The sequence below is a fragment of the Canis lupus genome, chromosome 16 (assembly GCF_011100685.1).
Source record: "Canis lupus familiaris isolate Mischka breed German Shepherd chromosome 16, alternate assembly UU_Cfam_GSD_1.0, whole genome shotgun sequence".
Lineage (NCBI taxonomy): Eukaryota > Metazoa > Chordata > Mammalia > Carnivora > Canidae > Canis > Canis lupus.
In genome coordinates, this window is record NC_049237.1 from 31,595,418 (window position 1) to 31,667,506 (window position 72,089).

The 72,089-nt window shown below is 39.8% G+C and overlaps 3 long non-coding RNA genes across 4 annotated transcripts in view; 1 reads left to right on the forward strand and 2 right to left on the reverse strand.

Moving 5' to 3' along the window:
- Positions 1-20,836: 20,836 nt before the first annotated feature.
- Positions 20,837-46,954, reverse strand: LOC111090292. 2 transcript variants are annotated; one of them, XR_005371473.1, is made up of 3 exons: positions 46,699-46,954; positions 44,032-44,351; positions 20,837-21,073 (listed from the first exon to the last, which is right to left on the reverse strand). It is a non-coding gene; the product is annotated as an uncharacterized LOC111090292 (long non-coding RNA). The 2 variants fall into 2 exon arrangements; XR_005371474.1 differs by lacking the exon at positions 20,837-21,073 and adding an exon at positions 39,593-40,259.
- On the forward strand, positions 46,900-47,637 carry LOC111090293. The gene is made up of 2 exons (XR_005371475.1): positions 46,900-47,082; positions 47,227-47,637. It is a non-coding gene; the product is annotated as an uncharacterized LOC111090293 (long non-coding RNA).
- Positions 47,638-70,358: 22,721 nt separating this feature from the next.
- Positions 70,359-72,089, reverse strand: part of LOC111090169 — a 17,195-nt gene continuing 15,464 nt past the window's right edge. Inside the window, exons 4-5 of the long non-coding RNA XR_005371476.1 lie at positions 71,178-71,326; positions 70,359-71,088 (exon numbers count right to left, since the gene is read on the reverse strand). This is a non-coding gene — a long non-coding RNA (uncharacterized LOC111090169). The remainder of the gene's footprint in view (positions 71,089-71,177; positions 71,327-72,089) is intronic.

The following is a 72,089-nucleotide window of genomic DNA, read 5'->3' on the forward strand; positions in this document are numbered from 1 at the left end:
CTCAATTATCCCAACCTCCTCCACCTTCTCCCTTCTCTAAATTTAATGAAAAATGCAACCTATGCCCCATCATTCACCAACCAGAGGGTAAGCATGTTAGAATCAAAGAAAAGACCTGCCATTTCATTCCTACTCCTGTGGTCCTGTTGGGTAGCATTCAATAAATATTGAAACCAATACGGCCCTCTGTGGTATTCTTCATTACTTCACTTTGAATATCTTTGTTAAGTCCAATAAGATTACACGTCCCTCGAGGCCAAGGATCATGACATCTGGTATTTCTTTGGTAGTCTAGATATTATCAAGCCCACAGTAGGAAAAAATATATTTACTTGGCAGAGCTGGTTGATTGACTAGAAGGAATTTTGAGCTTTCAAAACAAGTTACCCATTGTAGTGTGAGACATCCTCCACTGAAATAGGAAATATCACTTTATGACTAGCACAAAATTATGCAGGCTATGGACAGCTGCGCCGTCGTTCAATGCCATAATTTCACTAAGCTCCAGGGTAAAGCCCTGAGTTTGCCTCTGGGATCTTCAAATACCACCTCAAAATGAGTGACTGGCATCTGAGCAGCCATCCTAGGAATCTTACTTCAGAGTTCCCCAAGCTCATCCTCGAAGGGAAGAGCACATCACACTTTTTCAGTTCACACGTCAAAAGGCAGTTTTGTTTTTTAAATGCTTTTGCTATGAGTTCCACCTGGGACTTGCAAATCCATATGAGATCTTGATTTGCACATCATTGTTGGATACAGGACTCGGTGATGAGAGCTCAGCTGTCAATGGAAAGTGAAGCAGAATGTCAGCCTGCTCCTTCTTCCCTGCTCCCCCCCACCACCCCTTGAATCTCCTGGGCAGATTCAGGGGGAAAGTGGTGAAAATAAGCAGAGAGGATTTGAAGGCCTGGGATAAGACTGCATGTGGAAAAAGAAAGACTGTCATTAGGTTGTTTTGCTGTCTGTAATAACTGCTCTGAGACCATCAGCTTTAAGTAATAAGTTTTTGAAAACCAAAAATTTTAGACACAATTTTGTATAAGCAAATCATTTGTGTGCACAAAACTCTGTATTTTCTTGTGCAAACAGCATTTTCACATGCAAATTGGGCCGTTAGAGCTTGAGCTAATTGCGCCTATGCGTGGAATTCAATGCTTTTTGCAAGCACAAGTGGGAAGTGAAACTGGTATAGCTACAGAGAATGTCTGAAGATGAGGCTGGCCGTCAGCAGTACCGTCTGCCTTCAACTGAGTGGCCGGGTCTCCCTGGAATGCTACAACACTCTTGAGAGGCCCAGTTCATTCCAGACAAATTGTCTGAAATGAATACATTTTCAAACAAGTTGCTAGTTAATTATCACCAACTGCCCTCTGCATCAACTGGGTTCATTCCAGGCTCAAACTCCACATGCCACCTGAGTTAGTACTCTGACGTGGCCCAGAAGAAATGGCCTGACGGGCTGCTCTGGAGTGAAGGTAACTGCTCCAAGCCCTTCCGCCATCTTAGAATTTGCATTAACCTGGAAATGCCAGCATGCTGAAGTCAGGTACCAGAGGAGAGTGTATCAAAGGCACTCTTTACAAAGGAATGGGCAGGGATTAGGAGAGGCAACAAGGTTTTGTGCAATAGCTCAGGATTAGTAAGTGGTTGCAGTCTCTAGACCTGCAGGGACAATGAAAAGAGTCAGTTAAAAGAATCTGAAGAGACAGCTTTAAAGAAATAGCCACTCAACAGGAGCTGTGACCTGTCAGTTAACGAAGGCAGACAACCCATCATGACCCCAAAGGAGAAAGCCAGAGGGATCAATACTATGACTTCATTCCTTGCTCTCCTTCTGGTGTCCTGCCAACATCTCCCATTGACCAAATCCAGCTGGAAGGCAGAAGGCTAAGGCCTCTCTTGATAGTGTCTATACTGGTCAACCTCCCAGACATGAGATGGGACCTAGAAAAGGTATGGAGGGACAAACCAAAGATATCCTGCACAGGTTCCCCAGGGCCAAAGATTCTGCAGCAGACATTTTTCTTTATTTAATATTTCTGTATCTCTAGGCCCTAGGCTCCAGAACATCTCTGAGAGCTACATCACAATTATACCTTACTCTGCACTATTCCCCAGCCTCAGTGGTAATTTTCATGATTAACAATAGTCTGTCTTAAATCTATAAAGATCATTCTTAAGATCTCAACAATTTTAGTTTATAATGCTAATGTGGAAATGGCTGCAGGGTTCATAGATGGTTATGGAATTGACTGATTTTCCTTTATTCCCTAATCGTGGTCCAAAGCCATTTCCTGGCTAACAGAGGCCAAATATGAAGAGGGACCTCTTCTTGTAATTCCTCATCTCTTCTTCTCCTTGGTACGTTTTCCTATGAATCCTGTTCTCATTAGTTTCACTCTTTTTAAATGCCTGTTTATTTTTTAAATCATCATCACCACACAGTTCAGATTTAATTGTGTAATAGTTCTCTACTGTGTGCTCTTTTTTTCTCCCAGTCTAAACTAAGAACTCCCTGAAGGAAGAGGACGTGTATGATATTTATTGAGATATCTATAAGGGTCTCAATAACTACTTTTCCTTTAATTCCTCAATAATGTGCAAGTTCTGATAATGAATGTTCATAGGACATTTTCTTTCTATGTACCTAGAACTCTGACAAATTGTAGACTACTTGTAAGCAAAACCAACTATGCTTTATCCCAGGACCTTAGTGCAAAGAAACTTTCTATATAGTAATAACTATAATTGATCCTTGAACAATGTAAAAGTTGGAACACCAATCCCCCAACACACACAGTCAAAAATCTGTATACGAATTTTGACTACCCCCATCAAAATTAACTAATAACCTACTACTGATGAGAAGCCTTACTGATAACATAGTCAATTAACACATTTTATGCTATGTCTATAATATACTTAATTCTTACCATAAAGTAAGCTATAGAAAAAAAATGTTATTAAGAAAAATCATAAGATGGGGCAGCCTGGGTGGCTCAGCAGTTTAGGGCCACCTTCAGCCCAGGGCCTGATCCTGGAGACCCAGGATGGAGTCCCACGTCGGGCTCCCTGCATGGAGCCTGCTTCTCCCTCTGCCTGTCTCTCTCTCTCTCTCTCTCTCTCTCTCTCTCTCTCTTTCTCTGTCTCTCATGAATAAATAAATAAAATATTTTAAAAAAGAAAAATCGTAAGAGAAAATATGTATACAGTATTGTACTGGAAAAAAATCTGCATGTAAGTGGACCCACACAGTTAAAACTTATGCTGCTCAAGGGTCATTTGTACCCATGAAGGTTGCACAAAACAAGGCAGAGAACAGAAGAGAAGGAGAGAAGAGAGATAGCTAAACATGCTCCTTGTCTGTAAAGACACTCTCTGCCTTAGGTGCATGGGCAGTGGTCAGATACAAAGCAAGCAGATTGCTGGAGAATAACTTGATTTATAACTTAACCCAATGGGGTCACCTAGGTGCTGTGAAGATAATTGGCTTCTGGGTATTTAGAATATTGTCTTTGTCCTTCCTTTTATAGATGGTTCTATACATCTTTATGTATAAAAAGCCAACTTGATGTGGGTGATACCATAACTCTGATATGTGCATCCTAGAAGTTATAAAGAGATGGCAAATATATGTATAAATACCTTTGAGAAAGTATGTAACGAAGAAAACTTCCTGACAAATTAGTCAGGGCATCAGAATGCAAAGCTAATGATGTATTATTAACATCAACTCATTGATGTAAACACTGGGCAAGAATGGTACTAGGTTGAAATTAATCGGTCTAATACAATCTGGAAATTTTAAGGGAAAAAATCATTTCTTAAGGAAGATATTTTTCAAAATATATTTATTAAGACATAGCTTCATCTCTCCATTCCACTTTGGGGGCCCTGCCAACACAAGCTCTGAATTAAATAGCAGTCCTGAGGGCTAGCTGTTCCTTAAGGCACAAGATTTGTCAGCACTGCCAGTATGTTTTCAAGCAAACTACATTTGAAGATAAAAGTTTCTGAGGAGGCAAAGAGCTGCTCATACAGTGATTCTCCAGCCAGTATTCTCTGAGACAATTAGTATTTCATGAAATTGTACTCATTTCAATATATTCAACAAATTAATCATAGAACAAAATGTGATTTTATTTATTCACTTTCTTAAGATTCTTTGAAACAAACTATAATTCAGAAAGCAGAAATTTTTGTCAGATCATGTGTCAGAAGTAGTTATTACTGTAACAGAAAGTTCACCCAACTTAAATAGGACACACATACCACCACTCCCTATAATTTAAAAACACAAATTGGATTGCACTCTGTTAAGTTTCAAGTGTTGGAAATGAAAGAGTTAACAAAACAGGGAACCCTAAAGAACGTTTTATTTCAATACTGTAGGGCGACTCTGCCTTCACATAGAAAAGTTAATTCTAAGTCTACCTCTGCTCCTTCTATGAGAATGATGGCACCCATTGTACTAGCCTTCCGAAATCAATATCAGCCACGGACTCTCTAATGCTGCCCACCCTGCTAATTCAATCTCAAACCTCCAACCCTGTTCCATCTTCTCCAGGACCTGCAGGGCCTCATGACATGGATACAGCCTCTTGCTGCCCCTTCTGGGTAAATGTGTGTGTGGAAGACTGTTGCTGTTGTTTGTTTTGTTTTGCCATTGTTTGGAGAAGGGAGATGTGAGGATCAGTGGTGGACTAGGCAAAGTAAGGAAGTGGATCGTTATAGTTGCACAGTCTGGCCTAATATGGTAGCCCCTAGCCACCATGGGACTATTTAACTTAAATGAAAATGAAAATGAAATAAAATTAAAAATTTACTTTTTCAGTTGCAATAGCCACATTTCTAGTCCTCAACAGCCACATGTGTCTAGTGCTGACATGTTGGATATCATAGATATAGAACATTTATTTCTATCATCACAGAAAGTTCTTTTAAAATAGCACGGCACTATAGTATGTTACTAAGCCTTCTGGAAATCTATCCTCCTGGCTCAAGTTTCTTTACCATTTATATAGATAACAGTTTATATTCTGTCTAACATCTTCTTCCTTCACTGTGTCTCAAATGACCAACATGTTTATGAGCAGCTAATGCTTTTATAGTTTCCTCTGTATGAAATTTGCTCTTAATATTACCTCAGATACTAATTAAGTAGGATTTGAAAGTGAGAACACATTGGCACTGTTAAGGTTAATAGCTTAATCCTTTAGCACAGGAGACAACTTCAAAAGCTTGTTTGAAAGATTTTTATGAAAGCAGAGGCAATGCACTGTTTCATTATCCATGAGCATTGTCTATTCTGCTCTCCTTAGGAACTGTGCCATCTATATGTCCTTCAAGTAACAGATGCTTAGAAAATGTTTATAGGGCTTACCATTGCTTATCAGAAAAAGTAAACTGCTAATAAAATAGATTTTTTAATCTATTTCTCAGAAATAAATTTGGAGTATACAGTTGATTTTTATTTGGGAAGAGTATATAGGTAAAAGATAAAAATAGTTGATGGTGTATCAAAAAATAATTTCACTGGTTGCCAGGAGCTGGGGGATGGGGGAAATAGAGGTCAGTAATGGCTATAAACTTTCAGCTATAAGATGAATAACGCCTAAGGATCTAATGCATAGCATGGTACTATAGTGGAAAACACAGTTTTTTATAATTGAAATTTGCTAAGAGAGTAGAACTTAAGTATTCTCTCTCACATACACACACAGATTGTAAACCATCTCAATAATATTGTTTGAGGGAAGCCTGGGTGGCTCAGTGGTTGAGCATCTGCCTTCAGCTCAAGGTGTGATCCCGGAGGTCCTGGGATCAAGTCCCACATCGGGCTCCCTGAGAGGAACCTGCTTTTTTCTCTGCCTATGTCTCTACCTCTCTCTCTCTGTCTCTCATGAATAAATAAAATCTTAAAAAATAATAATAATAATTTTGTTTGGATTACATAGTGAAATAATATTTTACAACATTGATTAAATAAAATGCCATTAATTTTTTTAAGTAACGTCAAAACTGATTGTTATAATAATTCTAATTCTTGTATTTACGTGATTAAAATATTTACAAACAAAAATTTAAGGACATGAGGGGACAGGGAATGTTGAATCAATAGTTTGGAATAAAACTATTCTATTTTTGGTTGTTTTAAGACATTGCTTGTTCTTTTTGAAACTTCACCTATACATGGAATACATATGATATGTTAATCGTGATGAAAGTGTCAGATATGCATTCTAAGATATGCATCATAACTAACTTAGACAAGCACAATGGTGTATCAGACAAGAGAAATGAGGAATGAGGTGGATTGAAGGTGCATATTCCCACCACACAAATACACACATAACCCAAATTTGATGCACACAAGCTGCCAATTTGTGACCTCCATATCTTAGAGCACCATTCATTGTCCTGTATTACCCTTGTTCTGCAGTTAACTAGCATCTGTATTAGTTGAGAACAGGCTTCATGTCCTATCCATCTCTTGTATCCTTCATTGCATCTATCACAGAGATAGGTTCACCAAATGCTCGCCAAGGACTGCTAATTGTTGGCTGATGTCATAGGCAGAATAATGCCCCTCCCCAAAGATGTCCACATCCTAAACCCCAAAACCTGTGAGTATGTTACATAGCAAAGCAGAATTAAGGTTGCAGATAGAATTAAAGTGACTAGTGAGCTGACCTTAAAATAGGAAGATGATCCTAGATAATCCTAAAGCATTCAGTGGAATCATGAGGGTCTTTAAAAGGAAAAGAGAAAGGTAGAAGAGGAGTCAGAGTCACAGGAGGACATGAAGACAGAAGCAAGAGTCTGAGTGACATGATGTTAGAAAAGTCTTGACCAACTTTTACTGGCTTTGAAAATGAGGAAGAGGACCACAGCCAAGGAAAACAGATATCTCTTCTAGAAGCTGGAAAAGGCAAGGAAATAGACTCTCCCCCTAGAGCCTCTAGAAAAGAATAGAGCTCTACTGGCACCCAATTGTAGCCCAGTTAAGACCCATGTTGGACTTCTAAACTATAGAATTGTAAGATAATAAATTTCTGTAGTGTTAAGCTACTAAGTCTGTGATCATTTGTTATAGCAAACATGGAAAACAAATATAATTGAGAATCTTTTTTTCTTTGATTTCTTGAAAGAAATGTCAATTCATTATACTTATTTCTCCTAACCACTACTAAATATTCAGTTGTCTGAGGAGAGTAGAATGTTGACAGAGGTATATGCCAAAAGAAAATCTGGAATTTTACCCAAAGGAAAAGCTGCCTCACCAATTTAAAATAGTATCTCATGTCCTACGTCCAGTGATTTGCTTATTTAAGAAAATTGTCCATCTAAAACTCCTTTGAGGGTGGGAACTCAGTGCCATGTGAACATTTGTTTGCTACCATCTCTCTCCCAGGGCCAAGCATCAGCTTTACACATGGCTTATTCAATTGATTGTTATTAAATAAAATTGAAAGAACCATGATTAGCAGACTAATTGTTGACTAGTAGTTATTTGGATTTGTCTCCAATGCAAATGTCTCCTCTGCTTTTGGCTCAATGTAATCAGGCTTTTTTTTTTTTTTTTTGCCTATTATTATTATTATTATCATTATTATTATCTTAATCAGAAATCTTTAAAGTGTTTCTGCAGACTCCAAAGACTCCCTCATTGATATGACAATTTTCACTTGAAAGCTGGAATCTGAAGCTTTTGCCTCAGGGCAGGGAAAGGAATTTGGCAGACCTGGTTGTATTGTATTATTTTCTTAGCTTCTCTGGAGATAAGAGGGAACTGATAAAGCTAAAGAGAACTGATAAACCAGTTACCCAAGAAAACTATTTATAAGAGAGAAAAGAACCTGATAATCAAAACAGACAGGTGAAATTCAATATTGAGATAGAAATTTCTTCATGGTATGGCATATCGTACTAGATAGGGTCTATGATCTCTTACAGCAGAAGGATTCTTAGACTGATTCTTGACATCATTCTGGCAGCCTATACCTTCACCCTACCTTTTCCCATGTAATACCCCCTCTCTCATGGCTGTGGCTTACACCCCATACCTCACCTAGTCAGGGATGGGACTGTTTCATGACACCACCAGCCCTGGAGTCCTTTCTTAGTCCTTTTATTCCTGCTCACATTTCTAAACATCACCTCTTCCTTTGATAAAATCAACCTGGCACATGGCTTATAAAAATTTCTAGCCTCTACTCATGGAATTATAATAATAAGTAATGAGGCTGTCCCTTGTTACAGCCTCTCTGCAGGTACGCATGGATTGTGCATGGATCACTCTCTTTGGCCTAACCCAGTCAGAAGTCTAAAGACAAGAGAGCTGGGTAATCCAGCCATTGAAGTCAGCCTCCCAGAGCAAAAAGCAGGGCGGAAAAGAAAAGAATGGATTCAAAAGGGTGAAGCACAGACCTTTTTGTCATGAGCTATAAATTTCCACTTTTGGTCTTTATTGAAACCCTAACTCATCTTGGTTACATTTCTACCATGTTTGGGGCACATCTTTCTCTGAAATAACATAGAATATAAACATTCTACAATTGTCCCCTCCTCTTTTCACCGTCCTGTTTTTCTTCAAGGATTTCTTAAGTCCTTTTACACCTACAACATAAATAAACCTAATGTCTCCCTTCACCAGTATATTAGATTCTCCTTCACATGCTAACTGTCTACTCAACATTGACAAGTACGTTTGGCAAATGGTAAGCATGCAATAAACATTAGCGATTTTTATTTTTATTTCTCTTCTAAGCAATCCATGTCTGATTAAAAAAGAAAAGCCTTTGGGATAACAAGGACATTTGTAAGATTAAAAAAACATATATCTGGTTAATCTAATTAAGATTTTAAACCTAACTTCCAGTTTATTAAGAAACAGAGGAGATAGAGAAACAAGTTTAACATCACAAAGAAAAACAAAAGATCATACAAATTAAGAATGTGCTTCACTCTACAGGAAACCTGCTTAGTTTCTTCAACTAGGGATGAAAAGTCAGCATGGGAAAGAAAGGGAGTAAAAAATGGGGGGTGGGGGAATAAAAGAGACTTTCTAGATGAGGATTCAGCAAACTTTTCCATAAGAGCCCAGATAATAATATTTCAGGCTCTGTGGGCCATGTTCGATCTGTGGTAATTGCTCAACTCCAAACACCATAGATAGTACTTAAACGAATGGCCTGGCTCTGTTCCAATAACAATTTATTTACAAAATGGGCTGCAGACCAGATTTGGCTTGCTGCTGACCCTTGTTCTATATTTAAAGAGCTTAAGAAACATGACGATTTAACCAAGTATAAAATGGGCACTTTTAACTCAAAAGTTTTGAATAAGGTGCGGGAATCAGGGAAAGGAAATGGAAAGAAGTCAGAGGTTTCAAGGGCCTTGGGAAGCCAGCCAAGAAATGACGTCTACATAGTACTTTGCTGGAGGAAGAGCATACACACAAACAACACCACCCTGTGACTATATTTGTTATTTATGTATCTAGTGGCCCTGCTTTCACTTAGCTTCCTCTAACATCTTTCCATTATGGCTCTCAAAAACAGTAATGACAGCCTGTACCTTTTACACAGTTACTAAAGATGTAGAAATCTGGACAATGTACTGAAAGGGGACATTTGCTCTTCCCTCAGTCCTTCTCTCCCAAACCTCATCCTCAGGGTGATGGGTGTGATCTCTTTATTCCCTTAATCAATCCTCAATACCACCCCAGTTCCTCTTTATATAGTCAAAAAGAACCAGTTAAAATGGACACTTTTTCAGAACAGCAGTAACTTATGGAATCCATTAAACTCATCTGTCCAAAAAAGATTAGGACCCCAAATGGTGAAGGTCTCTTTTGTTCTTGCTTAATGTTGACCACAAATTTTAACATCTGGGTGTTTTAGTCAGTTCAGGCTGCCATAGCATATATCATAGACAGTGCGGCTTCAACAGTAAACATTTATTTCTCACATTTCTGGAGACTGAAGTCTGAGACAGGGTACTAGTAGTTCTCATGTCTGATGATGGATACTTGCAGGTGGCTATATTCTCACTGTATCCTGACCTGGTGGAAACCAGAGAGAAGAGACAAGCTCTCTCACATTTTTTCTTATAAGGGCACTAGTCTCATCATGAGGGACCCATCCTCATGACCTAACTACTCCCAATGATGCCATCACTAAATACCATTGTTTTGGGGACTCGAATTTCAACATACAAATTTTGGAGGGACATAAACATTTAGTCCTTAGCATTGGTTCCTTAGCCTCATTTTTGTTTCATTTGTGAAAGAAAGAGTTTGAAGTAGAATATACGGACTACATTCTTACATTCACTAGAAACTTTTAACTTCCTATACGTATAATAAGAACTTGCACTTTCAGCAATAATCTAAAACTATATTAAGTTGTGCTAAGATTTTTATGGAACATTCATATATGAGAAATAAAAGGATCCAGATTTCTTTAATTATTTAGAGCAACACGAAAAACATGTCAAAAATGTTAAATAAAAACAAGATCAATGAGTCACAACTTAGAAAAACTTTGTACCTGTGAGCTCAGAATCGAAGATGCAACAAGAAAAGGGAATTGTTTCCCAAACAAGAAGAAGCTGTTCTCAGACAATTAAGAAAATAAGTCAGTAACATGAACAATCTGCTTTGGAGGAAACATCCTTTGCTCTATCTAGACAAAGAATGAGAAAGAAAGAAAGAATAAGAAAGGAAAAGATAGAAATCATTCAGTCAAAGAAAAATGGAATCAAAATAGAGGAAATCACATCATAAAGTGTTTGGAGCAGGAAATGCATCACTTTTGTCTCACCTACTTTATAATAACAATACATTAACTATCGGTGGGTTTTTCTTTTTTTTTTTTTTTTTCGGTGGGTTTTTCTACAGACATTTTCAAGCAAAGTGAATCATGTTTTTAAAGTTGTCTGTCTGTACAAGGTCCATATTGGTTAGAAGCAAAATACTATGCAGATCTAAGACATAAAATGAGTATCATTCGTGATGCTTTCTGTTTAATTTTAAGATTAGAAACAAACGCTATTGGATGAGCTAGCCTTCCATTCTAGAAGACACTGGCATGATTCAGAAATGAAATATCCATTTTTCCTTTCCTTCTATAGATTATCTTCCATCCACATCTAAAAGCTGGCAGAGTATACAAACACACGCACACAGATTTTAAATGAAAACACTTTATTTACCATCAATTAATTAACATATCATGTATTATTAGTTTCAGAGGTAGGGTTTAGTGATTCATCAGTTACATATACTTAATGTTTTTAAACACAAAGTGGATGGTATGGTTTATATACCTGTGCTTGATTTTGTTTCCATTATTCTTACCTACTCACTAAACCAGGTCCTCTCTCAGGGCACCTGGGTAGCTCAGTTGGTTAAGCAACCAACTCTTGGTTTGGCTCAGGTCCTGATCTCAAGGGTGTAGAAACTAGCTCCTCATCAGCCTCTATGCTCAGTGGGGACTCTGCTTGGGATTCTCCTTCTCCCCCACCCTCTCCCTCCATCTCAAATAAAAAAATTAGTAAATCTTTAAACCAGGTCCTCTCTCACTTTCACACCCCATAGTCCTTGACCTCTCCTTATGCCTCTGCTGGCCCTCAGTAGAACTTGGCAGTAATCATTCAAGGCAACACCTGCAATGACACTGCTCTCTACCAAGACATGTACTATTGTCTCAATGGTGAAATCATTTTACCATTGGGCTACCCAGAGGCACCCATGCCCAATTCACCACTCAGGACGGTGTTCTTTTTGCCCACGAGCAATTAGTCAGACCCAAACCATCATTTTATCCCTGCTTTCTCAGACTACTCTTAGTACTATGTACATTAGTTTGGATCTCCTGAGAAGATGTCGAGACAGGATCAGAAGTATAAGAGATTTATTAAGGAAGAAACAGGATAAGATAGGAGAACCTTCAGATTAGAATGCTGGTCTAAAGTGGTGGAAGGAGGGTTGGCAAGAAGAGCCTTGAACTTCTGCATGGTCCTAAGAAAGATTCAAGCAGCCTGTGAGGATGTCCAGAAGCAAAAGTCCTCTGTTGGAAAAGTCCTATAATATTTTCCAGAATGAACTTACTTTAAATCCTTTGTCATCCTCACTCAGTAGCTGAGAGCAGCCCACAAACATGTAGATTTGGCATGAATGTGACAGTGGATCAAGAAGAGTCATTATTCTGCCCACAACAAAAGATCTACGTGGCATATACTCACCTTTTTTTCCCCTGACTTCCCCTTGAGATCATCAGTGTCATCAAAACATGCAACAAGTTTCAGAAGTAAGCCAGATGAAGGAAGTATAAGTGAGGTGGTATTTTGGAGGTACCTGAAGGACCCTCTTGCTTGCATCCAAAAGTCCTTAATCATATATTTGCCTCATGAACTTCTATTAACCCAAGGTGAAGATAGACATTTTTCCACTTGAATAGTGTGAGCGTACAGTTCATTTCTTAAGCATATTTACATTTTATGGCTGATCTCTCAGTGAACTAAGGGATAGTTAATGTAGAGGAAAAAATCTTTAAAAATTAATGACTAAAACTAAGCTCAGTTTTGCACTGCCACAGATATACTATCCAACTTTGGGGAAGTTAAGTAATATCTGTGGACTCATCAGGGGTTCAACATTGAGTTAAGAAAACTAAGTTCCTGGTACTATGCTAATTTGGGGGGATAGAGTCCCTGCCCCTTAGGAGCTCGGTTAAGAGAGCTCTGAATCAAATATTCTCTATACCATCCTCCGCTTTAAAATGAACGGTATTATTTCACAGCTTTCCTTAAAAAGGAATTTTAGCTAGTTGGTGGGATAGCTGTCTATAGTATCTCACATGAAATCATTTGGAGATTAGATAATTTTGTTAAGTCTTGGATAATTGACTATTATCATCAAGGCAAGATTCTCCAGAAATCAGTCATAAATTCTTTTTTTTTTATTTTTTTTTCAGCCATAAATTCTTAAAGGGAAATTATGTATTAATTTATTTCTTACTGCAATATTCTGAAACAGTAAAATTTCTAGAACCAGGCATATATCACCAAGGCTTAAGGGTTCTGCCCATCATATAACAGAATGTTCTTCAGCTATGTCTGAATCCATTTTTCTTTCTCCCCCGATTAGCAACAGAGCATTGGAAATTCATTTTTCTAAGCTTTCAATTATTTTCATCCATAAAATGGGGATAAATATATTGGATACCGCACCGGGATATTTTGACATTTAAATGAGATACTACATGTAAAATTCTTAAAACAGTAGCTGCCAAAAGCATTTATTAAATAGTCTATCATTTTTCTCAAAAACTGCTGAGTATTTGCCTGAAGAAAGTGATATCTCTTAGCTGTATATATTGTGTTTGATTGGGTTCTCTGGAAGCAAACTCAGACAGTGATGTACATGCAGAAATTTTATTAGGAGTCTCTCTGGATCACTTGGGAAGTTAAGGAAGCGGGTATGAGCAGAGAAGGAAGCTGAACTGTAATGCATTAGCAACAAAGAATTTGAACAAATCCAAAAGGTGCTCTGGAGCTGGGACCACCCTTCAGAGCTCCACATTGACCAGCCATTAGATGTGCACTGCCCCACATTCTGGATGTGACCTTAGAAGAGAAACTTGTGTCCTCTTTGGCTGAGGAAACTTCCAGAGAACAACTCGGCTACTAACACTACCAGCTTTTGGGAGAGTCAGTCTTGTAGGATAGATCTGGGCAGCATGCCACAGCATCCACTACAATCCCATTTATACCTCTTAGATCTAGTTTCTTCATGTACTAAGTCCTTAGAACAGACCTTCCAGGATTATGGTTGATCTCTTTCCCTAAAAGAGGAGGGAATCCCTGGGTGGCGCAGCGGTTTAGCGCCTGCCTTTGGCCCAGGGCGCGATCCTGGAGACCCGGGATCGAATCCCACATCGGGCTCTCGGTGCATGGAGCCTGCTTCTCCCTCTGCCTATGTCTCTGCCTCTCTCTCTCTCTCTCTCTCTCTCTCTGTGACTATCATAAATAAAAAAAAAAAAAAGAAATTTCTAAGAGGAAGACAAATGGGATCTACTACAGCCACCACTTCTGAAGTGAGTCTCAGACTTTCCTCTGATACTCATCATTTCCCCTCTCTAGGACCCATTCTAGATTTCCCTCACCCTTGGCCAGTACCTCTCCAGAGTTAGGGGGCTTTTAGAGTGGAATAACCCAGAGTGTCAACCCTCTCAGCCTGTGACTACTGCACATGACCATTTGTCACTGAGATTGAAAACAGGAGAGGAGTGCCAAGAAATACATTCCAGAAGATCAATTGAGTGCCAAACATATTCTTCGCTGTCCTGTTGTGTAACAACCTTACCTCCTTCTGATAATGAAGGAAAATTGCCTATGCCAGGATAGTCACTCCTTTCTTGCCTGTTGGTATCTTGTTATGAGGATCCCAAAATAATCAAGCAGAAGTCACAATGTAAAATGTAAAGGAACCTTTTCAATGTCCCCTGTTGTAAGTGTTCTCTGGACCAGGATCTTTAAAGCCACAGAGCACATAGTTGCAGAGACAAGCAGTACAGATTCCTTAAGTGGGACACTGGGAATGATGATAAACCCAGCCACTCTCACTTCCTTCCACTTACCGGTTTCTAGACTCATGTCTTTTACCGTCTAATGGCATAGCACCATATAATGGTCATTGCCTCCAAATCACTGGTTCGTCTCTTCGAAAGATAGTGCCATGGTAGGAGCCCAGCTTTGACCTTATGGCTGACAAATTAGACAATTGGCAGAAATTGTAGCTTGATGAAGGCAGAAATTGTAGCTTGATGAAGTTCGGTAAGTGGAAGCTATGGTGTTTAGCCATAGCTCACAATCTCATCATAGGTAATAGGAAAGGGAGAGATATCATTATATCACCTTGAGAAACCTACTTTGTGATGAGAAACATCACATCATTCTGACAGTGATGGATGACAGGAGTCCAACACATGATGTTGACTAGTGCCCTCTGGGTTTTTTTTTTGTTTGTTTGTTTTGTTTTTTAATGCTTGATTCCAAATCCACCACTTCCTTCTTATGATAAATTATTACTGGGCCTACCCTACCTTATGATTTGATGGATCTGCCAGGACCCAGGTCATGAGGAACAATTCTGGTTGCCTATTCACATAGCCCAATCCCCCTGGACTATGCTATTAGAGAGAGCAGGAGAACTAACATAGCCAGAGAGTAAGATTGTAAACGTATACACTATTTTCAACCCAAAGTAGATGTGAACTATTTCTGATTTTCCTTCTTGGTAGGAATGAAAGAGGAGTGCATCGCATTGGCCACATACAAAGACCCTGTTAACTTTAATAAACATATCAGGCAGTGGGCTACTGCAATCTTCCAGGATATGATTTTATAGGGGCCAAAATGATAAATTAGTTCTCAAATGAGGACAACTACCCTTATGACTTTTAGAACTTTGATGGCAGCACTGATTTTTTTTTTTTTTTTACTTTTCCTTATTTATTGTTCACCATAAATATTACAACATTGGTTTTTGTTTCTTATTTAATATCTTGGCTTGTGGGGTATTTCAGAAGTTTCCACATGGCTTCCTCCACTATTCTCATGTCACAGGCATAAGAGAGCAGCCACTACTGAGTTTCTCAACAAATCTGAGAATCCTTTCATTAGTGAATTCTTTATCACCCCAATAAACAGTGTTTTCTGGGCTCTCCCAAGAAACATAGTGGACTAGTAGGCTACAGGGTCTATCCAATCTAGTATGTCAAATTCCCTAAGCCTCTTGATAACTACTGCTACTGTCTTCCTCAGTAGCTCTGGCATTTCCAGCTCATCTAGGATGGCTATCACTTTCTCTGAGCTCTTAGAATCATGCCAACCCAGGTACACATTAATTCTATCTTCTAAAGTTCTTGCCAGTTTGATTTTGTATTACAAGGTGCTTCTACATAGATAAACTCTCCATTATCCAACCTTATAGGTCACAATCTACCTTGATCCAGCATCTCAGGGCCCAGTCTCATATGTGGCCCAGGTGATGCCAGTATGTATGAGGTAGGTCTCACAATCCCTTCATCTTCTCTTAGCTGACCCAGCACTTCCCTAACCAAACTATGTTGTAATTTAACCCTCATTATATATCTGGCAACTAGGATGGGGGGGTTTGAGAGGTTCTGAGGGGGCTGCATGTGCCTTTCAAAGCGGAGACCTCTGTGTTATCTTCAAGCAACACGACATTGTTAGCCTGTGAGGTAAACCCTTAAGGATTTTAACAATAACCTTTAGTCAGTCACTTATGTGAGCCCAGGAAGTTCAAAGAGATCTGAAGATTTGAGAAATTCAAGTGCATCTAACTCCAACATCCTCATCCCAAGTCTGATAAAGCGTCTGATTTTATAGAGCAGATTCACTGAGCCTGAGAATTCACACTTTCCTGGAGTTCTGCTACTCTTGTAATTAAGTGCCGGGCATAAGCCCCAGCTTTTTCTACACACTGGTGAGTGTACACTCTACTCTATAGATGCGGAAAGGAAATCTGGCTTTCAAACTTAACATTTCATTGTTGATCAATCACCCCAATTTTGTGTTCCCTAATACTTACATTACCCCCATAAATCCCAATCTTAATCATTATTCTCCATTCCAACCTCCCAGACATCTAAGATGCCACCTCCACCAACATCTAATCAGAGGTCAACATGGTGAAGTTGTAATGATCACATCATTTCAGCATATAGGAAGCCATCTATGCCCCTCTTTCCAACAGTGACTGGGTCCTCATTGCCAGCTCCAAAAGCCCATTTTAGAATCTGCCTCCTCAGATAACTCTTGGCATCAACAGTTCAGAAACAGACTCTGAGATGAAGATTTGCTGGCAAGAGTCTTAGTGGGGAGGTCCTCAGGACCAACACAAGTGGGAGGTAAAGACAGGAGGATTACACAAGAGCTGAACTGCAATACAGTCACAACAAAGTCCTCTGCCAACCCAATGCTGAGCTCTAGAGCTGGAATGGCCCTTCCAAAGTGTTCTGTTCAGAGATAAGGGGCCATTAATTGTACATCCCCACATCAACCAGTCATTGGCAGTGAGCTGCCTCTGGGAAGGGAATTTGAGGTTGGGGGCAGCAATTCTCTTTAGTAGAGAACAACTAGTAGAGGGAGAACTCAACTGAGATTTGTTAACTGCCAACACTTTCAGAAACTGGGGAAATGAGTGCCTCAGTACTGCAGGGGGATCTAGATGGTGCCACACCATCCAATACACATAATCCTGCCATGGTAGGCAGAACAATGGGCTCCAAAGATGTCCACATCCCAATTCCCGGAGCTGTGAGCATGTTACATAATAAACATAATATATTATGTAATACATAGGCAAAAGATACCCTGCAGATGTGATTAAGGTGATGTGGTTAAGGTGAAGGATGTTGAGATGGGAGGAGTTTCCTGGATTATCCAGGTGGGTTCAATCTAATCATATATGTCTTTAAAAGAAGTTTTGTGGGGTGCCTAGGTGACTCAGTCAGTTAAGCGTCTGCCTTCCGCTCAGGTCATGATCCCAGGGTCCTGGGATCCAGTCCCACATCGGGCTCCCTGCTCAGGAGAGAATCTGCTTCTCCCTCTCTCTCTGCTCCTCCCTCAGGCTCGTGCTCTTTCACATGCGCACTCTCGTTCTCTCTCAAATAAATAAATAAAACCTAAAAAAAATTAAGAAATTTTGTTAGCTGAGGACAGGATCAGGCAAACTAGCTTTAAAAATGGAGGAAGACACAACAAGCCAAAGACTAGAAGCTTCTAGAATTTGGAAAAGTCAGGCAAATAAATTCTTCCTTAGAGCTTCCAGTCAGAGATGCAGCCCTTCTAACACTGATGTCAGCCCAGTAATACCCATGTTGGACTTCTGACTTCAGAATTTTAAGATAATAAAATTTTGTTGTTTAATGCCACTGAATTTGTGGTCATTGAATAGAAACCTGCTTTGACTATAAAGGAAATCTTATTATCAATTTTTACATGAGTAGCTCAAGTATTTATTATCATCTTAGAGAACTAGTTTTTATTTTATCCTTTTCCCCTCTTATCTGATGCTAATATCATGAACAGAGAGCCTGCATATAAGATGACTGAAAATACTTTTATGTAATCCAACCATATATAAGGGGCTCTCAAACAGGTCTTCCCTAGGCTGAGTACCATGTTTTCATTATGAGTGAGGGCCTCCCCACCCCCACCCCACTGTCTTTGGACCTAATGTTATCTTTTTTAAGATTGTATTTATTTATTCATGAGAGACACAGAGAGAGATAGGCAGAGACATAGGCAGAGAGAGAAGCAGGCTCCTCGCAAGGAGCCCGATGCAGGACTCAATCCCTGGACCCCAGGATGACACCCTGAGCTGAAGGCAGGCACTCAACCATTGAGCCAATTAGGTCCCTGGACCTAATTTTAGACTTTGAAAACCATCATAAAAAATGTCAGTGGTAATCATCAAGAAATTGTATTGTTTTCAATTTTCTGAGAAAATTTAGAAAGGTTGGGGGATCAAGTATCTAACTTCACTGTTTATACTCCTAGAGCCTAGTTTCTCGATGGCACTATTCACATTGTGAGCCAATTATTTACTGTTGGGGCTAACTCCATGAATTGTAGGATGTCCAACAGCATCATTACACCTTTACCTGTGAAATGCCGGTAGCAGCCCACGGTCCATCTTCCCTATCCCAGGTTGTGACAATTAAAAATGTCTCCAGGCATTGTCAAACATCCCCTGCAGGCCAAATCACTCCCCTCCCCTCCTAGTGAACCACTGTCCTATGGAGAGTGTATTATAGAATGAAGGATTGACAAGAGCTTTAGAAACAATTCAATCCTGCAATCTAACATTTAAAAATAGGAAGTACTTCTCAAGAGTTTATGTGACTTGTCCAAGTTCACCCAGTTAGTGGTATGACAGTGGCTACATACAAATCTAACATCTCCCTGAACCACTAGAATAGACTATTTGAAAACTAAACATCTCTTGTAAGAGTATTAATTAGTTTCCGGAGCTTCCTTCACATATGCAGACAACTCAAATAAAGCACTGTGAGTTGACCCAGTTTTCTTATCCTCTGTGCTTTTTAAGGTTTCATTCTTCAGAACTTTTGCAGATAAAATTGCTTCTAATAGTGGTTGTCAGGAAAGCATTTCTGCTAATTAGTGGTGGTGACATGACAAAGATATATGGAGCCAAATAGGAAACTCCCACAATACCAATCTTCCACCCCTTCCTTGAGTAGAAATGCCTTGTTACTGTGTGTGTGCAGGGGGAAGGGACTGAGGAACCCTTCCTTTCTGGGCAAGGAGGTCATTCCTCAAACTTCCTCAGAGATTTGATCATCAACAAGCCATCAGTTGCTGGAGGTTGGTGGGTTTTGTTAATTTGCAGCTCCATTTTCACTGAATAGAAAGGAGCATCAATAGAAGCCATGGAGATTTGTAGGTTGTTCCAATCTTGATTCTTACTTGTATTTAAAGGCATAACAATGTCAGTAGAATTAATTAAATTGCTGTCACTATTTCTCTCTCGTAAGTCACTCACTCACACACTCCTGCGTTAGCGCACATTGAGATCAGCAGAATATACATTTACATTTGCACCCACCTACACACGAAGGAAAATATGCTAATACTTTTTTTCATCCGTATCTTTTATCTGTGGTTTTGGATCACTTTGCAAGCATATTTAAAGAACACAGAGATTGTGAGACAACTAGGATTTCTGAAAATGCTAAACATTTAAGCACCCTGAGGAGCCTGCTTCAGTCCTTCGAAAACACGGGGATTTACTAAATGATTAATCAACAACCTAATCAAATATTGATCTATAATTCAAGAAAAACAGGATGCCATATCCTATTCAGTGTATCTGGAATAACTAGCCTCATGCCAGGGAGTTTGATCCCTGAAGAGAAACAGCATCGTGCAGGGTTCTCACTCGATTCAACTTTCCTGACTTAAATACTGCACAACATCAGGCAAGTTTCCAGTTGTTAAACTCAGCTGAGGAACTGTCGGGAGATATATGCACTTATATATGGTTATGTGCCTCGCCCCCAGGAAATGCTGACTAATAATGCAGCTCCCCATTGCATTTTCACAAATAGACCCAACTGAAAGGGTAAAGCTTCTGTCTGAGATGATACGTGTTTCTTTGCAGAACTGTCAAAACTCCTTTGGTGGTAGCGCTCCCCCGCCCCCCACCCAGTCTCAAGAAACCTGGCACCTGGGTTTCAATCTAAAACTACTTCAAATCATGCTCCATTCCAGGCTCCTTCAGTTCTCCAGGGATACTGCATTTACTGGTAGAAGAGCCTAGATGCTCCTTTGCTGCCACTGCTAGTTGACACAGGTAGGAGCTCTGAGCTTTGTTTCAAGACTATAACATGCCAAATCTACACCACAAGCCTCTACCCCACAAATTTGTCACCAGCTACCTCTGAATGGCAGAGGTACACCCAAGAGTGTGATAGTCTGTGGCCTGAAAAGGTAAGGCATTCCCTTCTCTTATGTGACCTAACTTCTGCCCTGAAATCCAGGAAAGCCAACAGTACCCTATTTACAAAGAATAAGATGAACCATATCTCAAAACTTTCATTTGACCTCTGCATTGTGACAATATGATTGCCATTGTGGTGTCTTTCAAATTTGTTATTATCTGATGCCCACGTCTTTCCTATAAGGTAAGTACTATTAGAAAGCATGCCATTTTTAAAAAGAGGATAGGATACAGCCTATATTTATCCAAAGGCTGACACATTTTCCCAATTCCTTTATTTCAATTGTCATAAAATTAGGAGTATCAGAATCAAAAAGGTCTTCAGACCCAGGGCATCTGGGTGGCTCAGTTGGTTAAGTGTCTGCCTTATGCTCAGGTCGTGATCTTGGGGTCCTGAGATGGAGCCCGGCAACAAGCTCCCAGTTGAGCTCCCAGTCTGCTTCTTCTTCGCCCTCTGTACCGTCTTCACCCCCACTCATGTTCTTTCCTTCTCTCTCTCTCTCAAATAGACAAAATCTTAAAAAAAAAAAAAAAAAAAGGTTTCAGACCCATATTCATGGAGCAGAAAATAGCTATGGAAGTAAACTAATACCACTCTAACTACATTTTACAGCATAGGAAATGAGGTCCAAATTGTTAGAATGCTTTCTACATAACCGGAGAGCTGGAAAGATGTAAGGCAGTTTCCAGTTGCTATCTGACCCATTGCTGTTTCTACCACCCCACCAACTATCAATCTGTAGCAGATACTGGCTTGTACTCTATCTTCAGTCTTCATACCATTCGCATGTGGGTGACTGGAATGAGTTTGGCTTGTGCGATGTACAGCAGGTAGGGAGCAGTCTTGGATTTTTCTGATGGGTGGTCAAAAGGACTAAGAAAAGTTGTGAACTTATAAAGATTTTTTAAAAGGAGCTTTGAAAAACATAAAATATCTATACAAATGATGTTATTTTTTCACCCATGGGAAATTCAAGTGTCCAATAGAACTTTCCAAGACATAAGACCTTGAAAACTCCAATTTGAAACATCCCCATGTATACTTCACAACTGTAACTGGTCCCCAGGCCCTCTTTCAATTTGAAAACCAAGGATTAGTACTGGAAAAATCCTTTCCTGCCATGTCCTTTTCTGTCTTTTATGGTTGGGCAACTGGGCTTTCATTTCTAGCAAATTGGGGAGAGACCCAAACACTCCCTCAGTGGGAACAAAAGCAGCTAAAGGACAAATAATGAAACTGCCTTTCACACTACAAGCTTCACATTTCACTTTTCTTTCCCCTTTCTCCAAGTTTTGCTTCATTGGGGAAGAAAACCTATTTTTAAAAGCACCAAACCCCCTTTCTGTCAGGGAGCTTGGCAAGATTGATAAATAAGGGGAGTCATCTTAATGGGGGTGCTGTCAGCAAACTCCTTCTTTGAAACAAATAAATGTGAGAAATGAGAACATTCAAGAGGTCCCTGTGCTCTGTAAGAGAAAAGAAGATTCATTTCCACAGCAATACCAGCCTGGACTTGGCCCAAAGGAACCTCCCTCATTATTGAAAAGGCTTGCTAATTAGCATATCAGCACTAATCCGGTCCCTTCCTCCATATGCCACAGAAATGACTTTGACAAGTTCTGGGCTGTCCCTGTCTTTACACCATTCTCAGTCTTCCTATCTGTTTTCTGGTGGGCTCCAGGTGTTGCTGTCTGCTTCAACACATGTCTGGTTACCATAGATTTTCTGGGTTTAAGTACGAATCAGACTGCTCTCGTTTATCTCCATGAAGACAGTGCCATTTGTCAAGTTCAAAAATGCCCATTGGTGTAAAGGATTTAGGGAGAGCAGAGGATTAAGTGAGGAACAAGAGACTGGTGTGGCAGATGAGCCTTTGAAGAAAACCAGTTTGATCAATCAACTGCTAGACAATACTGGTGCCCGTCTCCACCTCTAACAAAATCGTGCAGAGGCTGCTTCATGCAGCTTTTTCCACACAGAGTGGGCAGGCCACTCAGTCTCCTCAGATAAAAGCAGTAGACTGGTCCATTCAATTGCAAAGAGGAACATTTCCACTTACTTCCTAACTGAGTGCCCTACGCTCTCAGCCTGATTAGAAAGAATCAGATCCCTGGCTCCAGTTTGAGAGTAATCTGGTAAGACTGGGGTCTTAGCTCCATGGGGGTGCCATGCTTTACCACTGAATGCTCCAGAATCTCCTGCACATGTGAGACTTTCTCAGTGACTCAGTGGCTTGCCTTTATATTGTTGTAGTTATTTCCAGGAAAGTCTGCATCATAACCCTTAAGGAGATTTCAAGTTGCTTTTAGTCTGTGTGGGAGAATTTCATTAAATGCTCATCAAACTTGTTTCTTTTTTTCTGCAGGCTCACAGTTAAACTACAGTTCCAAACCTCCCTTGAAATTAAGAGAGGTCATGTGACAGAACTGTGGCCAAAGAAATACAGGCAGAAGTGCTTCTTGCCACATCCAAGCCCGGCTCACAACAGATCCCATGCAATACCCCCTTGCTTCTGTTTTCCCTTGCCTGGTAACTGATGAAAAAAAGAAAAAAGAAAAAATCCCAATGACTTCAAGACCCCAGGAGTTATGAAGAGGTCCCAGAAAGAAACTTGGATCTACGAATGTGCAGAGCTTCTCCACGAACTTATACTGGGCCAGGACAGTGGTACAAAACAAACCCTTCTGAAATTAATCCATTGAGATTTGAGAGTCACTTGTCATATACTTAGGCGGCCCTGCTGAGCACAAACAGGTGAGTGAAATATCTGTTAGTGGCACTACGTTAACACTACACTGTCATTAGCTTGAAGCAGGCCAAACCTTAAGTCACTTTTATATCCCCAGCCTCTAATAGAAAGTATATCATAGAACTATTTGGAGAGGATGAGAGGGGACAGGAGAACAAGGAAACATCTATAAAATATGGTAACATATGTTATTATATGCCATATGGCAAAATTAGATTAGCTCTATAGTCGAGGTAAAATGTGCAGTGAATAAAGAATATAGAACAATTGTTTATGACAGAGAATCTAAAAAAGCCTTCATAGAGGAAGTACAAAAGATAAGTAGGCTTTCTACAATTAGAGAAGTGGAAAGGGTTTTGGAGGAAGAAGAAACTGCTAGTTAAATAATATCATCTGGAATTCTGTGGCTGTTCTAAGAATGGCAAATGGTCAGCTGGAGGAACAAAACATCTTTCAAAGAAATAGCATAAACTTTACCAGAGTTTTAGAAAAATCAACCGCAGCAATAATACAAAAACAATGGATTTGAGCAGCCAAAGATTGGAGTAAGAAATCTGCTAAGAGGACACTGTAATTGTAAGTGGTGTAGGGTCCTCCCAGAGACACAAGGAACTCCATGTGGCCTCAGTTATAAGAAATTAAGTAAAGACATTTGGATTAGCCACTGAGTTGGCACTGGGCACAATAAAACCACCATGCAAATGTAGATAAAACTTAGCTGTGGTTGGAGAAATTTTAAACCTGAATCATGACTATATAGTTCAACTCATCATGAAGGATTTTCACTATACATTCCTAGCACAGAGAATCTTTGACTTTCTATTAGCATTAACATTAGCTCCTGTGGGTACCAGCTGTGAGCTACCAATGAGGAGTACACAAGACCCAGTTATCTACCATAGCATTAGTAAATGAAGCAAATTAATGGAAGAATTCAGCTAGATCAGGGTAATGCAATCCTCTAAGACAGTCTCTGACTTCAAAGCTTCCCAGAACTTCTTACAGCAATACTTCTCAGTTGGTGATTCTTGGACCCCCTGAATCTAAATCACCTGAAGTACCAAAAAGATATTCTCACTGTGACCTACTGAATTGTCATCACAGTAGGCAAGACTTAAGAATTTGTATTTTAAACCACAGCCTCCCCTTCTCCCACCTGGTGACCCTTGATCACATTAGAGAAACCATTGGCTTATAAAATAATTCATGCTTTTCACTATGGTCCATACAAACTCCTTCATAAACTTGCACCAGCTACCTTCTATCCCTCCTCATCCTCTCCTTCTGGTCCCACGTTCTAGCTTACAGAATGAATAACCATTTTGGAACATGCTAGGCTTTCCCCCAACCTCAAAACCCAATGAATATTGTTTCCTTTGTCTAGACAGCTTCCTAATCATTTGGCAAGATCTCATTTATTTCCATAAATGGTAGATACTCTATTACTCTTTGAAAAACATTTAGAAATCAGTACCTAACGTTTTAACTGGATGTTTGCTGCAAGCTTATGGTGATGCCTTAGTAAACTCCATATGCAAGGTATGAAAAGAGAATGGCTGAATTAGGCCTGGGTTCTCCATAGTCAAGCTGACTCAACTGTGTAACAGCAGTCTCAACTCTAGAAAGTCCTCTCCACTGGGTAGAAGTAGATGGGGTCAATAGCATAAGATAGGCGCTCGTCAGATGTTTGAATGAAAGATTAGAATAATTGTCTTGATTCCCCCCCCATTTCATTGTGGCTAATTTAAACACTTTTTATGCTTTTCAAAGTATGGCTAAGTCAGTTAAAAGCCTAAACTGTTTAAACATTCTGAATACTAAATAATGGATTGAGATTTTTCACTCTTCAACTGGGTAGGTTTGCTACACAGAGCCATGATCTAATATAGAACACAAAACTGGCCTTTTGTCTTTGCTGACCAGCCAATGCAGGTGCTGTTCAGATCTATGGATGATTCCAAATAGGCCTGGATTATTTATACAGGTGGAACTTAGCCCACTGTGCCTGTAGCAAGCAGGTGAGACCATGGGGCAAACACCACGTGCACCTGTCTCCGTGGTTATGCCACAGCAATGAGCCAGCCAAATATGAAGAGGCCAAGAGTTAAGGAACGCTGCCCTTTCTCAGAGGATGCTCTCCTAGGGCAATTTGCTATAGCCCACAGCCTGCTGCTGGCATCACTGGATTTTTTTTAGACATAATTGCAAAATAGAAAAATGTGTATTTGCTACACTTCCTTTATTCTTCCCTCTGGCCATGGCTCTCACAATGACCACAGACTATACACCAAGCTTTGCTTTTACTTAACCCTACTCCATATCCAAAATTACTTTTGACTTTTGCTCATTAGTGAAAAACATGTATCCCTTCAAATACTTAGATGTTAGGAGACAACCTGATTAGGATATTGGTTAAGACTTTCCCACACATTGTCCTCTCTAGCCCCATTGTTTCCCTCTTGCACATAAAGGTCATTCTAGCTCCTCCTATCTCAGCTTAAATGTCAGCTTCTCTCATTGAATCTTCCCTCTTATCCCACCTAAGGATGTGGCACTCTTCTCCATCCTCCATCAGGTCACCCTGTTTATTTCATACCACACCTACCATTGTTCAATTGTTTATTTACTTGTTTATTGCTCATCTCTTTTAGCATATGGTAAGCTCCATGAGAAAAGGAATTATGTACTATTTACTGCTGTGTTCACAGCTGCTTGTGTAAGTGCTTGGCACATAGAAGGCACCTAGTAAATATCTGTTGAATGAATGGATGATTGGCATAGCCATCTCAAGAAGGACTTACTTTTTTTTTTTTTTTTAGGACTTACATTTTTAGAACAGTAACTCCTTAACAACTCAGATCAAGTAATGGTTAATGAGCAAAAACAAGTGTTTCCTTTTACACCTTCCCTTTTGCTATTGTACCTATCTTTGAGTTCACATTGTTCGTGGCCGTGGATCTGTGTTACACACACACACATACAGAGTCAATGTGAGTTGTGTTACCTAACACTCTAGAACAAAGTTTATAAGTGAGGCAGAGGTTATTTCTGTTCAGTGGGCAGTTGGGTTATGCCACAGCTGATCTTTCATTCCCTTTTTCTTTCTCCCTGCTACTGATTGTCTGGAACAGATTAATCATGGAGTGATCCAAATGGATTGCAGAGCTGGATGAAATGTCTCATTTAGCCCATGTGCACATTGCATAAGTGTGCATACAGGCAAAAGAGTATGAAAAAAAAATCCCCCTTAAATCCTCAGTTCTCTGCCTATTAATGTTGACTATCATTCAACCCTGATAATATAGAAGTAAAATATTAATGCACCTACTTAACACTAATGTCCATAATGATAATGAACGCCTTTGTAGCCAACGTAGTGCCTGGAGAACAGAATGTTATAAACATAATTTCTTAGTTTTGTTTTATGATAATTGGTAGTGGTTGGCATTAAATCATAACTACCCAGCTTCAAGACAGCATTGAAAAGCACCAACCCTCAAGGAGAATTGTCCTAAGGGTAAATATATGCTGGAGTCACATGATGAAAAACCTACTAAATAAGACAAACTTGCTTTTCCCACTTCTCCGCATATAAACACACACAGTTCAGGAAACAGACTACAAAGCATGTTAATGGAAAATCAAGCCTAACATGGCAAATCCCAGAGCTACCTACCATCTTCTCCACAGCTAGAAATCATCACACTATGCAAAGAATAAACCACCACAACCCACAGACAGGTGAAGAGTCTATCTGAAGCAGCAGCCAAAACAATAGAGAGAAAAAAGGGGAAGAACAGGGAACAGTGGCTACCTTCCTCTCCAATGAATAAAAATAAGATTCTTAAAGATGCAGATCAGGGGGACACCTGGGTGGTGCAGTTGGTTGAGCATCCAACTCTTGGTTTCAGCTCAGGTCTGATCTCAGGGTCGTGAGATTGAGCCCCATGTTGGGTTCTGTACTCAGCAGAGTCTACTTGAGATCCTCTCTCCCTCTCCTTCTGCCCCTCCCACTTGCACATTCTCTCTCTCTAATAAATAAAATAAATCTTAAAAAACAAAAAAGATAGGGGTCAGAAAAAGAGAGCTGCTTCCACCAACCTAAAAGAGACCACTCGTAGCACTTCTCCAGGCCAATCCCAGCAAAGCCCATGTAGCTCTGCTCAGTGCCCTCTCAGGGTCAGCAGGATTTCAGCACTGACCTGCGTCAGAGGTTGGCACTCAATCGACAACGAGCAGTGATCCTGGAAGTGTACTCTCCAGAGCAGCAGCAGTGGCAGCAGCAGAGAACTTATGTGAAATGCAGTTTCTCAGTCCCCTAACCCAGACTTACTGAATCAGAAACTCTAATCAGCAAGCTGTTTCAACAAGGCCACCAGGTGATTCTACATGTGCTCAAATGGGAGAAGCACTGCTCCGGGCAATGGCAGAGTGGTATGTAACTCCGAGATCCAGGTTAGCCCCTCCACATTTCAAATGGCCCTCATTAGGGACTGAATTGTATCCCCCTTAATCCATATGTCGAAGCCCTGACACTCGGTACCTCAGAATATATCTATATTTTCAGATAAAGCCTTTAAAGAGGTAGAGGTCCTTAGAGCCAACTCTAGTCTAATATGACTGATGTTCTTAGAAAAGGAGATTAGGGTACAGGGTTCACCAGGCTTGTGCACACACAGAAAAGGCACCAGGAGAAAGCAGTCATCTTCAAGCCAAGGAGAGAGGCTTCAGGAGAAACCACAGCTACCAACATCTTGATCTTGGACTTTCAGCCTCCAAATTTATGAGAAAATAAATTGTGGATGTTTATATTCCCTGATCTGTGGGGTTTTTTTTTACAGTAGCCTAGACAAACTGATACAGCCCTCTCCTCATATTCTCCCCCTTCAGCAGAGACCCCATCTCACAGGGAGTTCTCACGGGTTTCGCTCAGATTTTCTGTCACTGTGTTTAGCAAGTTATGTGACAACAACTTTATTTCACCCCAAAGTTCATAGCAGCAGTGTCCACAATAACCAAACTGGAAGGAACCACAATGTCCTTCAATGGATGAATGGATAAAGACGATGTGGTATAAAATATACAATGGAATATTACTCAGCCATCAGAAGGGATGTTTAATTACCATTTGCATTGATGTGGATGGAACTGGAGGCTATTATGCTGAGCGAAATAGTCAATTTTGTCTTTTGACAATTATCGTACAGTTTCATTCATATGTGGAATATAAGAAATAGTAAAAGGTACCATAAGAGAAGGAGGGGAAAATGAGTGGGGAAACATTAGAAAGGAGGACAAACCATGAGAGACTCCTAACTCTGGGAAACAAGCAAAGTGTTGCAGAAGGGGAGGAGAGTTGGGGGGATACAGTCACTGAGTGATGGGCACTAAGGAGGGCACTGGATGGAGTGAGCACTGGGCGTTACATTATATGTTGGCAAATTGAATCTAAATTTTTAAAAAAACAACACTTTATTTCAGCTCTATCTGGCTTACAAGACTGTCTCATCCATATTCAATTCCCCAATGCTCAGTGCTCACCAGCTCAGTGTAACCACTCAATTAATGCAACAAAGAATGATAGTGGCTTGGAGAATTACTAAGGAAGGCTTCATGGTCTACCATGGATCCTAATATACACAGCAGGGCATTCCGTGACAGCAAATTTCTAGAAATGCAGAATACCTCTGAGATTGAGAGGTCAGTGCTATATTTGCCTGTGTTTGACCATATTAAAATGGCTGGGAGGATCAGCTGACCTAGACCACTGGATTAAGCAAGATAATTTTGCCAATGATTCAGTATCATTACCCACATAACTGACATTTACTGAGTGCACAGTTGATGAAAATATTCCATTTTTGGAAGAAAATAATTTACCTAAACCCAAGGAATACGATTTCTGAAAATACAAATTCCATGGATATAATAACTTATTTCCCACATTCCCCCTCCTTTCCCTTCTTCTCAGTCTGTCACTTCTCATCCTCCCTGTTCCCTTCCTTTCTTCCCAAGATGACTGTGCATTGGTCTGCCAGTTTCCCAGTTTTTGTCCTCTTGATCTATATAAAATAAAATAAATTTATGGTGATTTACTACAATCTGAAAAAGTTATTTTCTTTTTAAAGTAACAGAGGCAACTTTGTGATTCAACTGCCCAAGCTTGTTTCCATTCTCTTTACTTGTGAGAATGGAACAGCTGTTAGCAAGATGGAAGTAATGAGGTGACATACTAGAACAAAAATAATACAAAGCTAAGTGGGAAGAGCCTGCATTGTGCACTGGCTCTTTCACCAACTTATTTTCCTTACCTGTAAATGGCACAGTGGACATTTTTTTTAAGGAGGATTTTTTAAAGGTATTTTTTGTTGTTGTTGTTTTGTTTGTTTGTTTGTTTATCCTATTATCTTTCAATCAAGTGAGGAGCCTGGACAGCTCATGAGTAGTAGTGACAAAGAGGTGGGACAAAAGATGAGACTACGAACAATGAGGTGCTAGCTTGGTTCCTAATATCAAAGCCAGAAAAAGGGTGGGAAGCAGAAATCAATCAGGAGACATGATGATGGCTTTTAGTTATAAGTAAGGCACCATGATCTACTTACATATCCTCATCTATAGCTAGTGATCACCTACGCAGGTGAAAATCACATAACCAGGAGATATGTTCAAAGCAGAACTGTCACTGCCCATCAGATTCCCAGAAAAAGAAATCTAGAAGGAAATTTAACTGAATCAGGAATGCTCAACTGCCTCTACACTATCAGATGCATTTATTCTAAGTATTTCTGTACAATCATCAACTTCACATTTTTAGACTTATATAATCATTGGGTCTTATTCATTATGATTACCATCTTTGTACTTTTCTCTAGTAAGTGAAATTAGCATTCTCTTGTGAACTGTAAATGCTAAATTGCTAATAACCTCCCTGGGGTTTTCTTCACATGATGATGCCTTCAATGATTTCATCATAGCGTATTAAAATATCACAATTTACACTCCTAAGCATAATAATTTCCCTAAGGCTTGATCTAAAAATGGTAGTATATTTTTAAATAACTCAGTAAAATCTTGGATAAACACTTATAAGTAACCAGTCTCAGAGAAATAGCCTTCTTTTTTTTTTTGAAATGACATGATAAGCAGAAACTAATGATTCTTAAAGAATTCAAAATTGTGTAACAAAAAAAAAAAAAAAGATGTCTGAAGTCTCAGACAAAAAAAAGGGCAAGTTACAAAAATCATTTTGAAAGAACTGTTGTATGTTAATTATTGTCAGCAAGGGCCAAAATGCATGAAATTTCACACTTTGTCAGACTAGTCTTGGATAGAAAGCACCATGGAATCTAATGTTTATTCCATTGGAAAAGTAAGAAAACAATTTGCAGTAAACCAATGGAAATAACTTCCCTTTTTCTCTACCATTTTATGGGCTCTGGGGAACCAAGATATACCGAAGGAGGTAGAGCGAACAAGAAAACAAATTATAGCACATGATCAGGGAATAGAGGGATGCTTATTTGCCTACAGTTTCAAAAACACAACTCTGCTGTGTTTGAAATCCCAGTGAGACCGAACTTCTAACTAAATTCTAGTTTAGGGGAAGAGAAAACTTTGGAAAAATCAAGTGTAAGCAATGTCAAAAGAATTCACATAAACCTAAAATTCCAAGAAGACTATGTAGCAAATTGTCTTTTTCATATTTTCAACTAAGGGGGTTAGGGTGTGTGTGTGTGTGTGTGTGTGTGTGTGTGTGTGTGTCCCTTTCTGGAAATAGGAGAATCATTAAGAATGAAATTGTGTGTTCATTCACAAATTCATCCATTCACTCATTCAGTTTATATTCATTTAGAACCTGCTCTGTGCCAGGCACTATGCTGGGTATGAGAGATATAATGGTGGGCAAAATTGAAGCAAACTCTTCCCTGGGAGCACTTAAAATCTAAATGTACAGTGAAAGGATCACCCACTTACTCTAACTGCAAAGAAGGAGGCATTGCTTGGAGAACCTCTACTGATAATGCGACCTAATTAGGATGACAAGGGAGGTGAGCCCTTAGGAGAAATGCAGAAGTTGTCATCTCAAAGGAAAATAGTTTCCACCTAAATGAAAAGGGAAAAAGAGCATTTGAAGCTGGGAGCTACAAGGAGGAAGCAGGAGAGATGGTGAGCCGGGCTCACTGCCCCATCCTCCAGGGACCAGTGACCTCCATGACAGGAGGCCAATGAATGGAGAGAGAGACCTACAGTCTTGTAGGACTGAGCCCTTAATTAGCCTGTGGGATCTGCCACTATCTACTTGGAGATAGTGTCAGAACTGAGTGGAATTCTAGGACACCCAGCTGGTGTCGCAGAACTGCTTAGCTTGGGGGAAAGAACCCACACATCGGAACTGTTGTCAGAATAGGGAAAGGAGACTGCAAAATTTACTCTAGCTCTTGAAGCAAATAAGAAAACAGAGGAACTGAGAGGAAATGACCCATGCACTTGAATGGACCCAATGAATTTACTCACCAGGAGACAGATAGTGAGATAGAGGAGAGAGCAATCAATGTGGAAGAATGACAGTTTCTTGAATAGCACTTCACTTCCTTTTTTTTTTTTTTTTTTTTTAAAGATTTTATTTATTTATTCATAGAGACACAGCTAGAGAGAGAGACAGAGACACAGGCAGAGGGAGAAGCAGGCTCCATGCAGGGAGCCCGATGTGGGACTCGATCCCGGGGTCTCCAGGATCACACCCTGGGCTGCAGGCGGCGCTAAACCGCTGCGCCACTGGGGCTGCCCAGCACTTCACCTCCTCAAGGAGTGAAGACTATACCAGAGGATGGAGAAGCAGATGTCTGGGAGAGGCAATAGGAAAGAAGAGGATATCCTGGAAAAGTGTACTCTCAAAAAAAAAAAAAATAATAATAATAATAATAGTATTTTTTTCAATTCATCTCAGAAGCTTTCAGATTCCCTATTGTCTGTTAGCTAAAGCCTAGATCTGAACATTCAAAATTCCTGGAGTCAGTCAGTCTCTGCTTTCCCTCTTACCTGTAAAACATTGGATGGGTTATTTAACCTTTCTGATATTTGGTTTTCCCCCAAAACAGAGTGGAAGTAATCGTCTTATCTCTCAGAACTGTCATTAGGCTAAAATGAGATTAGTAACGAATATCAGAAGAGTGCCTGGCATAGAACAGGCACCTGGTAAATGTTTGCTATTATTAACTACAATAGTACTGAAGAATGCTTTATATTTTAATAATAAAAGATACAGATTTGGTTTATCCCAATAAAGTAGAAATTTCTGCTAACGAGAAAACCTTATTTCAAGAGTATTTTAATTAAAGGGTTTTCCTGTGTATTTTGTGATGGATCCAAAGTAATCCTCTTCTGACTCAATCACCCCAAAGGAGATTATAGGATACTGCCACAAAACACTGTCCCTGGGATGCTCTGAGAATTAGGAGGGACTAGCCCCAAAGAAGATGGAATGGAAATGGACCTAGAACAGTACAAGGTCCTGGCACCTCTTCTCATACAAGAGAAGCTGGGGCTGCTTGCATGAAACCTTCCCCAAGTTCTGTGGCAAAATTCCATTTCTGAGAAGCACCAATATCCTACAGTGAATCCATTTCTAGGAAACAAGCCAACATAGGGGTGCGGCTTCAGGAACTCAGGTTAGCAACACTAGAGCCTGGCTGGCCTCCTTGGTCAGGGGAATCAGCTCAAACACCAGCAAGAAAGAGCAGCTATGAGAGTACTGCTATGAGAAAGGACTGGCAGGGGACCCATAGCAGGACAGGCCCGGTTCACTCAGGAGAAGGAAGATAAAAAAGGAGGAAGATGAACAAGACCACTCTGGAAACCCCCAGAAAGTAGTGCCACCAAACGAATGTACTGATCACATCCAAACCAAATTCCAACTGAAGCTCTGCATGTTTAGAAACAAATAAATCCTAACCAGAGACAATCCCCCAATGTAGGTGGGCCTTTCATCCTCCCTTGCCTGGGACCGTCCCAGTTTATAATTGCTATCCCACCAAAAGTATTTGTGGGGCCCTTTTTCACCAACCCTGGCTTGAAAAGAGCAAAATCCTTGATTTCCTAGAGCTGTGGATCCTTCTAGAAAAACTGAAATCGCTGACCAAATTCAGAGCCACTCAAGATATTCCTAGCGATTTATCAAGAAGAGACTTAAGAGAGAGAGACAGGCCGATGGCTGATACAGGACAGCATAGCCTCTTGTGCCAACAGGGATGCTTAATGTGAATGGCCCTCGGGGAAGCCTTATAGCAAGAGATTCTTCATCAAGAATCTAGCTGGTCTTTGAAAAGCTCCTTGTGCATTTTCCAAGTTATGAGGCATTGTGATTCTATCAGTTATCATAACTTGATTTTGAAGAGTCATAGATGACCATGTGTTTGCACGTGGACTTCTGAGGTCAGCCTAGTAGGAAAATCTTCTTAAGGGAATTGCATATGCACAAGTGAGACTCACTGGAGGCAATCTGAGTCCTTGGTAGTTATTTCTTGCAAATGTTACATTTAATTTCTTCCCAGACTCTTTCCATCAGAGAAGCAAAACCTGCATCTGGTCCACCAAGTCTATTTCTTGGCCCAGACCAATATTCTATGCTTGTTACTAAACTAACTTCGATGCCCTCATGCCCTCACACAATCGGGGGGCACCTGGGTGGCTCAGCAATTGAGTGTTTGCCTTCGACTCAGGGTGTGATCCCAGAGTCCCAGGATTGAATCCCACATCGGGCTCCCCTCAGGGAGCCTGTTTGTCCCTCTGCCTATGTCTCTGCCTCTCTGTGTGGGTGTCTCTCATGAATAAATAAATAAAAGTTAAAAAAATAGAAAGTCACCCAATCATCCCCACCACTGTGATTTTCATTGGAATCACTGTAATAATTACATAAGGTTGAACATAATTTTGTTCCTGTCATTGGGAGAGAAGGCAGTTATTGCCTCAAAATGTGAGCTATGTCACTTGAGCACTAGACTCAGGTTTCAAGGCAACAAAGGCACATCCAATCCACATTTGTCAGAGACCTGTACTGTGCTAAGCGCTTGCTCCCTCATCTTCAGGAAACTTACCACCTACACCACCTAAAACAAGAAATCATGGGACAATATTAATTTGAATGATAACTCATTTCATGTGAAGGAAAAGGACATTATACTGTAGATTTCATGGCCGTGACTTTTGGGACCCAGTCAGTTATGATTAGCAAGTGAAGCTTATGTTTTTTCTTGCACTTTAGTTTTATCCCTAACTACCAAATAAAAGACAATATTGAGCTAAAACGTACTAAGAGGGAACATTGACTTACTACTGAATTTTCAATATGTAAATACACATGCAAAATGTGATTAAAATAAAGCAACTTTTTTGTAAAAGAGACATATTAGAACAATAGCATCAATGGGTATTTTTCCGTTTAAAGTGATGGTTATGCATGTACCTACTCTGGTTATACTGTTATTGCTCAAATGTTTTGGAAATCACACTCTAAAACAGGCATAGAGCAGCAGGCTCACTCTCTCAAAAATGCCCAGTGGTTGAAAACTTCCTATAGTGGTGACTGGCTTTTGGAAGCAATCATAAGGCATAATGATGAGTAACTTTTATTGTTAAGTAAGTAATCAGAATAAAGGCAGGACTATAATATGGAAAAAAATAATTTTTTGTCATTCAGGAAATAGTGACAAGTGGTAAGGCAAAAAATAATATCTGGGTGAAAGACATTAAACACAGAACTACTCAGAAGAGAAAATAAACCACCATTGGCTCCCCTGGAATTTAGCATTAAAAACTGTAGAATGTTGAGTCCACTGGAGAAGAAAGCAAAATCTTCCATTTTTGAATATCTAGTGTAAAGCATAGTGAATAACACGGAGTAATCACCCAATAAATGTTTGAAGGATGAGACTTTAACAACTGGTTCTATCACCTTCCTGAAAGACAATAATTATGCCTCTAAATATACAAAAGCAATACAGATAACATTTTGCATACTACTATCCCGTGATGTTGTTGGTTTACTCTTCATAGAGTCTCTTCAGTGGATTCAAATTCTCAATCACATTTTTAATTTAGAATTTGTCATAATCGGGGCACATGGGTGGCTCAGTCAGTTAAGCGTCCAACTCTGGATTTCGGTTCAGATCACAATGTCAGGGTCATGAGATAGAGCCCCCTCATCAGGCTCTGCAGTCTGAGGAGAGTCTGCTTGAGATTCTCTCTCTCTCTCTCTGTCTCCTCCCACCCCTCCCCGACTGCTCACACCTGCTCTCTCTCTCTTAAAATAGAATAAACTTTTAAAAAATTGTCATAATTTTAAAATTCAAAAAGGTACAAGAAATTATATAACAACCACCCAATCCACTCATCAACCAGATTCAACAACTGTTACTGTGAGCCATTTTTTAGGATTCAAACATACAAGAAAAGTCATAGTTGATATTCACTAATGTTGTAGTAGGCAGGACAAGTTAAAAGTAGCAAAAGTGCACTTAAAAAATAGTGTCCTTTCCCATCTGATTGCCTCTGTAACTTTTTTTTTTTTTGTACATTCTCCTGACTCTTCAAATTACACCTTTAAAACTTTGCTTTTACTTTGTGCCTCCGCCTGGCTCTTGGAAAGACTTTTGTAATTTGTTGTTAATGGCATATTTTGGACTGTAATCTCCATTTCACTTATTTGGAGTACATTTTTCTCCCAAATTTCTCTTCCTTTCCATTCGGCCCAAGCTGCAAATAATAATAATTTCCTCCAAACTCCCACCTTGACGGCCCTTTTATGCACTCCATCTTCTTCCCAGCTATGTCCCCCAATCAGGCCCTTTAGAATAAAAACAACAAAAAGCCTCTCATTTTAAGAGAGAATCAGGCCGTTTATGCCATGTTATTTTACTGTATTTAGGGACCATGTTTATCATGTTCTAATGTTCCATGCTACTTGGCATCAAAGAACATTGCTTTATTGTGACATTTTCAAATGAAAACTACATGACAGTAACAGTTTCCAAAGAACTCTCATTTACCTTGGCAGCATTTACGAGTGGTGGGGGGAAAATACATAAAACCACCGCTTTGAGCAAAACGCTACAATGATTATTTAGCAAACAAGCTCACATATTAGAACGGCGGAGGGAAGATTGCTTCTACAAGACTAAATTATACTTTACACACAGGCACTGCTGAATGGCTTTCTGCAGAGGTTACGTTTAAATTATAGCTCTTGCTAAGCAAACATCTCACGGTTTGTGTGTGAATTTGAATTATGCATCGAACAGGCAGCATGTTTATGGAAAAAAGTCAAGTCGATAGATTGCTAAATTGCTAAAACATTTGTAAGAGACAGAAATAGCTGTGGTGTTGGACAATGAAGAAGGTTTGAGAGAGGTCCCGCTTACTCTCCAGTATGAAAATGGGTTGGCAAGGCTGGACCACAGGGAGTGATCAACCTTCGGCTTCATTCAGAAGCATCCAAAAATTGCTAGCATTTTCTCTTTAGAAATCTAAGTTGATATCTTATGCTGGGAGATTCTAAATCTGGCAGAGTGCATTGTGTGACTTCCAATTTTATTTTAATTCCTAGAAATAAGGCAAATCTATAAGAGCTGTCCTAATTCAGGGGAAATACACCATTAGATAGCCAAAACAGGCAAATCAGGTAAAAGATGTCAGGGAACCAATGAGCTCCATAAAGGGTTTTCAACCTTTCCAGAACCTGCCAAGCTCCCCAGTAGCTTCTGGAGAACAATGGAGTTTACTGCAGCACAATGAGTCTTATTTGGGTCAGTAGGTGTGCACCCACCATAAAGATGCGGCAAGTGACTAATGGCCTTTACATTCCCATAGAACTCGAAGAGTGTGTGTTTCTATTGCTGCTTAATTATGCATTTTTCCATCCATAACCCTTGGGAATTTTATGATCTTTCATTTCTTAAGATTTACAACTCCTGCACATGTTGCAAATCCCAGTCAAGTTTCTGCCACACTAAGCAAGGGTTTACCCTGGAGGAGTATGGCGGTAGCAAAGCTTCAATCTACTAACCAGAGAACAAATATTTCTCATGGTCTCCAGTTCTTCTTGGGTAAAGAAAGTAGGAGAAAGAAGGAAGAAGTGTCAGTGACTGACACTATATGGATTAGCAAAGAGCCCAGAAGAAGACAACTGGAGGAAGACAAGCTATAAAACTTGCCATTTGATGGTCTAGAAAATTCTCAGGTACATACAACTACGTGTGTGTGCGTGTGTGTGTGTGTGTGTGTGTGTGTGGTCTGTATGCGGGTGGCTCAGGAGGCTAAGCAGTCAACTCTTGATCTCAGCTCAGGTTTGATATCTGGCTTGTGAGTTCAAGCCCTGGGTTGGGCTCCACAATGGGTGTGGAACCTACTTAAAGAAGGAAAAAGTAAAAAAAAAAAAAAAAAAAAAAAGGAAAAAGTAGTCTGTACGATTTCATTAATAAAACATTCTTCAAATGACAAAATTATAGAGGTGGAGAAAAGATGAGTGGTATTCCAAGTGTGGAGTAGGGGGAAGGAGAAGGAAGAAGGTGTCCATGGCCTTAAAAGGATGCTTGCAGTGATGAAACTGTTTTTACCTGGAGTGTAGTGGTGGCTACACATATCTACACATGTGACAAATCACATAGAGCTTCTTACAGGGTAAAATGCATCCCAGAAAGAGATATGTTAGATTGAAACCCCCCAATATTTCAAAATGTGACCTTATCTGGAAATTATATTGTTGCTCGTGCAGTCAGCAAAAACGAGGTCATATTGGAGCAGGGTGAGCCCCTCATCCTGTAATGTAACTGGTGTCCTTAAAAGAAAAGGAAAATCTGAACACAGAGAGAAGATGATGTGAAGCCACATTGGGAGAAGGCATGTAAAGACAAAGGCAGAGACCAGAGCCATGCTGTCACAAACCAAGGAACACCTGGGGCCACCAAAAACTAGAAGAGGCAAGGAAGGATCCTCCCCTGGAGGCTTTTGGGGGGAACACAGCAACACCAACACCTTAATTTTGGATGTCTAGCCTCCAGAATGATGAGAGACTAAACTGCTATTGTTTTAAGCCACCGAGTTTGTGGTACTTGTTATGGTGGCCCCAGGAAATTAAAATACCACTAAATGCACACCCATGCACAAACAAATGCTAAAACTAGCATTTTAAACTAGTGAGCTCTGATAAGGTCAGTGGATTGTATCAAGGCCAATTTCCCAGCTGTGATATTGTACTGTAGCTGCACTAAGAGTTACTGTGAGACAAACTGGGTGAACATATACAGAGTGTCTCTCTATTTCTTATAACTGCACACTAATCTACAATTGTCTCCATGTAAAAGCGTAAGAGTGGTCTGGCTTCTAGTTAAGTTGGCTCCTTAACATAGCGTCAGGAAGCAGGCCAGAAAGCTAAATCTAGCCCGTTTTAAAAATGAGAAAACTGAGGCTCAGAGAAATTAAACAGATTTCCAAAATTCATAAGCATACCAAGAAATTCAGTTCTTGAATCTACACCGTGCAAAAAGCAGTCCATCTTGTTTAGCTATGCTGTGGTTTTCAGAGGCATAATTCGATTAAGTTCACTCGGCATGACAAAGGTTTCAAAGTGAGAGGGAGGAACCATGCACAAGGTCATGGAACCACTGGTGATCGCAGAAGAAGGATGATAAAGAAAAACTTGAGGGAAGAAATGTAGCGCATCCTGCCTTTTTTCCCCCAGAGAAGGGAGGTCTGCTACGTTTTGTAGATATTTGAGTAGGAATGCTGAGGAGGAAGCCGGCTTTAAAGCTGATCCCTAAGAAGAGGCATTGCATCCCACCTGGCCTATTTCCTTTTACAGTGTCAAGAAAGGAAAAGTTAAAAAAAAAAAAAAGAAAAAAAAAAAAAAAAAAAAAAAAAAAGAAAGGAAAAGTTGACTGCTATGGGTATAGGTCATGTGAACATCCCTCTGGAAACACAGCCAGGTTAAGACAGGAAGCCATAGAGACCCGGTGGCGCAGCGGTTTAGCGCCGCCTGCAGCTCAGGGTGTGATTCTGGAGACCCGGGATCAAGTTCCACGTAGGGCTCCCTGCATGGGGCCTGCTTCTCCCTCTGCCTGTGTCTCTGCCTCTCTCGCTCTGTGTCTCTCATGAATAAATAAAAAAATAACATCTTTTAAAATAATAATAAATAAAAAATAAAGAAGAGATAGCATCTAGAGTTTATTCACCACCAAACCCTAGCAGTACTTCCACAAGCTATAACTTCTTAATTGCATTTAAAAGCGTCAGAAACAGGGAGCGATTTGTCAGCCTTATTACTTGCATTGGGCAAACTATGGTGCAAGCCTCTGGGGCAGCCGGAGGGGTTTATATGAAGTGCAGAAGACACAGCAGACAGCAGCAGCGGGGCTGTAATTCTGGAGATCAATGACTCAAGGGATGAAAAGTCTCCCACTTCTTGCCTAGGCTTAGCAGGAAAATGGGGTGAAATGCACCAATTATGTTCGCATTAATGTGTAGATCAGAAGTAATGGGGAAAAGACTCCAGCGATGCTGGCTACCTTGAATTAACATAGATCTTTTTATCCCCAAGAAGTGTGATGGATTTGGAAAGCCCAGATTAGACATCTTGGAGCCAATGACTCATGGGGAGGGAGACGGTGAAACATTTCTCCTGAGGTGGATAAAAATTATAAGTCCTCATAAACCAGAGTTTGAGAAAACCCTTTTGGCCCCTTGGGTCTCCGTAGCCATCATCTAACCATGTTTCTGGAAGTCAGGATTTATTGGATGGCAATTCAGCTCTGTTGGTCAGCTGTCTACTCCAGGCAGCGCAGGGAAGCTGTTCGAATGCAGTCTGCAAATACTGAGCTGGCAGGGGAGATCCAGAACAGATTCCTGTGGACATTTGTTTCTTTTCCCTTTGAGGAAGCCCCTTTATTTTCCTGTAATTGTATCTGATGAGAGGAAATACAGAAGTAAATGGAGCAGAAGCCAATATGAATCTTTGCTTGCAGGCTTATTGTTTATTGACTCATAAGCTACCTGTCCTGAGACAAATATAATTATGGAGTGATTATACTATGTTCCTGAGTGAAAGAAAAAGATCCACGGATGTATTATGTCCTGCTGTTCAAATTTACAAAGTTTACAAAGACTGTGTCACATAGTCTTGGTTGCTACATTAGGAAAGAGACTGGACAATTATGCATATTTCCCTAAGAATTCAATTGTCAATTTCTCTTACACACCAGTATCTCTCAAAATTTAATGGGCAAGTGGATCACCTGGAGATCTTGTCAAAGCACAGATTCTGAGTCAGAAGGTTTGGGGTAAGGCCTAACGTATGCTGCACTTCTTTTTTGTCATGGAGGGATTTAAAAAAAAATTACTGAGGTATAATGGAAATATAAATTGTGATTACCACAACCGAGCTGATTAATATATCTATCGCCTTATTATTTTCTTTTTTCTGCGTGTGTGTATGTGATAAGACCTAATTTAAGATCTACCCTGTTAGCAAATGTCAAGTAAATTTTACAGTATTGTTAACTATAGTCACGATGTTATCCATAAGATCTCCAAAATTTATTCATCTGACATAATTGAAAGTTTATACTCTTTGACCATCACTCTATTTCTCTCTCTCCCACCCCTATTCCCTGGCAGCCAACTTTCCATTTAGTTTCTATGAATTTTACTATTTTAGAGTCCACATATAAGTGAGAGATCATACAGTATGTGTCTTTCTGAGTCCAGCTTATTTCACTCAGCATAAAGTTTATCCATGTTGTTGCAAATGGCTGGATTTCCTTCTTTTTAAAAGCTGGATAGGACAGCCTGGGTGGCTCAGTGGTTTAACGCTGCCTTCAGCCCAGGCCTGATCCTGGAGATCTTGGATCGGGTCCCGAGTTGGGCTCCCTGCAAGGGGCCTGCTTCTCCCTGTGAGGGACCTGTGTCTCTGCCTCTCTCTGTCTCTGTGTCTCTCATGAATAAATAAATAAAATCTTTTTTAAAAATCTGGATAATATTCGTGTGTGTGTGTGTGTGTGTGTGTGTGTGTGTGTTTAGACAGAAGGGAGGCCAGGGACTAGGGTGGGACAGACAGAGGAAAGGGGAAAGAAAGGGGAGCACATACAGCAAAAATGTTGACAGTTCTTGACTCTAGTGGTATTTCTACATCACAATCTTTAACCCATCATCCACTGACAGATATCAAGGTTGTGGTGACCAGTCTGCAATGAACGACCCTGGGGATTTGCAGAACTACTTTGGTTACCAAGGCTCTAAGCGCACAGTATCTGGGATATAATTCAAGTACAAGGGAGCTGTGTGAGTTGGCTTCTTTCTAGCTAGGTCCTTTAGTTCCCCCAATTTCATTATGAACATGAAATAGACACAAAAGTTGGAAGAATAATACAATGAACCTGTACACCCACAACTTGAGTCGAGAACTGTTGACACATTGCCATATTTGCTTGTTCCTCTCTCCTTTCTGCTTTCTCCATCCACACCCCCCCCCCGCGTATATATATATTCTCCAAACCATGTACAATGGCAGATATCATGACAGTTCACCCATAAATACTTCATCATTTATTTCCTAAGAGAATAACTTCAATGTAATTGTTCCACTTTAGAGAATAAATAAGAATTCCAAGTCCATAACATTTACTAATACCCAGTCCACTTTCAAGTATCTCCAATTGTTTCCAGTATGCCTTTTATAATTCCTTTACTAAAAAAACAAAGGTCCGGTCAAGGTTCAGGCATTGCCTTTGTTGAAAAACACTCCCTCAACCTTCTTGGGTTTTTTTTTTTTTAATTTTTTTTTATTTATGATAGTCATACAGAGAGAGAGAGAGAGGCAGAGACACAGGCAGAGGGAGAAGCAGGCTCCATGCGCCGGGAGCCCGACGTGGGACTCGATCCCGGGTCTCCAGGATTGCGCCCTGGGCCAAAGGCAGGCGCCAAACCACTGCGCCACCCAGGGATCCCCACCTTCTTGGGTTTTTTGTTCGTTTGCTTACTTTTCATGACATCGACTTTTTTAAAAGTTCAGGCTATCTGTCTTTGAGAATGTGTCCTAGTTGATGTCTACCTAACTTTTCTCACAGCGTTATTGAATTTTGACTTTAATTGAAAATTATGCCTAGACACTTGAAGGATTCATTCAAGTTAAGCACTTTTAACAAGTTAAACATTTTGGACAGGTATAGCTCAAGGGTGTTGCATACTTCAGATTCCATCCCACCAAGAAATTCATAAAGTCAGGTCATCCCACTGTTAATGATGTTAACTTTGTTCATTTGATTGCCCTAATAAGAGACCCAGATGTCTCTATTTTAAAAGTGCATTTTTTTTCTTTTGCATTTGGCAGTCAGTAATTAATCTGTGAAGTGGTATTTCAGCCATTTGTGAATATCCTGCTTCCAAACATTTCATCCAATGGCATTAGCACTGATTGCAGAGGCTTACTTGAACCAGTGAGTCATTTATTTCATTGGGGATTGGAAATGGTGATTTTCTAATCTCTCATTCGTCCTGCACTTATTAATTAGCATTCCTCTGTAACAGTCAGCCCTTCCCTCTTCCCTACCCTACAGCCCCACTATGATAGACTCATGACATTTTGTGGATTTAATGCATTGTAATTGATAAAAGGCATTATTGTATTTGATGTTCAAATTGTCCCGAATTTCTCAGTGAGCCCCTTCAAGCTGACTTTTGTGTCTCTTAGACATAATCTCATTAGTCTTTGAACGTTTCCTTTTTTTCTGGCAAAAAATGTCCCAGGCCTACTTGTTCTTTCCTGCCCAAATTGGAATCCGCTATGTCTACAAGGAGCCCTGGTTGCCTCTAATGAAGAATGACATTTAGAACCAAGATCTAGGCAGTAGGTGTGTACATTGTTACTCAAGCATCATTGTTTCCAGGTATGTTCAGTGACAAAGCTTGGAATTGTGGGTGTTTTTATAGTGAGAGGTTCATATTGATATGTCAGATTTGAATTTCAACTACAGGAATTTTTATTTTACATTTTATTTTCTTATAAAAACTTTAATATTTATGTATTAATTTGCTTTAATCCCACAATATATTTTTTAAAGTTTAAAAATTACAACTGTTACTGCTAACCATAAATTACTATGAGAAGTTTGAGATTTCTTTGAAGTCCTTTTTATCTTAAAATAAATTCCACTAAAAGTGTTCAAAAGTTATTCGCAATAATTATTTTCCTAGATTTGCATTATTTTATTTGTATTCAATTTTCGCTGAGTTTTTGAATCTCTAAAACATATGTGGCTTATATGTAAGTGATGAATCACTCAATTCTGCTCCTGAAACTGATATTACACTGTATGTTAGTTGTCTAGAATTTAAATAAAAACCTGAAACAAAATTAATTAAATTAAATTAATAAAAGTCCAAACTGAATTCTCAAAGAAGTCTCAGCCCATATCCATCTGCCTCACCCCATTCCCGCACCCCCTATTGTCAACTATTTTCATTAGTTGCTAGTCTAGCCTTCCTGTATTCCTTTTTAGAGAAAAAAAAGAGTAAATTTATTTATTTACTCTATTTTCTCTCCTTTCTTACACAAAAGGTAGCATATTGCATATTCTGCTTTATGACCATATTTGCGGAGTATTGTCAGGATAGACTCATGGACTCTGGGTCATAGAATACATACATAAGCAATTTATCAGATATTGCCAAATCCCTCACCTTGGGGCTGTACCTTTCTAGAATACTGACTGTCTGCATGGATGAATGCATCTTCTTCCACAGACTTGCCAACCCACTGTTCTGCAGACCATTGACTATTTTTAAAGCATAACAGATGAGGGGCACCTGGGTGACTCAGTCAGGAAGTGGCCAACTCTTTATTTCATCTCAGGTTGTGATCTCAGGGCCATGAGATCAAGCCCCGTGGACTCCACACTCAGTGGAGAGTCTGCTTGAGGATTCTCTCCCTCTTCCTCTTCTTCTCCCCACCATTCATGTGTGTTCTCTCTTTCTCTTCCTCTCTCTCTTTCCCCAGCTGTCTGTAAAATAAATAAATCTTTTTTGAAAGAAATTTATAACAGATAAGAAAGTGAATCTCCACAGAATTTTTATCTGCATAACTCCTAAGAGTGAGGTTAAGATCTTTTCATTTATTTAAGAGCAATTTGCCTTGATTTATTTGAAAAATGTCTTTTGTCTTTTTGTCCTTTTTCCTATTATGTCTTTGGTCTTTTTCTTCTAATTAATATTGCTATATGAGTATCAGACAATGTAGATACCACTTTGTGGCAAAAAAAATCATACAGAAATTTTAGAAATTTCTTAATGATGGTAGGCCTATTTTACCTCAGAAAATATGACAACTCTAAATTTGCATCCACATATTAATATTGCCTAAAACCAAAAGAACTGGCTGCAGTCAACACACCTACAACCTGAGTGGGAGATCCTAACACACTTCTCTCTGTAAGTGATACGGTAAGAGAAAAAAAGCCTCAAAACTGTAAAAGGTTTAAACATTGATACTAATAAACATGATCTGATTGACATATACAAAATTCTGCATCCACACAATTGTAAAATGCACATTTCTATATTAAATAAGTAGTGGGGGAGTTCCAAACAAAATTACACACAACGTGAGACTCTTCTCATAAAGTATAAGATGACTAAAGACATATAATTTTAGGTGTTCATGAAGACATAATAAAACTATATGGGGCAGCCTGGGTGGCTCAGTGGTTTAGTGCCGCCTTCAGCCCAAGGCGTGATCCTGGGGACCTGGGATCGAGTCCCATGTCAGGCTCCCAGCATGGAGCCTGCTTCTCCCTCTGCCTATGTCTCTGCTTCTCTTTCTCTCTCTCTCTCTTTCTCTGTCTCTCATTAATAAATAAATAAAATCTTTAAAAAAAAACTATATGAAGAAGAAAGAAACACATAGGATCCAGGATGATGGTTCATCTAAAGTACAGGAAGAAAGGGAGACAGGTTAGAAAGGCCACAAGGTTAGATGAAGAAAGTCCAGATCCTAGGTCTTATTTGGGGTAATAGTTTTATAAGAGCTTTATATTAAATAAAAAAATTAAACAAAGAAACCTGAGCTGATGGTAGGTCATGAACCAAAACTATGCTTAATCTTCTTTTATGCATCTGAGATCTAGACAGAACCAACAGAAAAGAAATATATTTCCAATCCATGAAAACTAATGAAGGTATAATATCCAAGGAAAGAAGAGAGATTAAGATAAAAATAGACATTATGAAATAAAATAATAACAATGAAAACAATAGAAATGATCAATGGGAGAGAAAAGTGTGTTCTTTCTAGAGATCAATAACAGAGACAATGCTCTGGGGAATCTGATCCAAAAAAAATGAGCAAAAGGGTCAATACTGTGCTAGGACATATACTAAATATGCAATAAATCAGAATTTGTCTCACAAAAAGACTATTCAAATATTCTGGTCTACTGAGTAGATTGGTAGAGAAAAGAGAAAGAAAAAAAATTTTTTTTTTTTGGAGTCAATAATCATAATTCTACCTCAATTGCTCAATAGCTATTTTTTTAAGTGATTTCCAAACATTTTGCTTATCTCTACATGCATACTGGTTTTTACACCTTGGTCTTTAAGTCAGCCTTGATGCCATTGTGGTGACTTTAGAGACCATGAGCCAACTCTCAGTCCCCAAGCATTTGGCTCAGACACAGATGGAAGGAGGGGAAGAAGTTTGGGGATTTATCAGAGGAATTCCAAGTAATCCTTGTTACTATATTTCCTTTTACTTATTTATAATGCAAACAAGAAGTTAAAATCATAATTGCTTTACCTCTGCCCATTAAAATATGCCATTAAAAATCATCTTAATGAATAGATATTACTGTCTGGTGATGACTACTCTGACCCCCTGTCTAACAGGCTCCATTTATGTCTTGTTTGATGGAAGTTCTCTGCATCTGCAAAGCAAAAGGGCAAACTGATTTATGAACAAGACTTATTGTCGCAGAGGCAGATTTGTATAATGAGAAATATATTAAATCTAATGAAGGGAGAGCGTGCCTACCAAGGCAGAAAGTGCGTTGTGATTAAGTGATTCAATATCCCTCAATGGATTAATTTAGACAATGCACTGGGGTACGTAGCCACTGCCAGACCCCTTTGCTCTAATGACAAATGTTAAGCAATGCTGCATACTTGTGCATATGTATTGGCTTTTTAAGGTGTGATGACAAAGTAAGGTGTCACCCTCAGACCTCTACATTAATAAGATGAATCCCAGAGATGCACATGTCCTACAGATAGAGAACCAGGAAAATCTATCAAAAATGTCATCTTTTAATATCTGCTTACAGTAAAGCATTTACTATAAAATAGACACACTCTTACCTTTTCAACCAAGGCCAGCTTACTGTATCTGACAAACACCAAATGCAATCCATGTTAATTCCCTCTCCGGTCCCCAGCAGGGCCCAAGTCAGACACAGGACAATCAGTCATGGGCTGTGGTTTCCAAATAGGAGCATGCCAGCTACTGTTTAATTGTCTACATGTACACACTCAATACAATAAGCGATGTCATTTGCAAGATTTGAAAGCCACAACGAACCTGTCAGGGCCCAGCAGTCACCTTCCTACAGTTTGGAACAAGTCCAGTTTCCAGTTGTGACTACATAAAGCAAAACCCTGTAACCTTCAGTGACAGCACAAAGGGAGCTGAATTCTGCATTACTAACAGCAATGACCCCAACACAATGCTCTTGGGACACACAGGTATGCTCAACCTATATCCCACAGAGGGAAATGAGCCATCTTAGGCTCTCAGTGCCACAGGAAAAAATATTCGGCGCTCTGAGGGTCTGCAGGTAATGGATTAAAAAATTCTAACACTTTTTTCACCCTTTTCTTTTTCTCTAGGAGAAAAGTATCTCAAGAGTACTGGCACCAGAATTAAGAAACTAGGAAAAAAATAGCCACTTATGTGGTGTCCAGCAGCCTTAATAAGGAAAAGCAGAATTTCCATCACCTTGGGCATCCATTCTGATGACTCAAGGGCAGAGAGGAATCTAACAAGCCTATGTTCCTCTCTTTATAATAACTGAAAGAAAGAAAGAAAGAAAGAAAGAAAGAAAGAAAGAAAGAAAGAGAAAATGTGACTTCTATACGAGGCAGGTGGTGAAAAGAAAAGGCTGTCCCACACACCAAAAGTAAAGGTGAAGAGGTTTCAGCTTCTGTTTTTGGATTCCCCTAGACTATTGGATCCCTCTTGGCCTAATGAAACTATGTGTTTGCTGTGAAGTATATAAACAAGCTGAGGTCAGAATCCTATTCTGCAGCGTACTGTCTATGTGACCCTGGTGGTATTCTCTGTTCTTTAAGGAATGATTATTCCTAATAATTTCATCATATCTGAATTACTTATATTAACATAATTAAAAAAAACACATTTATCTATTAATAAGTCCTCAGTGAGCTTTAAAGAGGGTGGCTTCTTGTACTAAAGAAGCCTTTTTGATGAGATATGGGGTAGGAAAGACATGCAAATGAGGAAGTAGAAGCAGGAAAAGAGATAAATTGCCCTGCATGAGCCAGTTGTAATGGCTTGAGAAGCCTTGGAGAAGATGGTGTAAAGCACACATACTGAAACCACAGGGACCCTGAGGTGAGTCTGCTGTGGAAAGACAGAATTTACAAAGAGGTGACCGGTGACCAGCATACACCATGAATACCACTACATAGGGCTGTAAATAAAAGAGTTTCAGAAACAAGAAGTCCAATAGAATAACTAACAGGTGTTAGGCGTTGCCCAGCAGCATGATTCTTCTTAGGAGCTGGACTGCTTATCCAGAAAGGCTGCTATTCCTAAGAAGATATGTGTTGATTTGAATAGAAATTTTCATATTTTTCCAAGTCACATTCATTTCCTATTCACCCCAGGAAACTGTAAGTTCACTTCCAGATGTTTCTGAAAGCAAGTTCAGGTGCTAGAGGTTCAAACCCAACAATGTTGGGAGCTTGGTCCCAGGGACTCAGTAAGACCTTTCCCTGTAATCAGATATAGCTACTAACACAATGTATTTTATTTTATTAAAGTTTTTTTATTTATTTGAGAGAGAGAGAGCATGGGGTGGGTAGAGGCAGAGGGAGAGAGAGAATCTCAAGCAGACTCTCCACTAAGAGCCAAGCCCTGCACAGGGCTCCGTCCCAGCACCCTGAGATTCTGACCTGAACCAAAATCAAGTCACTTACTGTGTACCAGACATGATTCTACATGCTTTACATATATTAACTCACTTATTCTTCACCACAACCTTATGAGGTAGACAATTACATTTTACAGGTGAAGAGACTCAGGTACGTAAAGATTAGATAATCTTCCCAAAGACTCAATATTTGGTGGAATGGGATTCAATCTGAGCTGTTTGAATCCAAATGCTGTGCCCTTAAATGCTAGACTAGACTGCCTGTTCATATCTATATTAATATAGGCAGAAAGGGAGATAGGTAAGAATATAGGTTGAGATAGATACATAGATAGAAATAAGACTTAGATAAAGAAATACAAATATAGAACAAATATAGATATTAATATGGGTATAGATACAGAAATACAGACACAGGCAGCAAATAAAAAGAACTAGATTAAAGGGCTACTGAGACAGACCGGAAGTTACCATGTGTTCATTCTCTCAAGAAGCTTGGTCTTACATTTGAGACTTTGTGTTTGTATTTGTTTCCATTTTTGTACATATGAACACACCAAAAAAAAGTTTTTTCAGGATATGATGTCTCATAAGATATGATTAGATCTGAAAATGGTAGAATTTGGAGATGAGAGGATTAGGGAAGTTTCTTCTGGCTACGATGGAGTGGCCAGACTTTCTCTGCTGCTGTTAACAACTAGAAAATTGGACAAAATCTATGAAACAAGAGTTTTTAAATGTTGAACAACAGATGACACAAAACAGTGACCCCTTAGAGAGCAAAAGCACACAAGGTGAGTTTTCTAAGCACCCCAGCTTTGTTCCAACAGGTACTTTATGGTGTAAGTCAGGGAAGGGAAGCTCACACAGAGCACAATAGTGTCCAGGGACACTGAGGCAGCTGAAAAATTATGGGATAGAGTACTAACAAGAAGGAAGCTACAAAGAAAGAGATCCAGAAAATTGCCCACAGGTTCCCCATAAGTCTGTTGCTGAGAACTGAGCTGTGTTCGTGCAGGTAAAACTCCATGAGGCAGGACAAAGAATTGCATTTAACTTCTCATCTGTCAGAATAAAGAGGCCTCATTGAACACCAGGTTATTCAGGAGATCTGATCAGGTCTGGGTAGGAGTAAGTACTACACTTTGGCCCTTAACAAATTTATAGACAAGTATAAAAATGTATTAGGTTGATCTGTAAATAGCTTACCTCTCTGCCAACATAAACTGAAGTTATTTAGAGGAACAACAACAAAATCCAGATACTCAACAACATAAAAATAGCCAGCATACATTTTGCAAAAATAACCATGCATGCAAAAAAAAAAAAAAAAAAAAAAAAAAAAAAAAAACAAGAAAATTTGACCCATAACTAGAAGAAAAACTGACCAATAGAAACAGCCTCAGCAATGGCCATGATAATGGAATAAGCAGACAAGAACTTTAAAATCATTATTAGAAATATGATTAAAGACAGAGAGAAAAACATCATGAACATAAGGAGAAAAAAATTACATTTTTAAAATGGAACTTCTATAGCTAAAAAATACAATGAAATGAAAAATTCATTTGAATGAGATTAAAAGCAGGTTAGACACTGCAGAAGAAACAACCAGTAAATCTAAAGACATAGTAATAAAAACTATCAAATTGGCAAAAGACAAAAAGAACAAATGAAACACATACACACAAGAGCGAACTATATGGCTATATTAAGTGCATCACATTTATGTAATTGTAATTTCTATGAAATAGAAAGAGAAAAGAGGGGGCAGGGACAGAAATAAATAAAGACATAGAAACAATTTTTAAAAGGTCCATATGGTTTCCGAATTTGAGAAAGTGATATTTGATGAAAACTTTTGATGAAGTTCAATAAACTCCAAGCAAGATAAACACAAAGAAACCAACATATACCAAGAGACATCCAAATCTTAGGCAGCCCCAGTGGCTCAGCAGTTTAGTGCCGCCTTTAGCCCAGGGTGTAATTCTGGAGACCAGGGTCGAGTCCCATGTCAGAATCCCTGCAGGGAGCCTGCTTCTCCTTCTGCCTGTGTCTCTGCCTCTCTCTGTGTGTCTCTCATGAATAAATAAAATCTTTAAAAAAAAATCTAGTGACAAAAAAGTAGTAAAAAAAAAATCATAAAGGAAGAAAAATAGAGAAGAGCCAAAATAAGAAATACCACTGAGTTCCTGTTGAAAAAATGCAAGTCAAAGAAAATGGGGTACTTAATATATGTAGACAAAAAATGTCTGACAGCAATAGCACCAAAGCCATTATCAGCAGAAATTCCTTATAAACTCCGTGGAATATTCAAAATACAGTGATTCATGATATTTATATTATGTACATTATACGACTTATATTCTACTTTTATTGTCTATATACTAATGAAACACTAAAAATAGAAAGGAATAGTGATCGTTATATACAACAACATGCAAAATTTCAAAAACATTATGCTGAACAAAAGAAACTGACACACAAAAAAGTATATACTGTACAAAATTCTAAAAAAGACTAATTTATAGGAACAGCAAACAAATCCAGATTTGCTCAGGGTCGAGACTAGTGTGGGAATTAACTGCAAAGTAGCCCCACAGAACATTTTGGAGTAATGGAAATGTTCTGTATTGATTTGTGTGGTGGTTGGTTACATGGATGTAGACATTTGTCAAAACTCATTGCGCTGGATGCTTAAAATTGGGTCATTTTGTTGTATGCAAATTATACTCAATCAAGTTGATTTTTTTTTTTTAAGTTCCTAGGAGATCTTTAACTGCCATCTCCCCCACTCTCCCTTTTTCAGCGGGGAAGCTGGAGACCAAAGAGATTAAATAATTTATCCAATGTCACATTGCCACGTTAAGCACAGCTTAGAGTGGTGTTTAAAACCTGAATGTAGAGCCCATTCCTCTTTACAGCCAGAACAAGAGAAAAAGGAGGGAAAATGGAGTGATTATCCTGGAAAATAAATGTATCACAAAAGGGAATGAAAAAGCCCTGGATTCTGTTTGTTGGGGTGGCAGAAACAACTTTTGGGGGCAGTAGTTATAGGTATGAAGAGTTTTGTTAGACCAGTTTGCCTCACAATGTCTTCACCAATTAACTCCTCGTGTTGGCTTTCCTTCCCTACGTCCCAAAAAGATCCCACCAAAAGTGTCCTTTCTACGGAGACAGACGGTCTTTACACTCAGAGTCATTTATTTTATTACGTGCTAAAATATTTGAGTGCAGTATATCGGTGTTTTCAACTTTCTTTAAAATGATTTGGCAAAATCAAATAATACACATATGTTTACACACATATATCTCTACATATGTGAAGAGGAGAAAGAGGAAGGATGAAAATGAGGAAAGAGATGTGAAGAGAATCGTAAATAGAACATTGGAAGTGGCCAGGGTCAGGGCAGGAAGAGAAGAACCAGCAGAAGGTAGTTTATTTGTTAGAACCTCACACTCCTTGCAGAAGAAGAAAAGGGTAGAAAGAGTTTAAGGTGAAGGATGGAGGGAAGAAAAGAGAGGGGTGGGTGTGGGGGGGGTGGAGGGGAGAAAGATAGAAAACTAGGGAGGGGGGAGCACACTCCTTGCAGAAGTGCAAAGCTGTCCTCCTCCTTGTAAGCACTGGCATTGCACACACCATTCTTCCTATAAATAGTGGCACAGGCATGGTGTGATCAGATGAAATGCTCTATTTTCCAGGCAGAGATGTGCCTGTACCCTTAAACTGCAGAATCACTGAGGGCCACATCTGTGCTCTTCTTGGAGTAATTAAAGAAAGGCTTTGGTGCTTTCCCAGATAGGCTCAGAAAATGCTCAACTCCCCGACTCAGATGAGTGTACCCTTTTTTGGATGTCTTCAGTGGTGGGAAGCCCCAGTGCTACCTGCAAGAGCCAGGGTCCCACCTCTCACCACCTGTGGGTGGCTGGTGGGTCTCAGGGAACAGCCAGGCCCAGTGCGAGGGGCTGGCCCTGCCCATCACCTTCCTCCCCCCTCTCCACCCCAGCTCGCCCCGACCCAACCAGCTCCCTTCCTGGGAAACAGAATAAAACAAAAGTCCTCTTAAACAATAGAGCTGTCGGGGAGAGTCCAGAAAACGAAGGCTAGAGAGGCCAAACATTGATAAACTTAATTAAATTTCTAATGAAACCAGACACAGCCTGTAGTGATTACTCTGTGTAACTGAGACTAATATTACAATTAGGCTAATTCATCCCCTGATGCTCTAAACATAGTTATGGGCTCAATCCATATTTCTTCCCTCTTGTCAACAATAGATATCCATTATTTTAGGAGCTCCGGTCTCAAGTATAAAAGCGGGGGCCCTCGATCTCCTCCGAGCGGTCTGTGCCCGGCTCAGGGCGGCCGGTGCCTTCAGGCCAGCAGGGTGGGTTTTCTCTTGCCTCCCTTTTTGGAAACACCAGAATCTTTTTGCTGCTCTCAAAAGCCCCATTTCAGATACCCTTAATCTTGTTTTCCTTCTCACTGCCAAGCTAATCCTCCTCCAAAATATAAAAATAAAATAAAAATGTGGCAGAGAAAGGGTTTCATTCTTTCCACTGCCTCAAAGTGGAGACAAACGGCTGTGTACCTTGCCTGTTTCCTAATGCAGTGGAGCCAAGGGTACTCATCGGGTACTCATCAGAAAGCACCCCTGTCCTCATGGGGTGCCCCAGGCATAGGCCACGGCACTGGCAGCAACCAGACAGGGCACAGTGAGCCCCTGTGACAGGTAAGCGTGGGCCGGGGCCACCTGCGTCTGCATCCCTGCTGCTCCATGTACGACTGGAGAAATTACTCAGTATTTCAGAGCCTATAATCTTTCATGTGTAAAATGAAAACATAAAAGTCCTCTCAGGTTCTGTTGGATGGGCTAAATGAGACAAAATAACAACTTTTTGTTGCTTGTTATAGATCTAGGATAGCAAAAAGCACTTTACGTACATCATTGCATTTAATCCTCTTAAAACCTCTATGAGAAAAGAAATCATGGCTTTAGAAAGGGAAGACCAAGTTCACCGGCAGACCCAAGATGAGAACTTGAGTCTATCTGCTCGTCCCCTCAGCCACCACCTTCCAGATCCATTCCATTACTGGAAAGGCCCAAACCACAGGCCATCTTTAAAAGCACTTTCATTACCTTCAGTTAAATACATTTACTTGAACTGATCGTTTTGAAGTTGTCAAGCAGGAATCTTCCTCCATATGCTTTAATGAGTACATAAAAGTCATTTGTAATGAGCACATTGTTTATATGTCAAAGGTATTACGAAGTGCTTGAAAATAGTTTGTTTTCTTAATTAGATTAAACAGGCTTCCTGCAATCTTCCTTACTTTATTGATTTACTTAATGAACCTTTTTTTTCATAGATAGGACAAATGTAAATTTCAGCCTGGCCTGTGAACAAATTATCTGAAATTCCGAATCGGTAGGGCCTTAATTAATGAGGCTTTACTCTATATCACCAGTGAGGCACAAAGATTTATTACGTTAAAATAGTCATAATGAGAACAATTCTCCACATGTGGCTGAGGAAGATGGCCTTGCTCAGGTCACCGCAGAAGGAATGGGTTCCCTCCCGCCTCCACCCGGGCTACGCTTGGTGGCTGCCACACTGTCACATAAGGGCTCAGTCAGAAGCAACATGCATGAGCCAGGAATCAAAAGATACGAGCAATAAGGAAGGCGCTTCGAGAAAGATAGGTTAAAGGAAGCGGGGCACCAAGAGTAAATCCTGGCAAGTGTTGTGTCTTGATCACAACAAGAAGTGGAGCTCATGGAGCTCAGTGTTTCTGGCTGCAGAGTGAAACCCTAAAGTAAAAGGGAAAGTGTAGCAGGTTCAGACCCGCAGGTGGTTGGAAGCCAAGGCAAGGAATACAGCCCTTGAGATTTTTAGATGAGGGTAACTGAAGTAAGGCTTCAGCTAAGGGGTAGAAACATGAAGACGGAATTACGAGGCTGCCCCAACTGCAGTTGTTCCCATGAGCAGCCACCTGGGGCTTCTGTGGTTCCAAACTATCAACCCCACTGGGGAAGCATCACCTTCTGGGGAACCTCGGAGGCCCCTGGAGCAGGTCCAAATGAGGTGGACATCCGAGACGTCAGCCACTCACTTCTCCTCACCTCGAGGACATTGATTGTCTAAGAGCTAAGCCAGACCATGCCCCAGGATACTGGTAGTAAAGACTGCTAGTCCAGTTATTCAGAGAAGGAAAAAGCTCCATAAAAAGACAGTCATCATTTAATACCAACCATTCCTGGACTGTTTTCTTTGTGCCTGGTGATGTGCTAAGTATCTTACAAGGATTATTTAAGCCCCACCTTCACCCAAATGTATAAATCTTACTAAACCATTTTACGCAGAGAAAATTGAAATTTAGAAATGTCAACTCCCCCTCACTCCCACCCCAGGGCCACACTAGCGGCAAGCGGCAGAGCTGGAATGGATCTGGCTGAAGGCTGACACCAGCACCCAAGTGAAACAACACAGTGATGTGCTACTGAGAGAGAAGGGGTCTGGAAATCCACCACCCTCAAGTACAGTTAGGGAGCCATGAGGACTTCAGGAAGGTAGAGCATCAAAGGAAGGCTTCCATGGGCCTCAGACAACTATGGTCAAGGGAGTCATAAGTGCCAGCCACTGGTTTGACCCGAAGTTAAAGGTTTGACCTAATGTGGCAAACGGTTGTTTGTCTCAGGGCAGGACCCTGTGTCCATAGAAAGGCAGACCTAGACTCCATGGCTGAAGCAGGGAACTGTTGCCTGGGTCCCATTCATTTTGCAGATACCAACGGGACCAATGGGATCCCGGGAATTCCCAATAGGTGGCGCCGGAGGGCCTCTTTCTGCCCGTGGGAAATGAGCTGTCCAGGCCATGACCGATGTAAAACTTCACCATCCTTTGGAGTAATAAATTGCTTTATAGGAGGTAGTGATGGAAAACTTGAGTGCCAGTGGCTCTCAGGCCTAGGCTCAAATTCTCGTTCTGCCAGGATTCATTAGCTGTGCGATACTAGACAAGCACCTTCACCTCTTAACACTCTGTATTCCACTTTAAAATAGTGAGACCAAAAATAACAGTCGACTTCATAAAGTTGTCCTAAAGATTAAAATAAATCATGTATACAAAATGCTTAGCCAAGTGCCTGGTACACAGTGCTCATAAATGCTAGCTATAACAATTATTTATGCTTTTAAAAACTCTTTCACATTCACGGTTTCATCTGAATTGGGGAAATCCGGTAGCGGGCTCAGCATACAAATATGAGAGCATGTAGAAGACATCAGAATTTTCTTGGCTCTGTCTCTGTTCAGTTTTTTCAGTAAGTGATATTTCCAAACGGAGCTGGCAAGCCAGGAAATAGCGTGCCAGTGACCATTTACTGTTTCCCCTGCCCAGGTGGAAAAAGACAACAGTGAGGACATTATTCATTGAACTTTAAAGTGTTTTTTGTTGTTGTTGTTGTTGTTTTTAACCGCTAAGCACAATAACCTTATGTTCCAAGTCGTCTCTTGGCATCGATGCTGAGTAAACACAAGGGAGCAAACCCATGCTGGCCTTTAGGAATTCTGATTCCTTACCTTCTCAGTACTTACAACTTAGCAGGATTTAGAGCAAGTCCTTGTCTGTTGGCTTGTCTGTTGACACAAATAACTGACTTGTGTTGTTGCTATTTTAAGGTAAACATGTACTGTCTCCTCAACATATTGTAAACTCCTTGAGGACTAAAACTTTGACTTTCCACTCTCTTCTTTATCCCTAGAGTATCTAGAATGGTGCTGTGTGCATTAAAAAGTGCACAATAAATATGTATTGATTCATTAATAGAGAGACTCAATATTCAGAAAACAGATGCAATTTCAATGAGGTGGAAGGCATCTGTGAACTCTTTGTTTACCCATCCCTAATAGCTCCAGGTAATCGGTGTGTCTAATTAAGAATTTTATGGGAATAAACAGGAATAATTGGAGTGCTTTCCCAATGCCTAGCCCAATGGTACGAGAGAATAATGTCCTGCCAAAGATGCCTGGCCAGCATGGCACTAGGGCCCTCCAGGCCCAGAACACTTAAGTGTTGATTCAAGCCCAGTGACTTCTCTGTGACTCAGAGCAACCACCACCCTGGCTCAGAAGAGAGAAAATGCTGTCAAGTGCTGACCAAAAAAGCAGTTCCAGGAATCTTCCAGGATGAGATGTGACTGTCACAATCAGTGACTCAAAAAGCAATCAAATCTCTTTGCCAGGATATGGGTTTCAAAGAGCTGACTGCAGTATGGAAGAATAGATGGGCATTGGGAACCCCTTCTAAGGCCAACATCACAATTGTATTATGTCCCTGTCTACTGTAGACTAGGGAAGAGACTGACACCAAAACTGAAGCATCAAATAAAATTAAGCACCTGAGAGTTGAAACTTTTAAAAGAGCCATTTGGCAACTTCTATCACTTGCTTGTTGACAGTGTAAACTTTGCCTGGCAAGTTGAAAAGCTATACCAAACACAAACCTTATCTCTGACAATTAGAAGCACTTAAATAAGCTAATGTAATCAATTATGTCTTTTAATTTTCCAGACAGCATTTACAGGGTTTAATTTTCTGCTGCTACACCTTCCAAATTATCTTCAGGTGGTGTTCAGAATCTAATGGGAGGATATATTGTGGTTGCATCGATATTATCTTTGCCGAATTCCCCATATACCGTTCTCTCCTCCCCCCACCAACACCCTCTGTATCCCAGACCTAGAGGTGAAATGATTGTAAAGAAGAAAAGTCGGGACGCCCGGGTGGCTCAGTGGTTTAGCCCCACCTTCGGCCCAGGGCCTGATCTTGGAGACCCGGGATCAAGTCCCACATCAGACTCCCTCATGGAGCCTGCTTCTCCCTCTGCCTGTGTCTCTGCCTCTCTCTGTGTCTCTCTCATGAATAAATAAATAAAATCTTAAAAAAAGAAAAGGAGAAGAAGAAAAGTCATAAGAGGTTTACTTAATTTCTTATTTTACAACATTTATGTCATCCTCTTGTCACTTTTCCTATATAAAAATCAGTTGCAGTTATGATAGAATCCAAATACAGAAAGATACAGTTCAAAGGGAACATATGATACAAAAAAAGAAAAAAAGAAGAAAGGAAGGAAAAATTAGATGACTGGATCTCTTTCTCTCTCTCTCTCTCTCTCTTTTTTTTTTTTTTTTTTTTAAGATTTTACCCATTTATTCATGAGAGACACAGAGAGAAAGGCAGAGACATGGGCAGAGGGAGAAGCAGGCTCCCTGCAAGGAATGTAATGCAGGACTTGATCCCAGGACCCCGGGACCACGACCTGAGCCAGGGGCAGACACCCAACCACTGAGCCACCCAGGTGCCCCTGGATCTCTTATCTTGAGCCGATATCATTTGAAAAGAAAGTTCCCTGGTAAAAAATAATAATAATAATAATAAGATAGAGGACATCAGTCAGCATAAAGCAGACATATTGACCTATTTGATGTCTTTGAGTGAACCCTTAAAGTACTAATACCAATTAGATGATGGTATTGAAAGTATCATAATAGCTTAGGAATTTAACATAGAATGTGGATAAAGGACAATGGTCTCCCCACAAAAGAAGAATTACTTCTTAACTGAGGTACAAGATCCACAAATAATTCTCCCCTTCTATCTGGAAAGCACTAGAGTCCACATATAATGAACAGTGGTGCTTTCCTATGTATCATTGGAGATAAGCTACCATATAAAAGTCAGACCAGCTATCCTCTTAGAAAACTGCAACCAGATGGAGTTGGAATGGTAGAAATCTGTGGTAACTTAAAAAGCCTTAAATAAAGGAAAGGAAACAGAATTCATCGGTGCTTTTTCCAGTTCTCTCCATGGACTGCAAAGACTCATATATTTGACATATGTAAATATTTCAGTCCACCCAAAAGATATTTTATCAAGCAAGAGTTAGAGCCCTCACCCATCACAGTCAGTCTGTATCATCTGCAGAAAATGTTTCACCTGGCTTTGTCAAACTAAATTAGTTATCAGGAGGTAGTTTGACAAAACTTGGAAGCAACCAAGAGGTCCCTTAGTAAGTGAGTAAATTTAAAACTGCTGGTACATCCAGACAATGGAATATTATTCAGCACTAAAAATAAATGAGTTTTAAAAAGCCATGAAAATGGAAGAAATTTAAATGCATATCACTAAGTGAAAGAAGCCAATCTGGACAAATCCATACTTTACGATTCCAACTATGTGGCATTCTAAAAATGGCAAAATTGCAGACAGTAATATCAGTGGATGTCAGTGTTGAGGACGAGGGAATGGATGCATAGGCAGAGCACAGAGGATTTTTAGGGCATTAAAACTCTCTGTACAATACTATAATGATGGATGCATATCATTATTCATTTGTCCAAACTCATGAAATGTACAACACAGAGAATAAGCCCTAAGGTAAACTATGGACTCTGGATGGTTAAAATGTGCCAGTGCGGGTTCATCAACTATAACAACTGTACCATTCTGGTCTGAGATATTGATAATGGGGGAGGCTGTGCTTGTGTGAGGGCAAGAAGTTATATGGAAAAATCTCTGTACCTTCTCAATTTTGCTGTAAACCTAAAACTACTCTTTTAAAAAAGTCCTAAAAAAATAAAAAGTTAGTGTGTTAACTTAAATTGCCTGGCATCTTGACAGCAAATAGGGAATGTCCTAAAGAGAAAACTTCAGAGCTCAATTTAAAATAGCTGAAATGAGGGGCATCTCAGTGGCTCAGTCGGTTAAGCACCTGACTCTTGGTTTCAGCTCAGGTCATGACCTTGGGGTCATGAGATGGAGCGCTGAGTCGGCTCCACACTGAGCATGGAGCATGGAGCCCTCTTAAGATTCTCTCTCTCCCTCTGCCCCACCCCCAAATTCTCTCTCTCTCTCTCTCTCATAAGAAAAAAAAAATAGCTAAAAGGAAAAGGGAGTCCAAAAACCTGAGTCTGGTATCATTTTGCCAGTCCTAATCATGTGACCCTGGAAAGTTACTCCAACCATTCTGGAGTAAGAACTCTTCCGGCTCATGGGTCAATGAATCACAGGGATCCTGATCACTGAAAATGTATTGTCCATTTTCCAAATTAATTGTTGTCTTTGTTTTCATTGAAGCCAGTCTCTTTTTTTTTAGTTTGATTAGTGACAGCCCATCTCCCAGAGTCCTGTCTCCTTCTCAATATGCTGATGAAATCAAGTTTCTGAATTAATGGTGGAACACTAGACAGCTATCCCAAAGTCACGCTGAAGGAGTTCACAAGAAATCCCAGGACGAAACAAACAGAAAACAGCTAAAAGTCTCAGGGAACCAGCTGAATTAGGCAGGGAAGTGTAGGAGACGTTTAATGTAAGTTATACATTATATGACATATATAATGCTCTGGTCTGAATATGTTCCCCCAAATTCACACCTCAAAATGATTGCATTAGGAGATGGGCTTTAGGAGATGATTAGGTCATGCAGATGGAGCCCTCATGAATGGATTAGCACCCTTAGAGACCCCAGAGAGGTCTTTCTCCCTTTTGCCATGTGAGAACACAGCAAGAGGGCGTCAGCTATGACCTGGGAAGAAAACTCTCACCAGAATGCAGCCAGGCTGGCACTTTGAACTTGGACTTCTCAGGCTCCAGAACTATGAGAAATAAATTTCTTTTGTTAGTTAGCTACCCAGTCTGTGGTAGTTGGTGATAGGAACCCAAACAGGCTATGACCAACATAATTTTATATATTTAATATATATAATTTTTTGGAAGATAATATGTATTTCATATATTTGAAATCCATATTTGAAATATTTCATATTTATGAAGTCTAAAAATTGAGAAAAAAATCATTTATTCCACCCATTATCACTACTTAACATTTTGCTATATATCCATAATCTTTTTGCTATGCAGAGATATAGATGCTTTTTTAAAAAATACACTGGAATCTACTCTATTGACTGTTTTTTTCTCTTAGTAACATCATAAGCATTTTCCGATAGCTTTAAAAAATTCCTTGAGATCATTATTTTTAATGATTGCACAGTACTCTGGATATAGATGTACCATAATTTATTTAACCAACCCCCTATTGTTTGACATTTGGGTTATTTCTACTGTTTGCTATTATTTTTTTAAATGCCATGAAAAGATATCATTATACATAAATCCTTGAGTACATCTCTGATTATTGCCTTAAGATAAATTCCCAGGCATGGAATTTCTGGGTCAAAGGGTAGGCATGTGCTAAGGCCATTGATATATATTGCCAAATTACTCTCAGAGAAGCTTATTCATGATTACAAGCCCATCAGTTATGTAGAAAACTGCTGAGGAATTTTGATAAATGCTTAGAGCAGATAAAGAACCCCAGACACATATTAGAGAAGAAATGCATTATTTTAAATGGCCTGCAACACATACCACTTACTTTATTCTCACTTGGAATTAATTCCAGGGAAACCTGGTTTCAGGTACATTATTTTAGTGGGTGGCTTAAACACCAATACCGGTGGATTATCAAAAAAGATAGTCTGAATTATGGGAGACTCTGAAAGTGCATTAGTTATCACTTATGATTTTGTGCCTTGAATTTTTCCTTCCACGAACATATTTTGCTTTTATAATGAAAATCGAATGAAAAATACCTTTTAATTTGCTAACAATATTCTATAGCTAAATTTATAGAACTAAATCTAGTCCAGAAAATGAGGTATATCTGTTTACATGTAAAAAGCCAGGGTCAAAGCAGTACCTTGCAACTTATTTTATCTCTCAACTGCTTTGGATGGCAGAAACAAACTAATGTTAACATTCTCATTGTCCAAGGAGAGAAACTGAAACCTGGAGATGCAAACTGACTTTGCTAGAATCATCGCAGATAGTGGAATCACCACAAAGTCTGATTTCTTTATTGTAGTAGGGTATCTGATGATACTTTTAAAAAAAAAAAAAAAAAAAACTCAGAACCCAAAACCTAGCAATACCTGTGTTACACACATTTAACAGAGAAAGGTCTTTTGCAAGGTGACGGACAGCTGGCAGGAGCAGATGGCTGGGGGGAGAAATGTTCCAGCCAGGGACTCTGAAGGACAGATGGGTCGCAATGCCCTGAGTCACTCTACCACATGCTCAGGGGTCCACAGGCTCTAGGAGCTTTGAAGAGGTTGTTGCTGTCAGCTGGCCTGGGGTTTGTTATTGTAGAACAATGGAGACCCCAAAAGCAGAAAGCAGAGTTATTATTGGCTAGAAATGGGCTGTCTAATTGGAAATGGACCTTGTTCTCTAGCAAGATCCTAAGAAACATAATTCAATTAGAGGTTGATATAACTTTGATCACAATGCTGCTTTTGCATAAGTGTATCACTGTCCATTTCTGCATGTCAAAATCCCAGCTATTTCTCCATGTTCACCTCAAACACTGTCTCTTCCCAGATTCCCCAGCCAGAAGTCATCTCTGCTGTCCCTGGCCTCTCAAAGCCCTTCACCTCTATCTCTCATTATACTTAATATTTTCTATCTTGTATTAAAATGACTTATGCATGGGGTGCCAGGGTGGCTCAACTGGTTAAGTGTCCGACTCTTGGTTTTGGCTTAAGTCATGATCTCAGGGTCATGAGATCAAGTCCCAAGCTGGATTCCATTCTGGGCATGGAACCTGCTTAAGATATTCTCTCTCTCTCTCTCTCTCTCCTTCTGCCCCTGTTACCCACTTGTTCTCTCTAAGAAAAAATAAATAAAAATAAAATGACTTACACATGCATCCTATCTTGGCCTCAGTGAGCTGGCAGTCCAGCTAAGGAGAGTGCTGTAAACTTCGTCACACACGCCCTACTGCATTTTGCATAATACATTGGAACAAAAACTTTTCAATAATTGTTTATGAAATACCTGAAAGAATGAAACTGTATTATGTAGTCATTTCCTGCCAATTCTATTAAGTAGCTCAGATGTTAATCACCAACTCTCTCAGACTTTTAAAAGTTGCCTCATGGGCCAGAGGGGAATTATTATCACAACATAGATTTCTTCTAAAATACAAAGCTTAATTAGTCTAGCTTTACTTGTTTTTATTTTAAAAGGGACACCAAAGGGAAAGATGAGACGTGATTGATAGCACATTGCACTAATAAATTCACCATTCTGTGAAGTTTTCCTCATCTGGTTTTCAAACAGCCAGATTTTTAGCATTATAAATATGCTGGACATTTATCCATTCCATTTTTAAAATTAAATGACTAAAGTAAACTAGACTCAACTCATATCTTCTCCCTTGCTCCTTCTCCCTGGATTTCTATAGGATTTCTCCTTCCTTTGAAGTTTACTAAATTCATTAGGCTACATCTCTATGTCCATTGTTCTACATTATTTTTCTTCTTTTGAAACAATACACCTTTTAGGACAATGGATCCTTGGATGTTTTATTAAATGTGTATTTTTTTCTCTTATTAAAAAGGATTATTAACATTGAATTTTACTCCATCTCACATACCTGTTTTCATCTTTGGAATCATCTTTATCTTTTGGTTCTTCATTTGTGACCTTCCCAAGCACATTCCCCACATCCCTGACTCGATCTATTCTGTTTACTGCGTCCAGCATGGATGGTTCTCCAATCTGGTAAAATGTTGATGGTAATTTTCAGTTCCTTTCCTAAGTTCTGCTGTCCACTGTTTTTTGTTTTTGTTTTTGTTTTGTTTTTTTGTACTTTATCTTTGATTTTTTTAATTTTTATTTTTTTAAAGATTTTATTTATTTATTCATGAGAGACCCAGAGAGAGAGAGAGAGGCAGAGACACAGGCAGAGGGACAAGCAGGCTCCACGCAGGGAGCCCAATGTGAGACTCGATCCCAGGACTCCAGGATCAGGCCCTGGGCTGAAGGCAGGCGCTAAACTGCTGAGCCACCCGGGCTGCCCCTATATTAGAATTCTTATATACATTTATGTCAGTATTTTCTTTTTTCTTTCTCTCTAGAATAAAAACATACTAGCTCTATAATCCTCAGCAAGCCAATTGCATAAGAAAACAGTTTTCTTGTCCCTGTCATAAAAGACAGTGGTATCTCCCTACCTAACTACAGACTTGTTATGAATATCAAAAAAAAAAGATGTCCAAAACACTTGTTAACCTATAAGATACTTTACAAACATAATCTATTATCCATAAATGGCACATCAAACCACACAGTAGTACATTTGTTCATAACCACTACAAAGGTTACTGTTACAACTGCTGTCACTACTAGCCACCATTTACTGAAAACTTAAGTACCATGAGACATATTTATCACAAAGGTCATTTAATCTTACTAATAACACAATGAAACCAGTATTGGGATGTATACAGTGCATGTTTTATAAATGGGATTACTGAGACAGAGACTTGAGCTATTTTACACAAGGTCATAGAATTTGTAAATAACAGAACGGGGATTCAAATGAATGTGTCTGATACTAAGTTCATGTTCTTTCCATTATTCTAAGCACAGATAAAGAGAAGCAAACAAACAAAAATTTAATTTCAAATTCTATATCCATCATAACACCCTCTAGTAATCTCAAATTTCTTAATTGACATTTATCCTTGTACTCTAGGTCTTGTTTTAATAGACTTTATGTTTTATTTATTTATTTTTTAAAGATTTTATTTTTTATTTATTCATGAGAGACACAGAGTGAGAGAGAGAGGCAGAGACACAGGCAGAGGGAGAAGCAGGTCCCATGCAGGGAGCCCGATGTGGGACTCAATTCCGAGTCTCCAGGATCACACCCCGGCCTGCAGGCAGCACTAAACCGCTGTGCCACCAGGGCTGCCCTAGACTTTATGTTTTAAAGCAGTTTTAGGCTTTCAGAGAAATTAAGAGAAAAGTATAGAGATTTCCCATCTATCTACTCCTGCCTCCACTCATGCAGAGTCTGCCACAGTATCCTGCACCAAACTGGTATGTTTGTTGCAATTGATGAATCTACATTGACATCTCATGACCTAAAGTCCATAATTTGCATTAGGGTTCACTCTCAGTGTTGTGTGATGGATTTGTACAAATATATAATGGTCTGTATCCATCATTATAGTATCATATGGGACAGTTTATTCCCAGAATCCTCTGTGTTCTGCTCATTCTCTTCCTTCTTCTCAAACCTCAGGCAACCACTGATCTTTTTACTGCCTCCACAGTTTTACCTTTTCCCAGAATGTCATAGAGATGGGATCATACCATATATACCCTTTATGGATTTCCACTTAATAATATGCATTTAAGTTTCCTCCAGGCCTTTTCATAGCTTGGGACCTCATTCCTTCATGGAACTGAATAATATTTCATTGTTCGGATGTATCAGTTTGTTTATCCAGTCACCTACTGAAGGACATCTTCATTGCTTCTGAATTTTGGCAATTTTATGATTTATACTCTGTGTAGAGTTTTTTGTGTGAACATAAGTTTTCAATTTATTCTGGGTAGATATCAGGAAGCTTGGTTGCTGGATTATATGGTGAGAGTACATTTAGTTTTGTAAGAAACTGACAAACTGCCTTCCAAAGTGGCTACACCATTTCACATTCCCACCAGCAATAAATGAGAGTTTCTGTTGCTCCATATCATCACCAGCATATAGTTGATCAGCTTTGGATTTGGGTTATTCTAAATAGGTATATAGTGTGTCTTATAATCTGCAATCCCTAATGACATGTGATGTTCAGTACCTTACCAAATGCTTATTTGCTATCTGTATATCTTCCTTGGTCAGGTGTCCAAATTTTTTTGCCCATTTTTTAAATCAGGTTGTTCATTTTCATATTGTTGAGTTTAAGGAGTCTTTTGGATATTTTGGATACTAATGCTTTATTGGATATGTCTTTTGAAAATATTTTCTCCTAAGTCTGTGACTTGTCATCTCACTCTCTTGACAGTGTAGTTCACAGGGCAGAAGTTTTAGATGTTAATAAATTCAGTCTATCAATTATTTCTTTCATGAATTCTGTATTTGGTGTCACATCATTACTAAACCCAAGATCATCTAGATTTTTCCTGTGTTATCTTCTAGGAGCTCAAATTTATACTTTATTGTATAAATAAAGCACTGTTGGTGGGAATGTGAAATGGTGCAGCCACTCTGGAAAACTGTGTGGAGGTTCCTCAAAGAGTTAAAAATAGATCTGCCCTACGACCCAGCAATTGCACTGCTGGGGATTTACCACAAAGATACAGATGCAGTGAAACGCCGGGACACCTGCACCCCTATGTTTATAGTAGCAATGTCCACAATAGCAAAACTGTGGAAGGAGCCTCGGTGTCCATCGAAAGATGAATGGATAAAGAAGATGTGATCTATGTATACAATGGAATATTCCTCAGCCATTAGAAATGACAAATACCCACCATTTGCTTCAATGTGGATGGAACTGGAGGGTATTATGCTGAGTGAAGTAAGTCAATCAGAGAAGGACAAACATTATATGGTCTCATTCATTTGGGGAATATAAAAAATAGTGAAAGGGAATCAAGGGGAAAGGAGAAAAAATGAGTGGGAAATATCAGAAAGAGAGACAGAACATGAGAGACTCCTAACACTGGGAAACAAACTAATGGTGGTGGAAAAGGAAGTGGGTGGGGGGTGAGGATGACTGGGTGACGGGTACTGAGGGGGCACTTGATGGGATGAGCACTCGGTGTTATTCTATAAGTTGGCAAATTGAACACCAATAAAAAATAAATTTAAAAAAAGATTTTTTTCTTTTGTTTGTGGGAGTTGGCATGCTGATTCTAAAATGAATATAGAAATACAAAGGGCAGGCACCTGGGGGGCTCAGTTGGTTAAGCTTCCAACTCTTGATCTCAGCTCAGGTCTTGATCTTGGGTCATGAGTTTGAGCTGGGCATGGAGCCTACTTTAAAAAAGAAAAGAAATACAAACGACAAGAATAGTTGAGGCAGTTTTAAAGAAGAAAAAAATCGGAGAGCTTTAAGATAATGTGCTATTTGTGCAATAGGAGACACATACATAAATGGAATGGAGAAGAGGTTCCAAAAATATAAGGATTCATAGTTTGATTTTTATTTTTTAAAAAAGGCACTGTAGAGTAGTGGGAACAGTATATCTTCTAAACCAATGACACTTAGCCAGTAGAATAGACTGTTGAGAAATGTTTATATTCTGTGAAGTTTGGATGATAGAAACCAGATGGCATTAACCAGGAAGGCATTATGTGGGTTGTGCCTGTAGCCACTTCTTGCAATGAGAGAAAATCACCTGAAAATGTCACCTATTGAGGTTTAGCAATTATTTATTGAAAATGAGGTCAATGTTCTGTTGCAAGATATTTATTTGGGAACATTATGTTGCTCTGGGACCCGCAGACAGAGGTGGATAGTTGGGTTTGGGGAGAGAGACACGCTGTGGGTATTTGTATGGAAGTGATAATAATGCTGGATCATGGACTCCAGGCTGGAGGATGACAGTAAGCACTGATACCTAATGAGAAAATGACCCAAGATTTTCTTTCATGGGTGGTTTGAAGGCTTTAAAAAGGTTTCTGATGCTTCTAAGACTGAAAATGATGTATGAGGCTTAGCTTGACCACAGGGTAGTAAGGATGGACTGGGTGCTTTAAAAAAATCAGTCATCCCCACTACCTTTCTTCATTCCTCTGCATTTTTCTGATTCTTGTTTTCCTCTTTTCCTTTCCCTCTCTCCTATCTTTTTCCCTTACTTTGTATATTCTCGACTTCCTACTTCTCAAGCCTAATTTACTGCTTTTCTGATTCTCTTTCCTTCCTTCTTCTTCCATCTCCTGATTGAACCTTCTGCCTTCGGGCCATCTGCCTGGGGAATCCAGGATCAGCAGACAGTGGTGATTAAAGGGACTAGGGAATAAAGGCTCTCTGCATTCCTTGTCCTTCAACTACTTACATACCTTCTCTTATTTAAAAAACTGTTATTTTTGTAGTTTGTCATTTCTTTTTAAAGAGTAGCTGGCTGAGGCACCTGGGAGGCTCAACTGGTTAAGCGTCTGCCTTTGGCTCAAGGCATGATCCCCGGGGTCCTGTGATCAAGTCCCACTTTGGACTCCCTGCCCAGTGGACAGTCTTCTTCTCCCTCTTCATCTGCCCCTTCCCCCTCGCTCATGCTCTCCCTTGCTCCCTCTCTCTCTCTCAAATAAATAAAACCTTTTTAAAGAAATAAATAGTATCTTGACTATACATTGCATTACCATCTTCAAAGGTTCTCACACCCATTACCTTGTGCCAGTCCCATATTCTCTCACTAGCAAGTTCAAGGCAGCCTGTGCCCTCCTGTCTTGTGCTCAGCAGGGGAAGGAGAGCTCCTTTGGACACTATCCTCTGTAGACCAGCCATTCCCAGGTCTTTCAGAGAGTTAATAATTTGCCCCTCGGCCTTAATTTAAAAGTTTCTAATTCATTAACACTGCAATTTTCAAAATGAGGTTTGGTATGAGGTGCTGAATAACAAAAAGGCGCTATCAATCTCTTCCCCCTTAGAACCTGGATTCGAGGCTGGGGGTTCAGAGAGCCCAGCTCAAACACAGCTGAGCGGGAATTCGAACTCAGCCTTCAGCATCATCCTGACACTACAGTCTCAAGCAGCCCTTTACAGTTTATGAAACACGTCCATAGGCACCATCTCATCTCATCTGGCAATACCTTTGCTGTAATTAATAAGTGTGGCTGTGGTTTTCCCGTCTGGCTTGGAGTAGGCAGGGTTAGCCTAACCCAGGCGGGTCCTCTGGCCATAGGCTGTACATTATGCTACACTAATGATGCAATTAATCCCTACATTAGCTGACACATCATTCCTTAAAGTAAAACTTCCAAGTAGAAACCTCACCAAAAAAAAAAAAAAAAAAAAAAAAAAAAAAAAGTTGAAAAGGCAAAGCTGAGGGCCAGCTTAAAAAGACTACACAAGGAATCTTAATTCATTCCCAGCTTCTGCCTATTATATTGACAAATACACTACTTTAATCTCTCCCTACCAGACCTCGTACACAGTGGTCAAGAGGCCACTTTATTAGAGTTTCTTTTTTTCATCCGTTGGTTGTGAGAAAGGTTATGGGTACAAATACCTCCGAGCCAGTATTAAAAGGACATACTGGCAGGAAAAAAAATTATATAGTCAGTCTTGCTAAATTAGTTTACCTAAAATTGTATGTGTGAGTGATTTTAATCAAAATCTAATTTCCCCTCTTTTTAGAGTAACTGAAATGAGATTTTTCTAATTTACTTTTTGCGGTTCAAGTTTCTCATAATTCTTCTATGGTCGTGACAGCACCGTGAACGCGTCTGCTTCTACAAAGCATTAAAAAAAAATTAGATTTTCAAATTGATGTGCTAAATTAAAAATGTTTAATGTTTCTCATCAAAAGGCACAGGAGTATGCAAGGGGCCTCCAGTACAGTTAAAGGCGCGATATTTTTTTCATCTGTTTCTTTAATTCACAACCCAGGGCAACTGTACTGTGAAAATTAACAAGCTCTAAGTAAAGCAATCCTTGTAAGCAGTGTCCTCTACGAAGCTTCTTTTTAATTTCCTTCCATCCCTTGACATGGTGACCTTAAGGATGTCATAATAAAAATGGATGATGGTGCCTTGGGTTTGTTTTCTGTTTATTTGCTCGTTGTTGCGTACAGTGTGGGGGGGTTTGGATTTTTATTTTTTTAATTTTTTAATTTTTTTTGCCTTCTGCCCCAGTTGGAGTTTGCCAGATGTTATTAGGGCTTGTGAGCCTCTGAGTAATTGTAACTCTCAGGCTTGACTAGCTAATTCCAATGATTTAGAAAATCATATTACTTCTGTAAATTGGCTCCAGTTGTTATATTAAAATCCAAGCTCCTGCCCATCGTCGATGTCTGCTGCCTTGCTCGGGGCAAAGCTGGGCATATACCAGGAGCACAAACCCAGACTATAGAAGATGACTCAGTGGGTAAAAAGGCTTGGGAAAGGTTGCAAAGACATGCAGCCTTTTATTCAACTTTTACACGATTCTCCCACAAGTACAGTTCAGAACCCCATGTTGGTATGAAATTAAAATTCATTTATTTCTGAGATAATGAAGCATAAGACCCAATTCTCAAATACCGCAACCTTCTCTACTTCTACAAACCACAGGTCTACAGGTTTCAACGAGGGACAAGGCGGGTACTCCCACACTGCTCCTCTCGCCACCACTCCTGGCATGGATAGTTAAAGACACTGGATCTCTACAGAGAGGAATGTTTGCCTCAGGCCACACAGTAATTCCCCAACAGATCCAGGCCAAGGACCTAGGCAACCTGGCTGTTCAGCCCCTATGAGGAGAGTCCTTCGGTGCATTTTGGCTCATAGCAAAACAAGCGTGCACAATGCACATTACCATTTGATGCTGAGGGACCACAGCCATATTTCTTGATGAGGAAAAGCAAGAGGACAGAAAGCAGAAACCATGCTTCCTCCAGCCCCTGGATGACTAAAGACTTCAACACATTTTTCTAAAGCCACCAAGACTTTACAACAGCCTTAGAATTTCTCTCCTCTGTCTCCCATGCATACTGCATTAAACTTTATAAATTCCCCACTTTTTTTTTCCCCAGCTCACTTTTCTCCCTTAGATGAAACTAAGCCCTAGCGGGCTCTCTAGATAAGCAAAGCCCTGCTATAGAGAAACTACTCAAGACATTAACCTTCTAGGTGATAAGGTCTTAATCCATTTACAGAATAAATGTCTCCAGAAATCGGGGCACCAGGGTGGCTCAGGGGTGGAGTGTCTGCCTTTGGCTCACGTGGAGATCCTGGGGTCCTGGGATCAAGCACAGGGAGCCTGCTTCTCCCTCTGCCTACGTCTCTGGCCTCTCTCCATGTGTCTCTCATGAATAAGTAAATAAAAAAGAAAAAAAAATACGGGTCTCCAGAAAGCCCCAACCAGAAAACTTGAACAGTAGGGATTTGAGTTGCTGCTGGCCAGGAGGAGAACTATCACATGTCATCTTGACTTTGAGGTCTAGGGTCACACCACATAGACAGCAGGTTTGGTGCCGCTCCTTTGTCAACAGGCAAAGCAATTGGTCATAAACAAGTGTGTCTACAAGACAACTTGTAGTTGTCTTTCTAACAACTTTGGAAGCAGTGAAGTGTTTTAAGCACTTTAGTAAGTCAGCCCAGACTCTGTTTTCATAGAAGGCAGTGGAGACATCCCAGTTCATGGGTTTTTTTCCTCCCTCGTGTGGTCTGTCAGTTGATGCTGCCAAGATCCTCCGCCCTCCTCAACCTTCTAACAACTCCGTTTAATTTTTGTTTCAAAAAAAAAAAAAAATCCCATTATTCTTTCTCCTTGTTCACTTGTAGGATTTTCAATATATCATTAGGCTATTTTGCAGTTTCTAATATTTTATAAATTATTTGCTTTGTGGATGTTGCAATTGAGCCAACCAATATTGTCTTGAGGTAATTTCTCCCTTCTTATAGTTTAAGGCTAATGAAAAGCATGCCTTTTGCTGTCACCAATGTTGAGAAGGTGATAGTTTCTGTGGAGTGCAGTGGCTATTAAAGACAGGGGACAAAGGAAAAAGCAGGTACCCTAGAAAATAAAAACATAATTATGAAGGGATTAGCCTCCTTTGCTTGGTTGCAGACAAGCTCCTAAGAGCAGAGCTGTGTCTTACTCACCTCTCTTCAGTTCTCTGTAGTTTATTCACGGTAGGTATTCAGTGAATAGCTACCGGCTTAATGAGGACTTCACTTCCTAAGCTGCAGTGCTTTGCCCTGCAGAGGTTGGTGTTTCCTGGATAATACTGATGAGCTCTGGAGTTGAGGTCCTATGGGATAACAACATAGGAAGGAGGCTAAGGTTCTAGTAGGTATTCAGAAACGTGGGACCTGAGGGCTAAGGGTGCGGGAGCAGGAAGGATGGTCAGTAACTCACTGAGTAAAACAGGTGCAACTGCAAAGAAACTCTTATAATTTTCAACATAAGCCTGCACATCAAGTCAAACCAGACAAGGAAGTGAAACTTCTAAATCAATGACCTAAACATAAAGATGAGTCTTGCAGAGAATTTAGGATTCCGGGGCTTTAGTGTGATGCTCACATAGGAGAAATATACATCCAGGAAAATCTTGTAAAAACCATCTTGTCATCATTCAAAACAGCATAAATATCACTTATCTTTAAGTTTTGATAAGTGGGGGAAAATGTGAGTTCAGTGTCACCTTTGCCCCAACAAATTTCACTTAGGATCTCATGAAAGCATGAGTCTGGGGGCAAAGGTACTTGCTAAACCACTTAAGGGAATAAAGTGGTTTAAGCACTTTAGTAGCTCACACTGATGTATAAACAATAAAAGTTAATTACATATCATTTTGATACATTCACACAAAGATCTATATTTGGCAAAACATCTTGGCAACATTTTGTTAGCCTAGCATATTTATTGTGCCCATTTGAAAGTAATAAAAATGGCATTTCTGAAAAAGTATCTCATAATTCAAACTACTCACTGCCCCCTGTGTGAGCACAAACCATGGAGCTTTCACTGTAAATCTTGAGAAAATTCTCTGCCTAATAAAGTACTACAGGCTG